The 58,862-nt window shown below is 39.1% G+C and overlaps 1 protein-coding gene across 3 annotated transcripts; it reads left to right on the top strand.

Moving 5' to 3' along the window:
* The first annotated feature begins 11,127 nt into the window (after positions 1-11,127).
* On the top strand, positions 11,128-56,642 carry gabra2a (gamma-aminobutyric acid type A receptor subunit alpha2a). 3 transcript variants are annotated; one of them, XM_023273578.3, is made up of 10 exons: positions 11,128-11,224; positions 11,348-11,375; positions 15,530-15,642; positions 25,208-25,275; positions 29,629-29,849; positions 34,729-34,811; positions 37,255-37,398; positions 39,877-40,029; positions 52,776-52,978; positions 53,690-56,642. In XM_023273578.3, the coding sequence occupies exons 4-10, from the start codon at positions 25,273-25,275 to the stop codon at positions 53,996-53,998; spliced, it is 1,116 nt and encodes a 371-aa protein (XP_023129346.1). In that variant the 5' UTR covers positions 11,128-11,224; positions 11,348-11,375; positions 15,530-15,642; positions 25,208-25,272; the 3' UTR covers positions 53,999-56,642. The 3 variants fall into 3 exon arrangements, with proteins under 3 accessions (XP_023129346.1, XP_023129341.1, XP_035805539.1); XM_023273573.3 differs by lacking the exons at positions 11,128-11,224; positions 11,348-11,375 and adding an exon at positions 12,038-12,346; XM_035949646.2 differs by lacking the exons at positions 11,128-11,224; positions 11,348-11,375; positions 39,877-40,029 and adding an exon at positions 12,038-12,346.
* Positions 56,643-58,862: the final 2,220 nt, after the last annotated feature.

The raw sequence follows: 58,862 nt of genomic DNA, 5'->3' as shown, positions 1-58,862 counted from the left end.
CATACATATGAAGGCAAATGATGTTTCAGTTGATTTGGTTTGAAGGAATTACGGGTACAACATATTTTACAGAAGTGTGCATTTCAACTGAGGAACACAGCATTTCAAGCGCATAATTCTCATGTAGGCTGCAGTAACGTGAACTTCATTTCTTCATGCAGTAACGTGAACTTCTTTCAAATAAATTTCTTCTTCAGAATGACTTGAAATGCGATACATATGAAGGCAAATCATGTTTCAGTTGATTTGGTTTGAAGGAATTGCGGGGACAACATATTTTACCAAGTGTGCATTTCAGCTGAGGAACACAGAATTTCAAGCGCATAAAGGCTGCAGTGACGTGACCTTCAAGTTTTCAAACAAATTTCTTCTTCAAAATGACTTGAAATGTGATAAATATGAAGGCAAATGATGTTTCAGTTGATTTGGTTTGAAGGAATTGCGGGGACAACATATTTTACCAAAGTGTGCATTTCAGCTGAGGAACATAGCAGTTCAAGCGCATAAAGGGTGCAGTGACGTGAACTTCATGTTTTCAAACAAATTTCTTCTTCAGAACTACTTGAAATGCGATACATATGAACGCACATGATGTTTCACTTGATTTGGTTTGAAGGAAATGCGTGGACAACATGTTTTACCAAAGTGTGCATTTCAGCTCAGGAGCAGCGTGAACTTGATGTTTTCAAACAAATTTCTTCTTCAAAATGACTTGAAATGTGATAAATATGAAGGCAAATGATGTTTCAGTTTATTTGATTTGAAGGAATTGCCAGGACAACATATTTTACAAAAATGTGCATTTCAGCTCAGGAACACAGCATTTCAAGGGCATAAAACTCATGAAGGCTGCAGCAACGTGAACTTCATGTTTTCATGCAGTAACGTGAACTTCATGTTTTCAAACAAATTTCTCCTTCAAAATGACTTGAAATGTGATAAATATGAAGGCAAATGATGTTTCAGAGTATTTGGTTTGAAGGAATTGCGGGGATAACATATTTTACCAAAGTGTGCATTTCAGGTTGCCCTAACTACATATCACGTGGTGACAAAACTCAAAATCCCTTGTTGGACCAGAGCCAACACTTACTGAAGCAGGAGTCAAGTATGTGCGCAAAACTGCGCATGCTTCTCCGAAAGTACAGTTTCCTGAACAACTTTGCAGAGGTTTGAAGCCACCATTTCAGCTCCGCACGTGGCAAGCCTTTTTCCCGGTCCTGCAGTCCTTGGGTGAAGTTGTACAAGCGAGTGTTTTGTTTAAATATGTTAACTTTGGCAATTTCTCAATGCCAGGTAGGCATACTGAGAAACGGGCTTTATGTTAAACCTGTGCTGACATAGTTAAGGAGACAACAGGTCAGCGCATTATTACTCATACTGTTGATAAACTGTGTGTTAGGTTGTATCTAACATTAGCAAGTATTATTGTTAATGATGAGTTTGTTATAATGACTATGTATGTGTAGCGATTGTGTACTCTCTCTTGCGTTGTGTAGATAATCAGGCACAAAGCATCTTCCCTTTTGGCATCAAATCTGCCGCTTATTTGCAGGAGCTGGTAAAACACACTGATATTACTCTCACAGTCGCACACGTGGTAACCTCCCGATCATGCACGGCAACCGGACACAGCAGACTGAGAGCGCATATTAATATGAAAAAAAATGAATGAATGAATGAATCATGTACCTGGTTAAACTCACTGATATTACTCTCACAGTCGCACACGTGGTAACCTCCCGATCATGCTAAAAACACAAAACAATTTATTCAGCACGGAGGGTGAACTTAATTAGCATTTCTCAAGCGGAGCTTATACTGGTCATTTTACCACGGCAACTGGACACAGCAGACTGCGACCAACGTGGGGGCACACACCCCAAGTCTGCAGGGGCCCAGACGTGTGTGTCCACGCCATATCTGGAGGTCACCGTGGGAACCAAATATGTAATATGAGATGGCAAGTGGAATCATTTACTCTGCTACATATGTATGGAAGCAAATCAGACTCATCAGAGTCTGAATTTTAAAAGCTGCTGAATTTCTTATGTTGAATTTTTTTGCATCAAAATTACGTATGTGAATTTTTTATGCCTGAATTTAGCTAATCAAAATTCTAAAAACCAGTTAAAAGTTCAATATCTTCAAAATTCGCTATCAAAAAAATTCGGTTTTCAAAATTCGCCGTCAAAAAAATTCGATGTCTTCAAAATTCACCATCAAAAAATTCAATGTTCAAAATTTGCCATCAAAAAATTCAATGTTCAAAATTCGCTGTCAAAAAATTCACTGTTCACATCCGGGGGACTCAGGCGTAAACAATCGATCCTGGCCAAAATCGAACCAATGCCCAGCCAATCACGCGACGCTCCTCCGGTCATGTGACACGGCCGGTTGACCTCACAAGACCGGGGTCAACCACGGCTACCAGTGTGAACGACGGCGCTTCAGTGACTGTACCCTTTTTGTCCTGTATGTGGTTTGTATTTGTGAGAGTCAGTAACCTGTAATGCATGCCGTTAGCCGCGCTAGCACAGCGTTAGCCACGCTAGCACAGCGTTAGCCGCGCTAATACAGTGCTAGCAGTATAGGGCGGTACAATTCCAAGACATGCAAAGAGACTGCCATGAATTGCAGCCTCTAAAAGGACCATTAAAATAAATCAACACCTCACAAACAGATTCAGTCTGAGCAGAACATTATCATATTCTTTGCCTGTTACATTATACTGCTTTAATTTTTAAGAGCGGCAAGAGACTGGATATGCACACCCACTTCATAGGTTTATGAAGTGCAGATTCCTTGATTTCATCAGCTCAAGTCAAGAAGGGCTGTTGAGGCACCATCGACTACGACATGGAGGAAGAGCAAATTGGCCCTGTGTTTAAAGTGAGTGTGTGTGTACCTTCAAAACACATGGTGCATTAAAATCACACTTTACCAGGCCACATTGCAAGACTGCAAGAGTGCAGGAAACATCAACCTTTTTTTTGTGAGTTATGCAAATTTTGAGAAAGTTGTACTCAGCGTGCATTTTTCACTCATCTTGGACATCATTTAAAAAATCAGCAGACTGTGCATTGCCCGTTCCTGCTGTGTGTGTTTAAAACGAACAATCCTAAAACCTTCAGTTCACACAGAAGTAGAAAGCACAAGAATGCAAAGGAGATTAGGACTAGTTTGAGTGCTTTCTAAAAATGAAAACTGTGCCATTGAGACTCTCGCCATTGACCAGCCAGAAGACAATTTTGGTGAGGTAGTGACATTACAGAGTAGCTCAAATCAAGATTCCAATTCACCTATTAATGAAGAGCATGTAGAATGTAAGACTCTAGAACATAAAATTACATCTGTTTTTCTGTGTATGCAGTCAGTATTGCATGTTTCTAAAAGTACTTTACAGAAAATTGTCTAAGAATTCAATGACATTTTGCAGTTTTCTAAAAGTTATTCACTCCAAAAAATCAAAGAGGTGCTTACTAAGCATAATGTCGAAATAGATGTTTGTGTTGTTCAAAAAATTAATGATGCAGTATTCAAAACCAATCCGCTAGTTTTAACTACTGAAGCTAAAGGTGAGCTTTCCACTGATCCATACCTTGATGATGTGCTGTGTTACTCAGTATCCTTTGAGGTCCACATACATCACCTCAGACAAGTTCTCAGCCACATGAGGGAACATGGCATCAAACTGAGACCCACCAAGTGTGAGTTGTTCAAAAGCAAGGTTCGTGACCTTGGCAGGCTGGTGTCTGGAGAAGGAGTAAAGATTGATCCACAGGATTTGGCAGCAGTGATGGCACTTAAAGACAAACAACCTTGCACTGTTGGAGATGTCAAGTCCCTGTTGGGATTTCTGGGATACTACCGCTCCTTTATCCAAGACTTCTCCCGACTGGCAAAACCATTGTTTGAACTGCTGCAGAAACCAAATGACATTAAAGATGACACTCAGAGTCAGTCTGGCAAAAGCACAGTCGGGGGCAGGAAGGCAGATAAAGGGCAGCTTCCATCAAAAACACCCATGACATGGCAAGCAAAACACAAGGATGCTGTGGCCAAGCTGTTGGAAATGCTAACTCACCCTCCTGTCCTAGCTTAACCCAACTTTGACTGTCCATTTGTACTGCACACCGATGTGTCCAGTGAAGAGTTGGGAGCAGTGTTATACCAGCGTCAAGAAAACAAGTTAAGGGTTATTGGTTATGGATCAAGAACTCTCACGCCTGCCGAGAGAAATTACCACCTCCACTCCGGTAAACTTGAGTTCTTGGCTCTCAAATGGGCCATCTGTGATAAATTTAGGGATTATTTCTATTACGCCCCAACATTCACAATGTACACCGATAACAACCCTTTAATTTACATTCTCAGCACTGCCAGATTAAATGCTGTGGGACACAGATGGGTCGGTGAGCTTGCTGATTTCCACTTTGATATCAAATACCGGCCAGGGAAGATGAACACAGATGCAGATACATTGTCAAGGTATCCACTGAAACTTCAGGATGGCATGAAAGAACACACAGAGATTATCTCACCTGAGATTGTCCGTACAATATGGTGAGGCAGCAAAGCAGCTCAAGAGAGTGACGTACCTTGGGTTGCCGCCCTGCAGTTTAACGTTGCACATATGGATGCTGTGACACCTGAGAATATTTCCAGTGTTACACCAGAAGACGTGTATGTGGCACAGCAGGAAGACACAGACATTGCAGAAGTTGTCTCACTGAAACTTAAGAACTGGACTCCAAATAAAAGTGACAAAAGAAACATGAGGAAAGAGACCAAAAGACTGCTATTTGAATGGAATAAGCTTGAGGTGGATGATGGCATTCTCTATCGAAAGACTGAACAACACAGGCAGTTTGTCCTTCCAAAAAAGTTCAGAGCCATTGTGCTGAAAAGCCTGCACAATGACATGGGCCATGTTGGTGCTGAGAAAGTGACTCATCTTGCCCGTGAGAGATTTTACTGGCCCATCATGCAGAATGAGATAGAAGACTATGTTAACAAAAGATGTGTCTGCCTTAAACAGAAATGCCCCACTCTTCCCCAGAGAGCGCCCATGGGACACATCTCCACAAGCAGTCCATTCGAGTTAGTATGCATTGACTACTTACACTTGGAGCAAAGTCAAGGCTATGAGTATATACTTGTCCTAGTCGACCATTTCACACGCTTTGCTCAAGCGTATCCAACAAAAAATAAAGCAGGATAAACGGCAGCCGACAAGATTTTTCAGGACTTCATTCCCTGCTTTGGATATCCTGAGAAGCTTCACCATGATCAGGGGAAGGAGTTCGAGAACAGCTTGTTCAACAGATTACAGCAGCTGGCTGGTACTGGTCATTCATGAACTACACCATACCACCCGCAGGGTAACCCGGTGGAGAGGCTGAATCGCACGCTACTCCAAATGCTGCATACCCTGGAAGAGGAAAAAAAGAGTCAGTGGAAAGATCATCCGCCCCATGTGGTGCACGCCTATAATTGCACAAGGCATGAAGCCCCCGGCTTTTCCCCATTTTTCCTTTTATATGGCCGACCTCCGCGCTTACCTGTTGACTTACTGTTCCCACCCAAGAAAGAGCCTGAGTCTCCTGATCGGCAGGCATACGCACAGAAATGGGCAAACAGAATGCGTTCTGCTTATGAAATCGCAGCCCAAAACAGTGAAAAATCCTCAGCCAAAAGTAAGAACCAATATGACAGAACAGTTAGGGGTGCTGTTCTTCACCCAGGAGATCGAGTGCTGGTGAAAAACCTTTCAGAGAGAGGAGGTCCTGGGAAGCTCAGAGCGTATTGGGAACAGATGGTGCATCGTATTGTGAGAGAGTTAATGAGGGGCCAGTTTACAAAGTTCAACCTGAGAAGGGACCCAAAACTCTGCGTGTACGCCACAGAAACCTTCTCCTTCCAGTTAATGAACTTCCCCTGGAAGAGACACTTCCAGCACCAACCCAGAAAAGAAAAGGAAACCCTAAGAAACAAAAACAGACCATTACTGACACACAGGAAGAAAACACAGAAAGTTCTGATGAGGAGTACACTTACCAACCAGTTCCATGCTACAGGTTGATGAGACCTCAACAGACAAAGCACAATCAACCAGTGCAGCATCCTCAGACTGAGCAAAGGCTAAGTGCCACAGCCCGTGACTTTCACCCCGCTGTTAGAGAGGAAACAGGCAACCAGGACCAGGGGGAAAACATATCACAAGGAGAGAATGAAACTCTTCAGGATGTCGTACTGGAGGAAGATGCACAAGATAGATCACAAGGAAACGTGGAAGCAGAGGGAGAACATGGAGTGGAAACACCGACAGTGAGGAGATCCAAACAGACAGTCAAACCAAAGGAAGTGTTCACCTATGGCACACTGGGACAGCCATTTTACCAGCAGTGGAATGCAGGGGTAAACTCGCTACTGTCAGGCTACCCTACCACAAGTAATCTCAGTGCTGTTCCACTGTCATACTTCAATTACCCACCTCCTTACTACTACAACTGCTTCACCCAAGTTTACTAATCTGTCATAAACTCAAGTACTAAACATAGCAAATGTCAGGAGACATTCAAAAAAAAGCAGGGGAGAGTGTAAAATGGTTAAAAATGTTTATCTTAGAGATGAATGGGAATACAGTTGAAAGGTTAAATATGTCATAAGAAAAGATTAAAAAGTCATTGAGACTAATACAGTTAATTGCTAAAAATAAGTTAAAATGCGTTTAAAAACAGATACCCTTATATAGAAATTTTTTGTAAAAACTATTTCATTGTGTTTAAGTATGTTAAAAAAAACTAATTTCATGGTGCATTACGGATTTCTGTGTCAAAGCAATTTTCAAACAGGTCACTAGATGGCGCATAGTGCCAGAGAGGAACATAAAACCGCCTTGAGGCACTTGCTGCAGAATAAATCCTGCTGCCAAGCTGAATGGAAGCTAAAACGTGTGTCTCTTTGTTTACACATACAGGATTTATAAACACCCCCCACCTGACACCTGCCGGGCCATTGGGGTTACATTTGCAATTTTTTATTTTTTTAATGCCGGGTTTTGTTATCGTGCTGGAGTCACTCTCGTGTGTTGTTACTTCCTGTCCAATCAGTGGCCTGCACTCTGCAGACGTCACATTATCGGCTCATCTCAGCTCGCTTGGAACCTTAGCCGAGAAGGTACTAAAAACAATACCAGGTACTAGTCCTGATGGAAAAGCTCACAAACCAAGACGAGTCAAGTCATCTCGCGCCGAGTAGGTGCTTATGGAAATGCGGCTATATAGGCTCCAGGAATGAATCATGGAAATTCTAGTGTCTCAACTGTCTGCCTCAAAGAAAAGAACTACTGGCTTTCAATAATTCACCTTCAAATCTAAAGAAACACATTGAGGTAAGCAGAGCTCTTGCTATGCTACGTTATTTTCTCGGGTTTATACTTATTAGCCAAGGTTATATTAGTTTTGTTTAGTGACATCATGTTATAAATGCTCTAATCTAGCAAAGTGTATATTAGTATACTGGTACAGGCCTCAGCCAAGTTACCTGTCGTCAGAAGATGTGTCCTGTTTTATGCAAGACAAGGGAGACAGGAGCCATCAGTTGTCATTACTCAGCAGGCCGTTCTCTGTCTGAGCGGTGGGAGCTACGTGCTGCCTTAACCCTTTGATGCACAACATGGGTCCAATGGAAAATGGGTATCTCCTGACCCACACTGCACATCAAAGGGTTAACACCACCTTGCTCGCCTCAGTAGAATCTTCCCCTTGTGGGGAAATTAGGAAACTGCACCCTAGTGACTGGTAAAACTGTAGCAAAGGCCTCTATTACAATATTGCATAAAATAATTATACAGTTGTGACAATTGTAGGTGTCACAATACAGCAATTGCCAGAAAAGAGTACAACAGTGTTTTCAGTATTTAGTTTCAACTTCCATGGGAACGCAAGGTTACCATCTAGTTAGCTTGTCACACATGCTAGCTCGACATCATATACAATATAGGGTCTAGCTTTTCTTGGTTGTGAAAGTAGTATTCGTGGACAAGTTTGTACCTGCACATTGCCTAGATAGTGCGGGTAAAATTAGTCTTGTCTTGTTTTTTTTTATTCTGACCATTTAACAGCAGCCCTGTCTCTATATGGATCCTTCATAATATTGTCATACACTTGGGACAACAAACCTGTTGGTGGTAAAAACAAACAGTGAACGGATTTTACCACAAGCATAAACTCGTCTGTTTTACATTAGCCATTTAGCGGTCGCGATTACAACGTTCACATTTTGTCAAGGTCAATGTTGTGCATTAATGCTGTGCATTTTCTTCTAAGCTCTTTCACAGATTGTCATCAGTCTGAGCCCACAAGTTTTAGCACCACTCCGCTCCATTGTTGGTTTTCCAGTCAGACTAAAAGCCACAGCGCAATCTGCTGTCTGTATCGGAGACTGTATGGTACACCAGCTGTTCACTGACCGCGCACTTATGAGTGAGAATGAGATGCACAGTTCCAAAAAGTAAAAATTATTCTGTGGCGGAGAGCGCTTATAATGAATCTGTGGGAAACCTGTATCTGTTTTTAAAAAAAATATTTTCTTTTTGTTGGGATACGTTGTACTATATTGTTGATAGAGTGAAAAGTGAGACTCATATTTTCAGTGGAGTATTCCTGCAGTAGCATGATATAATACCATTACCACAGAAAAATTATACAATGATGTAAATTTTAGGTAACGTCGCCCAGCCCTAGAATTAACATTAATTAATTAATTCAGAATATATTTTTAATGTTGATTTATTTTCAGAAAAGGCACAGATCACATCTCCAGCGTTACAATGACCTGACAGCAACAACTATGTAAAAAAGACAAAAAGACAGTTGGACATCTCTATTTGGTCAGTTCAACAACTTCCATGAATGTCCTCAAAATCAGTGCCCAATCTTCTCGACTTGTCCCTCAAAATCAACACTCTGCTGTGAAGACAGGCAGCATGAAAGACTAGCTCAGGTGGGCAGATTTTTTTCTCCAAAAAGCAGACTAGGCTCAAAAAACTTTGAAAACCAACTCTTGTTGAAATTGAACAAGAAGTTCTGCTAATGCAAATGACCATGAAACTGCCATGTTAAAACCATTTGTACAAAGGGAAAAAATGTTTACAGATGAGCCTTGCCAGCATTAAGACTTGTTGAATCGTCATGTTTGCGACATGTCAGAAGTTAAAGAAAATAAAGGTTTAAAAAATGGCTGCAACTATTTTTTGTTTTTCACAGTTGAGTATTCTGTTGATTAGAATAGTTGAATAATCTGTCGATAAATTAGCCTATTTGATCAGACAAATAACTGAAAAATGTGACATGATCTGTCTCTTCCAAAGCTCTACATTCTGTCCTCAAATTCTCTGTATTCTTACTGCACTGAGATTTTTAGTTAATAAGATAAACTTTTGATCCCACAGTGGGGAAAGTTCACCGTTACAGCAGCTTCAAAGGAGAAAAACAGTATAAAGGCTGTACAAGAATAAATTAGAAACAGTGCAAAAATGCAGAGAATATATACACAGAAGATGTTTTTTTTAAGGAAGACTATTTACATGAGCATGAGATTGGAACAGTTATTGCACATAAGTGGTATGCATATGTAAGGGGAAAAAATGCAGCAGGGTCAGAGGTAGACCAGTATATAAAGCGGCATTGTAAAGTCTAATGTTGGAATAAAGGACCTGTGGAAACACTCCTTCTTACATTTAGGGTGTAATTGCCAGTGAGGAACAATTTTTAAGCATGTTCTTAAAAATGTCGCAAACTAATTACTCAAACAAATTGCCAGTGCTAATATTGTCATTGATTAATAGCCTAGTCAATTACCTATTTTTTGCCATGTGAACTCTGGATATATTTTTTTTCTGTAATGCAGTGTTACAGTTTCCTTCAAGGCTCAGGCACAGGAAATGAGATGGAGGACAAATATATGTAAAACAAAGATTTTATTTTACAGAGATTCACAGAATAGAACTACTAAACTAAACCGGAAAACTTCAACTGGAAGTGACATACAGTCACCGAATCCTACAGACAGACTTACTCAAGAAAACCCCTAGTGGGCTGGCGGAATGAGGACAAATGAACAAGATTAAACTATCCCACGAAAGGTAATGCCTCGGCAGGAAAGATACTAGGAAATACGGAATTGAGAATTAACTAAGAAGCAGATACTAACCCGATGACTAAGCGACAAAACACCAGAACTACTGGAGACTGAATCTACTTACACAGAAGAGCGACTATACTCACGGAATCTTCAGTATTCTAATACTAATCTGGAATAGGTAAATGATTAAACAAGAGAACTAGGCTCAGAATTCACTACACAGAAATTCCATAGACATTAAGAAAAACTACAGGCCTACAAGAAGCTGGGATGCTCGGACTGAGATTTAGCTGAGCTAACTGGAAGGACCAGGGACTGAGAAACCGGATCTTCTTGTCAGTGTGTTGAGATCGGGAGCAGACGTGGTGTGTGTCTGGTGGTGAGGGCTCCAGGGTTTGGAGGCTGCGGCCACAGGCTTGTGGATTGAAATGCCAGAGACAGTGGTTGAATGGTCCAGGTGAGTGGAATCTGGGAGTGATTGGTGGTTGAGAAGTCAACACAGGTGGGGAGCGTGCAGATGAGCTGTTGGCCAGATAATCGGATGAACCAGGTGGGCAGGAAACAGACAGAGCTGGAGCATGTGGAATCGAGACTAGAAAGAAGCAATAACACAATTACCAGAAGTTCCACAAAAACTCAAGGGCGAGAGAGAACGGTGCAGAGAACTGACTACTGATCGTTCACGGTCCGGCAACGAGTGGTGAGTGGCATCTGATTTTAGTGCAGCAGGGATGGTTCTTGATTGGACGAGCTCCACCTGCTCCTGCCTCAGCTGGTGCTGATTACTGATCAGAATCACCTGCTGCCACAGCCTCTGTGCCAAGCACACCTAGGAAACACAGAAAAGGCGGGGAGAAGGGAGAGCACTATCTGGAACCTGCAGTAGCAGGCTTGACATGCAGCCAACAGAGTCTATTGTTGTGCTTTGAATAGATTACAAAAAAGTTAATGATTTGAAGATATAACCATCTTCCTTTACTGGTTTTGCCTAATGTATTAGAAAATGCAGTCATAATTACTAGTAATTCTTATACGTCTGCAGATGTCTCAGCAACAACTTTTGTTTATTGTAAAGGTGAGTGTACTTATGCTTATCCGCTGTGATACATTTCACGCTCTGTTTTATAATTCTGTTGGTTGTATATTACCTGACAGGGTAACACATCCCCATACTATGTTTTTTTTCATTGAAATATAGGCCTGGACATTAAGAGACAACCCATTGTGTGAGTGTTTTTACTTTTGATACTTAAAGTACATTTAAAAGTAAGTATTTATTTACTTTTACTTCAGTAGGATTGTTAATGTAGTACTTCTGATTCTACTTACGTATACATTTTGCTGGTTATCTGTACTTTTACTTAAATACTGAGCAAGAGTACTTCCTCCACCACTGTTTATGGATAATAGGACCTGTTTTGAGTCTGACTTACATTAAGTTTCTGTCCTCGCAATGTAAAAATGCACACATCCGGGTCTATGGTAAGGCTACGCTTCGACGCTAAGATGGTTGCCTGAGCAATGAGCAAATTTCCCCCAAACACTTCTGGTGTAATAAAAACACAAAAATTACCACAATACCATGCACTCTTTAACACTTGTTTCATGTGACACGTATTGTACTTTAACAGTAGCACATTTGTCAGTACTTCAGTCAATTTATTAAGCACATGTGAAGTCATTCTGAAGATGAAACTTCTTTGTAAACACTGAAGTTCACGTAATGCAGCCTTCGTGATTTTTATACACTTAAAATGCTGCTCGTGAGCTGAAATGCATACTTTTGCAAAATATGATGTCCCTGCTATTTCTTTTGTAGTGTCTCTCTTCACTGTTGCAGCGGTTTTGCAATTTGCAGACGGTCCCAGTGCACTCATCGCACAGCACCGGCTGCGCGTAGACACCCACGTTATTTCTGCGGCTTGAATAACGGCTACTTTTGATACAACTGGGCTTTTATCACACCGTCTACCTTACAACGATAGGAAAGAGGCACCGTATATGTTTTGACAACGTATATCTAATGAGTTATTGATGCCGGAAGTCCGAATATATGAATATCTTTCCAACTTTATCGAACTGATTACGGGCTCCGGTAGCGTTTGCCGTGTGGTTCACAGGCTTCAACAATGAGAGGACAACGGAGCTCACATTCTCTGCCTGTAATGATATTCTTGATCGTACTGTGGCAGGCACGGTAAGTTCTTTATTTGTCTGTTTCTTTTAAAAATTGTGCGAAGAAGACCAGAATAATACTATTGTCGTGGTCGGACGGTGGGTACAAGCAGCATACATGGCTCTCTGGCTTTCTATGTGGATAACCGGCTTTCTATGTGGTAAACGAGTTGGTTTGTTATGTAGACTACTGTGTGTAGCTGTTATTTAAGTGAACAGACATTAAATAACTGCGATAAAAAGAGATTTAGGACACGTCCTCTCTGGACTGCTTCTCCCATTTATGAAGCGTAACGCCAGACCTCTGAAACATTTAAACACTGAACCATTAATTGCTTATCAGAAAGATATCACACCATTAATGAGAGTGAATGCAGTCTCTTAAGAGTTGTTTTGACGTTCTGGGAAATTCGGCTTTTTGATAATAGCCCGTACATCGGTGTAGGCTGTGTACAACAGATAAACTCAAGTTTAGGAACTGGCTCTCAGTGTTGTTACGACCCTTAGCAATTACATTGTCTGTAATGTATCAAATATAATTTTATAGCACCCCGTGTTCCACATGGCCAAACCAACATAATTCGGTAAATAGTGTGATCATGGCATTATGTGATGTGGTACTTCAATGCCGTGGCCATTTATTTATTTTTATGAAAAAGACAAAGTAATTCCCATTGAGACTTGTCAGATGGTCTCCTCTCTGACAGCTCTCTGCCTGACTGTATCACTGTGCTTTCCTTCTTATACAAGTTTAAATAACAGTTAAATTGAATTTGTTTATAAGTACACAGTGTGGTTATTTTTCACTTCAAATAAAAAAAACGGTTAAAATAGTCAAGTGGCCTTGTCAGCAGGTAAAATTTCCCCGAGTGCACAATCTGTCAAACTGCATTTTCAAACACTAGAACATTGGAGGCTGTCTGTACCAATTTTGACAGGCAAAATAATTGGCATTTCGGTCATCAGGGCTTTATTTATCTATTTAAAAGCTTTACAAAACATGATTTTGAAGTCATTCCCTGTTCAAAATTTTATCTTGTTTAAACAACAACAATAAAAGACAGATCAAAATGGCTAAAATTTATAAAGCCTGACATATGCTTTACTGTAAGTCTTTAAGCCCTTAGTGTGAACCAAGTACCAGAACTGATTCTTTATTTCCTGTAAGGCAAACAAATGAATCTTTTCATGACAGCCTTCTTGGCCTGACTAAAGTGAATATAATTTGGATCTGGCTGGGGCTGAAGGTCAAGACCTCTTTTCTATCAATATTAATATCAACTAACAATTGGAGTTAATTTTAATTTTGCGTTTTGAGCTGTATTAGTATATTTAGCAGCTACAAGGACAAAAGATACCTAAAAGGTGTATCTTCCAGAGAAGTGCCTGTGTGATTTCTCTTCAGGTATGCTAGGAAAACTTTGTACAGTCTACAAACCACATTTTTGTTCATTTGAAGTACTCGTATACTTTAGGAGCCTTTGGACTTTGTAGGCTTTTGCTAATATGTGTGTGTCTGACTCTGCTTCACCTGGCATTCTAAAAGTATGAGATCCTAACCCTGAACTTAACTCAAACCCTGTGCTGAGGCTACTTGACTGAAGCCAAAAATGGCAGACAACATGATACAGCAATAAAGTAGTGTTCATGAATGAAAAATATTTGTTGCAATGAACTGACGCATTTTAGAGCAAAAATTTGAAAGCCATGCAGTGGTTTAAAATATTGATGTCAGCAGAACATTTAGCGTTGACAATCAGTTGTGGTGACTAATCATAGCAGTGTTAGATGCTGCTCACCTGAGGTCCCCAAACAAGTATCATTTTTCCAGAACCAAGTGGACAAATATGGCTTTGCAACTTGTTCTTACTGTCTAGTTTACACAAAATCAATATGTCATCTGATCACACTTGCCTTTTGTTGTTGGAATATCTAAATAACAGATAATGGGGAATATAGTGTTGAAGGAGGGACAGAACCAATCACAACCCAGTCATTTCCAAAGGAATAGAGTTGGACGCAGGCGAGGATTACAAATACTTCAGTGTCCACATAGACTATAAACTGGACTGGACTAAAAACACAGAGGCACTGTATGGTACTATTCAGAGCTGCCTGGTTTTTTTTGCTTAGGAGACTGAGGTCTGTCAACATCGGCCTAACCATGCTGCAGATGTTTTATCAGTCAGTGGCGGCAAGTGTCACCTTCTACTGTGTTGTGTGCTGGGGCAGCAGAGTGAAGGCAGGGGTGCTAGCAGACTCAGAAGGCTGGTCCTGTCCAGAGAGTGGAGCTGGAGTCTTCATTGCAGGTGTCAGAGAGGAGGATGTTGAGGACCCTGCTCAGTATTTTGGACAATGTCTCTCATTCCCCAGCACTCTGTTGTAACATCAGAACAGTTTCAGCAACACATTGAGATCACTGTGGTGCAGCACAGAACAGCACAGGAGATCTTTCCTGCCAGTGGCCATCAAACTAACTCTTACCCCTTCTGCAAGAAAGGATAACTAAAACAGTGGACACTTAGATTTAAACAATATTTTCAGTATGACTGTAATATTACTTCTCAATAGTTTGTGCAATAATAGTTCTGCATTATGTGTAGCATTTCATTTCATGTGCATTAATTCATATTTTCATTTCTCAGGTGCAATATGTCATTGTCATGTGCAACAATTAATTTTCATTTGCAACTTTTTGATGATGTGCACTATTAATTTTCATGTACAGCATCATCAATATATGCAATATTTAATTTTCATTTCATTTTTTTAGGTGCAACATAGTATTTCATCATAACCTTATTTTAGCTCTTTTTTTGGTAGTAATTTCAGTAATGTATTATGCTTATATCTTATTGGCTTTTACTTTTTAGGCACTGCATTTCTAATATGTCATTTGTTTTGTTTAAATTTTTTTTTTTTAGGAATATCCAGCACAGGAATTTCCTCCTGGATTAACTAAGTTTTATTTTATGTTGTTTACAAAGAAACAATTCAGTAGGGTTTCTTTTTCAGTTCATACAATTTTGTGTAGAGTATGAATGTATGTCCATCAATTTTTGATTTACAAGAAATTCAGTGTAACAATAATTTTTATTTAGCATGAAATATTGGAGATGAAATTGTATATTGCCAGAATGTGCCATTGTTGTATGAGATTAGAGTCCTCATTTTTCTTTCTAATCACACATTTGTTTTTTATTAGGTCAAGAGCAGACTCCAATTTCACATGCAACTCCAAAGACATTACAACCTTCACCAAGATCCTGGACAGCCTTCTGGATGGATATGACAACCGACTGAGGCCTGGCCTGGGAGGTAAGACAAGTAACACTATACACATATTTGTAATCCATGGGCCACTGTAAAGGGGTTCTCCAGTAATTTCCTATTGTGAGTCAATAAAGAATGGTCAAAATTGAAGTGGCAAAGACTGAGATATCCTGAACTTTATTCCCCAAGATTGAATGAAACTCCAAATACACAATGTCTTACTTCCTAAAATTACATTCAAGTCTTGACAAAAATAAATAAACACTTCATTCAAAAATGTTTAATTGCAAGTATATACTTTGCTGTTAAAAATATGTGTCCCCTTCCTGATGTCTTTTTTTTTTTCATATTTCTGTCATATTTCAGATCATCAAACTAATATTTATATTTATTTAATATTTGACAGCGACAACCCACAAAACAAATGGCAGTTTTTAAATAATGATTTATTTAAAATCCATATGAACCCTGTGAAAAAATAATCGCCCCCTAAACCTAATAACTGTTTGGATCACCCACGGCAATAGCTTGTGATCAATCACGTCAAAATGACGAAATTTTAGCCGCTTCTCAGCAGAATAATTTTGATGCAGCAATATTAGATGTTTTTTGAGCATGAACTGCCCTTTTAAGGTCTTGCCACAGCATCTCAACTGGATTCAAATGCAGACTTTGACTCGGACAGTCCAAACTCTTAAGTTTTGTTTTTTTGGTTGTGTGCTTTGGCTCACAGTCACACTGCATAACTTATTTGCACTTGAGCTTTAGGTCATGAACTGATAGACAGATAGTCTCCAGAAGGACTTCTGTTAGAGAGCAGATTTCATGGTTCCATCAATTATGACAATTGGTTCAGACAGTGTGGAAGAACGTTATACCAGCAAGGTCCCACCGCCAAACCCGGGGAGTCTGCCTCTACTTCCCTTCCTGACTTGTCCTGAGTGGAGTTTTGCAGAACCATCGCACTAGGGTGCCATTTTTTAACTTATCCAAATGAAAGATAACGAATATTATTCAGGATATTAAATTTCACACAAACAGCCCAATTCCTTGATTATTTTTCTCTGTCCCATCCTGCTGCTTAGATTACCACCCAGAAGAAATATTTTACTTAACAGTTTAAAATGTGGTCTATGTGAAACATTATTAACAGTACTTCAACACAAATACTGATCAAGGCTTCCATCCATCCAGCCATCCATCCATTGTCTTCCGCTTATCCGGGGCAGGGTCGTGGAGGCAGCAGGTGAAGCAGGTCATTCTAGACATCCCTCCCTCCAGCGATGCTTTCCAGCTCTTCCTGGGGGATCCCGAGGCATTCCCAGGCCAGACAAGATATATAATCCTTCCAGCGAGTTCTGGGTCTGCCCCGGGGTCTCCTCCCAGGCGGATGTGTTTGGAAAACCTTCAAAGGAAGTCTCCCCGGAGGCATCCAAATTGGATGTCCCAACCACCTTAACTGGCTTCCTTTTTGAAAATACAAAGTATGCAGGGTTAATGTCTCATATCTAGCAGGCTCTACAAGTAACCTGCACAGGAACATTACAACTGTACATCCATCAGAGCAGCTGGAGGAAAAAATACAAGCAAGGGAACCTGTTACTAATGAAAATGTCATTTTATCTACTGCAACTGTTGCTGCTGCTGCAGTGTCTACACCAGGGCTTCAGACTGGGACCAAAATGGTGCATTTGCAACCTTTTTTTTGAGACTGAGAGTTACATTTTCAACTGGTCGCATTGTGCTAGGTCATGATGATCATTAAGATGTATTGGTGTTGCTCTAACTGGTACAGGCAACAACTCTGTTAACCACAGTGTTGGAAAGTAGTACTTTTACAACTTTCGTGTACTGTGGTATTTACACTTATAATGTGGTCTTCTCCTGAAATGTGAAGTGCACCTACATGTGCTGTTTTTTCCGTTCACAGAAGAGATCACATGTAGAAAAAAATCCCTTGGTTATGTACTGGACAAATATGACATGTGAAGACTATAGTTTAACTCTTTTCAACGTCACTTTTGGTCACACACCTGTCCGAACACTGCAGCTACCCAGCAGCAGCTTGCAATGAGGGCCGTTTTTGGCACATTGGTAAATTGTAGTGTCTATCGATAAGAAAATGTTCTGCAAGTGATGTGTTTTGCCTGTGACAAGGTGCTACCAGTAGAAAATTACAAAACCGCAACCGCCTAGACCTGCAATCCAGAGTCTATGAGACAGTTTGGGTAAAGGGCTATGATTGATGAGTTATTCTCTAAGCTTCTCTATATTGTTTCACTGTAAATGATTGAAAGTTTATAAATGGTATAGATTCAGAGATTGTCTCTTTTTGTCAAATTGAGATTGGTATTTGTTTTTGTACTTTAAAATTATTTTTTGTAGTCCTTTTGTAGCAATATAAATAATCATCATTTGATATATAAATTTTGTACATTAGCAATTCATTTGGACAGCAACGGACAATCTGAGGAGTATGTATGTATATATAAAAATAAAAGTATGCAAAATAATTAATAATTTAATATTTAAGAAATTACTTCCATGAAAGTCTAAAGCAATATACGGAAATGGCTGGCTAGCTTTTGAGCCTATGAACAAATTTTTAAAAGTTTAGACTTATTAGATTTAATAGTTATGAGAGTAAATGTGATGGAATAAATATGTCGTCATCACTGAAGTCATGATAAATTACATCAAAAGACAATAACTATGGAACAAATAAGCACTGCAATCTCTGACCCACTGCCCCTTTCCTGGGGTTTACTGTTATCAGGTTGCAAGGCAACCACAGACAGACTGAGGTCATTAATAATACAAGCTGTATTAAATGACTTTATCTGAAACTTGTCAAAACATTGATGGTTGCTCATACAAACTAACAAATATTTGAAAGGGCTTCTAAAGCAATTAAACTGGACCTAATGCTACTCTGGAAGTCCCTCATTTAAGTTAGCTGACAATAAACCAATTAGAAAGTAAAGCTACATCATACCAAACTACTGTGTTAATGCCACATTGCCCTCACATCTTCTAGTGTTTATTTAATAACTGCAGGACTTGGTGGCAGCATACGGACGGCTAGCCACATATAGCTAGCTGAGCCCCCCCATACTCCTGCTACTTCACCTGAATTTCTAGATGATAGAAAACATACAACAGAATAACCCTGTCCATTAACAACTTGACTATCCCCTCTTGCCAACATTGTCTAGTTTTAAATGAGCTATGGAGCCTTAATTAGCTTCATGTTGCTGATGCATTTAGGGTAGTATCTTCTCAGTCACGTCATCCAATTCGTTCTAATTCAGTGTTTCAAGAAATATAGATGGCTGAAATGCACAGGGAACACCACATAAAATTATTTCAAACTGGTGTTTTTGCAAGAATGCCAAAAAAATGTCTAATATGAGATTAGGAGGAATTTATCATAGTTTTTCGAGGAGAAGACGAGACTGCAGCGAGACTTCAAGTAATCAAGTAATCATAAAAAGAAACTGTAGACTTTAAACTACATGAAAGTAAATTTATTTAATTTCCTTAATCTTCTGATTTAAACTGTTCAATTCATTCCTGCAATGAAAATTCTGTGTGCTTGGAAGGGAGACCAGAAGCTCACATTGAGAATGCAAATCTTCTTCTCCAGAGGTGTAGTTTTCCTCACAGTTGACACTCTATGACCCTTATCAGATTCTGGTGGAGGCAGGAAACGTCCTGTTGTCTCCAAGAGAGTTGTGAGTGGTCCTTTTTTAGTAAACCCCGATCAGCAGATGTTCCATTTGGATGTGAGTTTTGGGTTTGCTGTCTTCTGAAATGGTTTCTTCCCAAATTTACAGCTTTGAGAAAGGGTCCTTGGATTCTCTGTGTGTTTCTGTGGAATGTTCTGCTCCTCAGTCCACTACACTAATGTTACTTTAGTAACATTATTTGAAGCCTTTGATAAATCTGAGAAAATATGGAGACAAGAGATTTTTATCAGATAAACCTTGCCAGAGGATTTGTCAGATAAACTTTGGATATATATCAGAAAAACCTTGGAGATATAAGCCCTTTCTTCCATCAAACATCTTCATGGGAAACGTCAACTCTCTGCCAAACAAAAGTGATGAGCTGGAGACATTGGTGAAGACTGACAAAACATATTGTGAATGCAGTTTCCTGTGTTTTACTGAAACCTGGTTGAATCAAAACAACTCACACTCAACTGTGGAGCTACCTGGCTTCACTCTCACGAGGTCAGACAGGGATGCTAAAGCTAGTGGCAAGAAGAAAGGAGGGGGTCTGGCTTTATTTGTTAACCAGAGATGGTGTAACTCCTCACATAGAACTGTTAAGGAGAAATTTGTTGTCCAGATATTGAACTGCTGGCAGTTGTCCTTCGGCAGTTGTCCTTCGGCCATATTACAAGATACATCCCACCCAAGGCGACTGACTTTGGTTCCGTGTGATGTTTTGCATGCATGATAATGCATGCAATGATAATGATGTTTTGCAGATGATACATGCAAAATACAACTGACATGGAAACTGATTACAGTTTACTGCTATGGTGTACAGCTCTGGCATTGAATATACCACATATATAGCTGGTGGTAAAATTCAAAAATATGTAGATGAGCATATCAAGTATAGATTCAGATTCAGTAAGGGCAATGCAGAGTAGATTGGTGGAAATGGGCAGCAGGAAGCAGTGGGCTGGAGGAAGGTCAGCAGCAGCATCCCACAGTGGGCATGATGGAGATTAGGCCAGTTGGTGGGAGAACAACCACAGATCTGAAGCTCCAACTCTGGGACCAGGGACACTCAGAGAGAGGACACAGGGAGAAACAGAGTGAGTGTAATGCAAAATCGGTGTATATATATTAAATATAAAGGTAGATAGATAGGTTCTAGGTTCCGTGTGATGTTTTGCATGATACTGTTGCTAGGATACAGACTCAATATCCTGAGGCACTTGTAATAATAGCAGGAGATTTCAATCATGTCAACCTCTCCTCTCACCTGACTGGATTTACACAGTTTGTTAACTGCCCCACCAGAGAAAATAAAATCCTAGACCTGCTGTATGCCAATGTAAAAGAAGCTTACAGAGCTACTGCTTTACCACCACTGGGCAGGTCAGAACATAATTTGGTTTATCTGCAGACCTGTTGCAAACCTTGTGTGCTGAGACAGCCTGCAACTAAAGTCAAAAATCAGAAGATGGACTCCTCAAGCTAGTGAAGCTCTAAAGGACTGCTTTGAATCAACAGACTGGAATGTGCTGCTGGAAACAGATGAGGACAGTATGAACATTAACAGACAGGTTGATTGTTTTACTGAGTACATCAACTTCTGTAGAGACACAGTTATACCTGCAAAGACTGTTCGCTGTTTCCCCAATAACAAACCCTGGATCACAAGCGACATAAAGCCAATCCTCAACCAGAAAAAAAAGATTTTAGAGACGGTGACAAAGAACGGCTCAAAGAAGTACAACATGAGTTGAAGAGGAGACTGAAGATGGCAAAGCTGGAATACAAAAAAAAGAGAGAGGAATTTTCAACACAGCAACATCCGTGATGTGTGGAGAGGAATCAGTACCATCTCTGGACATAACAATAAAAAGAAAAGGGAGCCAATAGTGGGTGATGTGAAAAGAGCTGATGAACTCAACAAATTTGATACTGTAGACACACCTACTTCCACTGCTGCTCCTCCTTCTTCTCAACAAATGGAAATCCCACTATAGCTTCTTCTTCTCCTCCTCCGTCTCCTACACGTCTCCACAGCTGCAGCCACTTCCCTTCTAGCACCTGTACCCTTCTCTGTCACAGAGACAGGGGTGATGTTGGAGCTTCAGACACTTTGCTCTGGGAAGGCAGCTGGTCCAGATGGTGTGTGTCCAAGGCTGCTTAAAGACTGTGCTGCACAACTGGTCAACCTCTCCACAGGATCTTCAACCTGAGTCTACAGCTGGGGCAGGTGCCTGCTCTATGGAAAACATCCTGTATTGTACCAGTACCAAAAATCAAATGTCCGGCTTAACTAAATGACTACAGACCTATTGCCCTTACCTCACACATCATGAAATCTCTGGAGCTGTTGATTGTACGCCTACTGAGGCTTGAGGTCAAAGACAAACTCGATTCCTTGCAGTTTGCAAACAAAGAACACATTGGAGTGGATGATGCCATCGTCTTCATGCTTCACCGTGCCCTGTCTCATCTGGAGGAACCTGGAGTTTATGTGAGAATTGTGTTCTTTGATTTTTTTTTTTTTTTTTTTAAAATGCATTCAACTCCATCCAACCCACCATACTCAAAGACAAGCTCACAGAGATGGGAGTGGATCCCTCCTGTGTTTCTTGGATCATAGATTACCTGACAGGAAGACCACAGTTTGTCAGGCTGGGGAACTGTGTTTCTGGGACATTAATGAGCAGTACTGGGGCTCCACAAGGAACAGTCCTGGCTCCATTCCTGTTCACACTGTATACATCAGACTTCAAATACAGCACTGAGTCCTGCCACATTCAAAAATACTCTGATGACACTGCTATCATGGCATGTATCAGAAATAGATATGAAGCTGAATACAGGGATCTGATAAGTGCCTCCAGTGACTGGAGTCACAAAAACTGCCTGCTACTCAATTCCTCGAAGACAAAGGAAATGATCATCGATTTCCGCAGATCCAAGCACCCTTTTCAGGCAGTGAACATTTTTGACGTGGACATCGAGGTGGTGTCCATCTTGATAATAAGTTGGAATGGTCTAAAAGAATAGACTTCATACGCAAAAAGGGCCAGAGCCAACTTTTTTGCCTCAGAAGACTTCAATCATTAGACATCTGCAGTAAGATGCTGCAGTCTGCTGGGGAGGCAGTATAAAAACAAGGATGCAAGGTGTCTAAACAAACTGAGTAAAAAAGCTGGCTCTGTGGTTGGAATCAGATTGAACTCACTGGAGGATGAGGTGGAGAGACGTGCACTGAGCAAGATGGAGGCCATTCTCACAAAAATGGATCATCCACTTCATATCTGCCTCAATGAGCAACAAAACATCGGTGGTGGATGTCTCCTATCCCTGCGCTGCAGATTCAGAAAATCTTTCTTACCATCAGCAATTCGACTATTTAATTCTAAAGTAAACAGACGAGACCCCAGACAACTGAATTTCTCTTCGGAGATTAATAAAGTTATTGTAATGTAATGTAGATAGGCGTTGGTCACCAGTCTTCAAGAGGGCAATAAATGAACTGAAGTTATTAAAGATGAATGAAGCATCAAGCATTTTTGGCACTTGACCCACAACAAACACCAAAACTAAGGACGTCTCTAATTCTGCTACCTAAAATTTGTCCATTATTTTATTAATTTGTCTTCTGCAAATCTTCTCTCTTTTCTCTAGATGTAAAATAACACAGAGGAGAGTAGTTGCAGTTACAGCACACTCTTTCTTGGTCAGTCAGTTGCTTGTTTAATCTTCCCTGTGACTTAGACATTGTCAAGATGCATGGAGATATGAGATCCCAGAATCAGCCACAAGGGTGGGGCTCTGGCAGAATAACAGCTAAATAAGGGAGCACAGTGTGATATTATAACCTGAGATTTATAACCAAATTATGCCATAACCCAATGGATGTGATTAAGCTAACTTGAATGCCTATTTTTATAATCTTTGAAACTATCGTAAATCAAAAGAGTAACTCACTGTAAAAAGTGATGTTTTTATTTTTTTTTGAATACCTATTTTTATAATCTTTGTTTAAGAGTAACCAGGTCAGAAGAGCAACTCACTGTGAAAAGTGATGTTTTTGGTTACTAGGTGAAACTGATACTTTATGAAATGGAAATGCTTTTAACCCTTTGATGCATAACATGGGTCAAAAGTGACCTAAATCCAATGGAAAATGTGTATCTCCTGATGTGGTCTATGCATCAAAGGGTTAAGAGATTTGATTATTGTGAAACTGAGATGTTTAAAGAACTTTAATTTCCATAAGAAACTGGGGTATAAGAAGTCAAGAGCTAAAGTGAACTAGGGTTAAATGTTCACCGCAAAGGTTATTAAATTCGAAATAGGCTTCGGGGATTTTTGTAAGTCTGTGCACATTGTGCAAAAGGATGCACAATGGGATGTCAGTGATAGTTAGACGCTGACATCAGCTTCTCCATTTCCCGATCAGGGGCCTTCTCTGAGCTGCAGACAGGAGACATTGGGTGGACTGGCTAGATAGTCCAAAACAGATAGTTTTAGTTCTTCAACAACACAGAGAGGTCTTATGATCGATGAGGTGGAAGAGGGCGTGAGTTGGGAGGGGGGAGAGCATGAGCTTATTGCTCATGTTAATTAAGTATGCTGTCATTGCATATGCAAAACCTGAAGGGAGTTCAGCGTATGATATAAAATACACCTGATAAAGAAGCAAGTTGAGAGTTGTTGCGAGGTAGCCACTCGGAGCAAGTCGTCTGACTGGCTCCAGGTGGCAGCAGGTCTGATCTGAGAGGATTTTGCCACGCAATTCTGGAGGAGTGATTCAACATGATCTTCAAGGAAATACTTGTTCCACTGGAAAATGGACTGAAGGACTGCTCTTTCTGCACTGTTTGAGGATTACAGAGGACTGTGATCTAAAAATAACACTGAGTGAGAGAACATTACTGAACTCTATTGTCTCCATGAGGAACAACACCAGAGTGGATTATAAAAAAGTTTTTACTGGCCCAAATGACAAAAAAAAAGGATTCAGGCAGATCAAAATCTGGACTGAACCCCCTCCGCTTCCCCCTGAGCCGATGAGCCTTGGAGGCTCGTCAGTCTTCAGGTGAGCAGCCGGTTTTTACCAAGTCGACTGCTCGCCCCCTCCAAATTACTTATTCTGGGTGATTATTACTTTTCTTATATAGAAGCATTGTTCCATTCATGAGTCGCGTTAATCAATTGGAAGAATATTAATGTTTATGTTTTGAATCAGACTCATTGATTTTTGTAATTTCTGAGTTTATGTTGTGCTCATGCTGAAATAATAAACATTTATCCTGCAATTAAAGTTAACAGATTGGAAATTCAATTTATCCCTATCACAATAATTAATCATATATATATTTTCTCTGGTGGTTAAAAGTCAGGTTAATGTGTGCATTACAGCTAAAAAGGTTCTGAAAGGTTACATAAGTCTTTGGGGCTGTGGGTGGCCTTTTTAAAACTTATCCCTGGGGTTATTCATGTCCAAACCTCTAACTTTAAACCTTACCAAGTGCAAAGTCCGCTTAGAGGAAAGCTGCCGTTAACAGACGTGACTGGTAGATTAATTTCACCATTCAAAAGTGGCTACTCAATTGGATTAATTATCAGAGGAAGCGGAATAGGTATCTGGATGAAGGCAGTCAGCAGCTAGGCGAATTTCCTCGCCGACCAGCTTTATCGTTCCTCAGAATCCCACCTGGTTAAGATCCCTCTGGGCTGCATGAACCTAGACCCATTAGATGGAGAGCTAGTTCAGTGATTCTCTGACGATCAATTAAATTGATTTAGGAGATAACTGCCCATAGGACATCATAACATCAAGTTTTGCTTTTGTTTTGCACAGGTTTATTTATCATAAATATCATTCTTTGTCTTTACAGATCGAGTAACAGAAGTGAAGACGGACATCTATGTCACCAGTTTTGGACCAGTATCTGACACAGATATGGCAAGTCTCAAACCTCAGACTATAGGACATCATCTCTTCAGAAACCAAGACAACATAGACGAAGTGTGAAATGAAAATTGGGGGTTTTTTTTGAAAGTTTTGAATGCTCACCTCAAGCAGTCATTCTAACAATCACTTAGTTCTGAAATTTTTTTTTTTTTTTAGATTTTTGCTTCAGGTATGAACAAGGAAGCTACAAAAGTGACAATCTGGAATATGTAGGAGGCTCTGAAGCCCTGAATGCTAAAAAAAAAAATAACTGAAATGTTTTTGAGGACTTAATCAGTAGGATCAAATAATGCATTTTAATTTATGATTTAAATGAAAATTATTAATATAGGGAACTATGATTGCAAGTTCAATGAGTGTGATGAATCATTGGCCTGTTATGGTAATTATAATCAGCTACATACTATTAAGTCAACATGGTCCGGCAGTAGTAATCCTGGTATCTTCTCAGTTTCCCACTGAATTAATCCTGGTTCTGTGATTATGAAGTTTGTCAGTGCAGGTAATTTCTTGATCTCTTGTTAATGATGGAGACAGTGTGACATGTAAAAAACCTTATTGAGAGAACATTATTTTAAACTTTAGTGGAAACTTATTGCATATTTACATAATGTTGCCAAACCCAGTTTACTGCGATCAAAATGAATTAATTTGTTTTTGAATAATTAAAGAATAAAGGCCTTGTAATATCATTGAAGTCAAAATTGTGAACTCACTCATAGCCTAATTTGTGTATGATGGCTTTCCAAACAAGATGAAATATGTCAGCGTTGTCAGCATTTGCTCCTCAGCAACAGTAAGTAGAACATGACATTGAGGGAATATTGTGTCAAGATTTATTCAGTAATGTTGAACATTATCAACATACTGTTGCAAAACATGATTGTAGTACCTGTGACAGAATTTACAAGTAATATGTTGATTTGAGTTGTGCAACCAGCTTGCATATGAGTTGCATAGAACTGGCAGACACCACAGTAAAACAAACATGTCTTGCTGTAATTCTTGGCACTTTTATATTACAAAGATTTTTTTTTAAACATCATGAAAAACATGGCCTTTACTCATGATTGTGGCGTGTGGAGGGAGTGAGATAAACTAGGGTGCTACAACTACGTACAACTACTGGATGTAGACACCGGCCTGACAAGGCCACCCTGGGACTTCCACCCAGGGAATTGTAACCATTAATAACGAGAAGGCAACTCGGGTTCGTTCTACTGATGAGGTAGGAGACGTGGTTCCACTGAAGGCCAAAGGGACAAATTGTGCTGTCCTCACAACACGTAACTGTACTGCTAGACAGCCAGCGAACCGTCAAAAGATACTCCACACACAAGGCTTTCTTTTCTTGAGTTTATGAAGGCATCTTTTGAACTTGTGGTAACTGGAACATACAAATACATATGCAATCAACATCTCTGTATGTGGTATGCTAATACAACAGCTACACAACAGATACATGTTGCTAACATCGGTAGCTGACAAAACACGACAGAATTTACAAAACTTCCTGAAGTAACAATTCATAACTTTGTGGCCTCTATACGAGTACTTTGTAAACTTGATACTTACAAAGACGAAAATTTCTTTAGGCTCAAACGTTTAGCCACTGCAGCGTATACATGTAGTCTTTGCAACTTTTTCTGCCATGTCTTAGTCTGTCTTACATCAAAACGTCAAAGATTGTCTATATACAAGATGAACACTCGTTCTAAAAAAATAATCAAGACGATCTTTTATGAAGAAGTGTTTCACTCCGATAACTTTTTAACTATTGTCCTTCAACAGCAGTTTACTGTTCAGAGCAACGGGCGAGTAAATGCCATGTGTACTTTAGCTGAATAACAGGCTGTAGTTTACACATTAGGTTACTTTGTACCATTCACCCTCCTACCAAATGGATAATGAATCAATGCCACAAACGGCAGTTAAGAAAAACTTCATTTTTTTTATCCCCAGCTGCCACTTGAATACAGTCCATAAAAACATGTAGTAGTAGCTAAAAACAAAAAGCCAGTCTAAGATTTATTTCCTCTGTTTCTTCACCTCCGTCATGATGTCTGTACTGAGAATAATGAGATAACTACTTCTTACAGCTACCTGAAGAACCATAGTTGGTGATGTGTAACTTAGTGCCATAAAGCATTATGCACTTTTTGCGAACATACCATACAAGTTACGTAATGCAAGAACAGGCACTTGGGGTGTGGAGAGGGTACAAAAGGCAACATTCTCTTTTCACCACCAAATCATTTTCTCTCACCATCGAAATAATTTTGATGCAGATTTTTAAGAAAAATAGTTGCATAATATTGCTTTAATATAAACCTGAAATCATTAAAACCTTTTCTTTTTACTAAAGTCAATAGTAAACACAAAAGTGTTTAGCCATGTTAAATGGTCACAGTTAAATATCAAAATCCAGTGTGCTGACACTCTTATTGAATTACTTCAATGCTTCTGCGCACATATACACATATGCACCAACACACAAAACACACTTCTTACCTTAAAAACCTTTGTAATTTTTTTTTCATCACAGTCCCAACCAATTACCCACCCCCAACTGACTTTTCTCAAATATTCAAGTGCCACAGAGGTAAAATGCAGAAGGATGGAAGTAGTTCTGGTTTCGACTGCACCTTCAAAAGACAGAAAAACGAGATGGTCTCATATTTAATACATCCTACGTCTCCATCAAACTTGCAGCAGATAATGGCACTTCACTTTGTATGTCACTCACTCACTCACTCACACCGTAGGTGTGAATGTGAGGGTGATTGTTTGTCTGTTTATGTAGCCCTGCAATAGATTGTCGAACTGTCCAAGGTGTCCCCTGGCTTCACCGTAAGTCAGCTGGGATAGGCTCCAGCCCCCCTGCTTAATGAGGATTAAGTGGTATATAGATGATGGATGGATTTCTATATCATTATCAAATTGTTACATTCTGTTTGTTTTTTAAACAAAGATAAGTGTCGCTTACCCATTAGCTTTTTGTAGATCCAAATGACTGGTCTATACTCATTGTTAGCAGCCATCTTTCATTACCCTGGTGAAAACTTGCTCAACTCATAGGTTCAGCTGTGTATTTTTAGACTTGACAAATTATGAGACTGAATATCAGTTACCCTTAAAGAGAATATTTTATTCTACTTTTTATTCATGCGTTTTTTATTTTTTGGTTGGCCCTTAAATGAGCCTGTAACAAAGCTAACTTTTTTAAGCACACAAGATGTGCACACAGTTGAATAAAAGAGCTTTAAAAATTCAGCCTGGATTCACATTAAATTGATGTACTTGTTGACTGTTGGTTTCATAAAGTCAGAACAATTAAAATATACAGCCATTATCTTGGATTAAATGGGGTCCAGGACATATAAAATAGACCTGACCAGTACTATTACAGTGAATGCATACAGCAAGATGTGAAACATCGAGGTGGGATTGTGTCATGAGTGTGCATTATTCTAAAACATGTAAGTCAATGACATTTATGGCTGGCCTTCTGAATGCGAGTTTATTTAAATACAATGAAAACATGACTCAGAGTCTCTTGACAGGAGAGGGGTTTTCTAGCATAACTGTGATTGTACACACTCCAACAATCATGCAAGTTTTTAAAAAGGAAAAAAGTGAAAATGACTATGAATGGCTAAGAATTTTCAGTTACTTTGATCTAATCTAACTGCTTTAGAATATTTGGGAGTCGGCAGTAGCAGCAAAAGCTCTCCAGCAAAGCTGAAATGAAGAATGGCGAAATATTTCTGTACAGATTTGCACATCCATGGCAAGAAGGATCAAATATGTCATCAAATATAATGACATACATATGGAAAATTTTAGAAACAGAAGAATATAATCTTACTATTTAATTAGAAGTGTACAGACATGTATTGCAGTTGGTTCTTAAATATGGACCATTCTGCCCCCAACAGTGCCTCCCTCCACTACTTAAAATATGTTGGTTTCTGTGCAGCTCCAATTTGGATTTAAAATATAAATGTTACATGTGATGAACAAGGTTAAGATTCAGGATTTGCTGAATTAATTTAACCTAAACTCCAAAACACCCCACTCTTGTCACCCAGCAGCATCTATGGTTGAGACAAGCACTTTGTGTACAGCAAAACATCTATTGGGATAGGGGCATGTTTGTCCTATTTCAGTGTACAGGTTCCATAGTCATGGCATTTTACTTGCTGGCTCACTGGCATGATTTATTGCCATCCTGTAGAGGGAAAAAACAAAACATTGTCAAACTGATTAGTTACCACTTGTATTTCTCTCACTCACTCAGCTCAGCCTCTTAACACTGCTTTACCTGCTCTGTCTTCCTCTCAGGAGTACACTGTAGACGTTTTCTTCCGCCAGAGTTGGAAGGATGAACGATTGAAGTTCCATGGACCAATGAACATTTTGCCTCTCAACAACCTAATGGCTAGTAAGATCTGGACCCCCGACACGTTCTTTCATAATGGCAAGAAATCTGTGGCCCACAACATGACCATGCCCAATAAACTACTTAGAATCATGGAGGATGGAACCTTGCTCTACACTATGAGGTACTAATGACTAATGTTATCCCTTTTCTGTCATGATCCCCATCCCAACTCCCCTCCTTCTCCCTCATTCTCCCTCTTTTCCTTTCTTTCTACCTATTATCCTCTATCTCTCCCTGCCTCTGCATCTGTCTTGTGATCTGTCTGCCCCCCGCTTTTCTCTCCTCTGCTGCTTGTCGGCACCTCCCCCCTCTTGCTGGGCTACTGGCTGATGGTGATCAGCGCTGATGGGAAGCAGCTGCATGCATCCGATCACCAGCAGCAATAAAGCCTGGCAATGGACTTCACTCACTGCCAGATTGTAGCGTCAGCTACCAGTGTACCTCCTGCCAGTCCACTCTGTCCACTGCCTGCCTGCCGAGCCACTGTTGCCAGCTCCATCCGGAACTCCAGACCATGCTTGTGGATTCTGCCTCCTCTACTGTCGAGCCACCATAGGCTCTTCCCCCTGGACTTTCCCCCGGCCTCGCTGCCGTTGGTGGCCACCCTCAGCCTGTTCCATTGTCTCCCCTCTGACACCGATTCCCCAAGCCTGCCTGCACCCTGGATTACATAAAACTAGCCAACTGACTAAATGGCACAGAAAACATATTTAAAAAAACAAAAAAAAATTTGATCAGATTTGTTTTGTTCAAATAAAGCTCCATTAACTTGGAGACAAGTTAGTGGAGTTATATTATGTGTGTACCAATGCCTGTATCTACTGTGAGAAATTGGGACAGTACGTGGCCAGCTGTCCTGTCCACCCAGAAAAAGACCAGACTCATCAGTAACTGGGGGTGTACTGCTGAGCCATGCTGCTGTCACCCCTTCACTTGCAGATCTCTGCTTCCCTCTGTTGGCTGAATCAAACATTCACATTCTCCACCCTCACAATCTCTGGGGCCAAGGAAAACTTAATTGACCACAGCCTTGTGGCCCAGTTGGAAATCCCTACAGGGAAGTTCCAATCCATCCCCCTTAGAAGCCTGAGCCCTGAATAGCTGACTCTAGCCCAGGTAAACAGAAAGACAGCATCCACCTCACAGACTCACTCCACACTCCAATGGTTTTAGGATATCTCTGGTTTAGAAAGCCAACCTCTACATAGGCTGGTCTATGGGCAAAATAGTAACCTGGACTGCTGCTAGTCACACCACTAGCCTTCTCATCCCAGTCTTCGGTTCATTGTCAAAGTAGATGCATTGGACACAAGAGTGGGGGCGTTGTTCTCCCAGCGCTCCCCCATGGTCAAAAAGTACATCCCTCTGCTTTCTAAACTGGCCCCTGCTGAGAATAATTATGATATTGGCAACCGTGAACTGCTCACAGTTAAGTTAGTCCTCGAGGAATGGTGCCACTGGCTGGAGGTAGCTGAGCAGCCTTTCATAGTGTGGACCGATCACAAGAATCTCTTGTAGATTCAGTCAAATAGTTAAACTCACAGCAAGCCAGACGGGCTCTGTTTTCTGGCCACTTTAGCTTTTCTCTGTCCTATTGTCCAGGTTCCAGAAATGTTTAACCAGATGCTCTCTCAAGGCAGTTCACTTCTGAAGAGGTCTCAGCCAAACCAGAACCAATTCTACCATCTATCCATTTTGTTGCTTCTCCCACTTGGGAGATTGAATTGAGGTTCAGGCAAGCACAATGTCAGCAGCCGGATCCAGGTTACGGCCTTCCTTACTGTCTATCCCTGACTCTGTCCATTCTCAGGTGCTATGGCACATTCCAGCTGCTTAATCTGCCACCAAGGAATCAAACGGATATTGGTTGTCCTCTGCCAGTGGTTTTGTGGCCATGTAAGGACAGGGACAATCGCGAGTTCATTGCAGTCTGCTCATCTGCATACCCAAATAAGCCCTCCAATCAGCCCAGCTCACATCACATCTGACAATTCAACATGCTGCAGCACCCAACCCCTCTAACTGGAGTATGCACATAATACACTGTCAAATGCATCTGGAATGTCTATTTTCCATTGGGGTATCAACTCCCATTATTCCCCTCCAGGTAACAGGACTGTGCTCCGCCCTCCGCTTACAGGAAATAGATTAAAAACAAAAATTTGGTCGATTAGATTTATTTAGTTTAAATAATACTCCATTGGAGACAAGTTAGTGGAGCTAAATTATGTGCAGGCTCCCCACCTCTGCTTAACTGGCAATCCTCTTTCTCTCCCTCTTGGTCTCTCCCTCCTCCATTCTCTCCCTCTCGCTCTGGGAGTGCTGGTGCTGTGTGTGTGGCTGATTAGAGGCCCTGATTTAGGGTGAAGGCAGGGGACACCCTGGACAAGTTGCTAGTCTATTGCAGGGCTACCTATACAGACAATCATACTCGCATTCACACCTGCACACAATTTAGAGTTCCCAATTAACCTGAGCATGAGCTCAGGGAGCTCATGAACAGGGATAACATACAAACTCCATGCAGAAAGATTCCAGAGTAACAGGCCAGATTATCCAGCCGAAGTATACCCTAGGGTATACTTTGGCCTGGGCCATTTTATAACCGAGGCTATACGCTGATCTATGCCAGTTTATACCCCACTAGGCTAAAGTATACCCTAGGGCAGGGGTGTCAAACTCATTTTAGTCCAGGGGCCACATAAAGCCCAGTTGGATCTCCAGTGGGCCACACCAGTAAAATCACAGCATAATAACCTATAAATAACCACAATTCAAATTTTTTCCCCTTTGTTTTAAAAAAAGTACATTCTGAAAATGCTCACATTTAATGAACTATCTTTTTTACAAAACATTATGAACCTGAAATTACTTATGGAAAACAAGTTCAGTCTCAACAGTAGCCTATTATGCCTCAGTTCCTCATTTACACATGCATTGTAACTGCCAGATAACAGTTTATCTACAAAAACACAAAACATTCAGTCACAGCTATCTGGAAGTGAACAATCTAGTATTTTACTGTATGATCAAAACAACTTGTCAAGGTCTAGAAATTATTTTAAATTTATAGTTTTACTAATTTGCAATTTACAGTTATGTCGTTGTAATGTTTATCCTTTGTAAAGTCGTCCTGCGGGCCGAAATGGACCGTCTGGTGGGCCGGTTTTGGCCCGCGGGCCGTATGTTTGACATCACTGCCCTAGGGTGTTCTCTGGCCTAGGCCAGTTTATACCCATTGACACATAAAGATTAAGCTTGTTAAACTCTTGATTGTTAAATTATTTAGGGTTTTGTTTTTTTTTTGTTTTTTTACAAAGAGGTACGCTTAGCAAGCAAATCATTATGAAAGAACATAACTAGAATGTCCTTGAGCTAAAAAGTTAAAAAGTTCAAATCAAAGGAAAAACTGAATTGCGTACTAAGATAAAATTATGATGTAAGCAAAACATTATCAAAGAAGATCAACAATGGCTATTTTCAATTTCAGTTGTTACTGTATAGTGGATTTCAGTACAATGTCTGTTTATATTGCCTTTGTATTGTGCTTAAATTAAGATTGACTTGGTTTGTGCTCTATAAATAAATCATTACATCAGCATAATATCTTAGTATTTTTTGCCTAAAATCCATCCATCCATTTTCTATACACTGCTTAATCCTCAGTAGGGTCGTGGGGGGCTGGAGCCTATCCCAGCTGACTTAGGGCAAAGGCAGGGGACAACCTCGACAAGTCACTAGTCTATCACAGGGCTACACATAGAAACAAAGAAACACTCTCACATTCACACCTATGGACAATTTAGAGTTACCAATTAACCTGAGCCTGTTTTTGGACTGTGGGAGGAAGTTGGAGTACCCAGAGAAAACCCATGCATGCACAGGGAGAAAAAGCAAACTCCATGCAGAAAGATCCCAGGCCCAGGCCGGAACAGAAACCATGGATCTTGTAGCTGCAAGGCAACAGTGCTAACCACTGAGCCACTGTACAGCCCTGTTTTGCCTAAAATGTTTGATTTAATTTCATTGATTTGTGCTTAAATTAAGATAAAATTCATTTGATGTAATCTCATATTACATGATATATATTTTAGCCTGGAAGGGTATATTCTGGAATATGCTTGGCTATTTCAGCCCTCGGGGTATAAACTGGTCTAAACTAAAGTATGCTTTGCTCGGGGGTTTAATCTGGCCTATTACACACAGATCAAATCAATCTTAATTTAAGTACAAATCAAAGACAATACAAAGAGATGTTGTAATGAAATCTGTCATATAGAAACAATTGAAAGCAACACCAGCAAATGTGGACGTTCTTTCATAATGTTTTTCTTAAAATTTTTTTAGTTTTCAATTCAGTTTTTCCTTTGATTTAAACTTTTTTAAAATTGTAATCAGCTCAACGACATTCTAGTTATGTTCTTTCATAATGATTTGCTTGCTAAGCATACCTCTTTGTAAATAAAAAACAACCTTTAAATAACTTAGCAAGTAAGAGCTTAACATGCTTAATCTTTATGTGTCAACTAGTATAAACTGGACTAAACCAAAGTATACCCCGAGGCATAAACTGCCATAGGCCTGAATATTCTCCGGGGTATACTTTGGCCAGGGGGTTAATCTGGCCTGTTTTACAGGGAAGGCTGGGACACAAACCTGGGATATTCTAGCTGCAAGGCCAAAGTGCTAACCATCAAGCCACTGTGCAGCCCCTAGTAGTAGTCACGCAACACACACAAAAAAAAAAAATTTAATTTTTTTTTTTGATGATTCCAGTCACCTAAGTCTGATATTCATTTTCATTCAGCTGTAGTTTTGGTCTCTACCAACTCGAGTGAAAACATTTGGTCCTTTGCCTGCTAATGTTTAACAGTCATCATCGTCATTTGGAATAATCTGCTTTGAAATAAGAGTTTTGTTTGTTATGTTCAGATAGTATAATAATCAAATTGTGATGTTAAGAAAACAGTCCTGTTTGTGTATTTGTTTTTCATTCCCAGGTTAACAGTTCAAGCTGAGTGTCCCATGCACCTGGAGGATTTTCCCATGGACTCCCATTCATGTCCTCTCAAGTTTGGTAGCTGTAAGTCCTATTAGATTCTCAGCACCCATATGGTACACACTTGCATATCACCTTCAGCCTAATCCTTGGCCTGTAACCTTAGAGGATATTGGCACTGTTTTCAAATTACACTCTATGTACACTGTGCTAGAACTCCGCTGGATCCCGTTGCTTTTAGAATTATCTTCTTTTTTAAAATATGTTTATTAGGATTTCAAGTTTTCACACAATAACACCAATGAAAACGCAAACATCATTTAACAAAAACAAACAAAAAAAACAAACACAAACAGCTCAGCTTAGCAATATGTACAACATATGCATATACTTCCACATACATAAGTGCCTACATACATATACATATGCTTATACCCATACACGCAGATGCATACATAAGAGGTCACAGGAAACAGACTATTCCTACACACAAATAATTATTTCTGTTCATAAAGCATTACAAGTCAGACAATTCCTTGTATGGCTATAGATGAAACCTCCGGTCCAAGATAGTCTAGGTACGCCTGCCAAACTTTATAGAATTGATCTGTTTTACTGTGTATCCTATTTGTAAGATATTCCAAAGGAAGTAGCTCAAAAACAGCATTGTGCCAGCTCTTAAGACCAGGGGCCTTGTCACTCGTCCATTGCAACAGTATCACTTTCCGAGCAGCAAAAGTAAGAATATTATATAGCCTTCTGCCAGCTGCAGTAGTTGCATTCCTATTTGGAAATCCCAAAATCAAAGACACTGGATCCATGTCTAAATCTCTGTCAAATACCTTTTGCATTTCACAGAGTATATCAGACCAGTATTTTTGTAATTTGTAACATGACCACAGGCAGTGGGTTAAGGTGCCTATTTCAATTTTACATTTGAGAAACAAAGGAGAAAGTAAAGAATCAAAGAAATGTCTGCTTCTATAGTGCCACAATTTTTGATTTTGCACCTGATTTTAAAGAACTTGATTTTATTTTGAACAAGATGCATTAAAGTCACCCCTCAAATTTAACGTGTTGAAACAAAGGAGTGAGGTTGTGGTTTCAAAGAAGTACCTCCGAAACACAAAGGCAGGACAACCTCTATGATATTATTGTCCATATCACTCCATATATTGTTGTAGAATGGAATTGAAGCAGATGTATACCATGTGTCAACATTGTACTTCAGTTATTGTACTGATACTGTATGCACACTTTTGTACTCATACAATATCCTGCACCTGTGTACTTGTATTTGATCACAGGTTGTGTCCGGTTTCATATTGGCAGATTGGATTGTAGAAATGTAGCATAACTACACTTAAAACAACTTAAAACAATAAACAACAATGACTTAACAGGTAGACAGTGAATGGATGAGCACAGATAAACTAGTTAACAATGATCATCACTGGAAGCAATTGGTAGAGGGATAACAAATTTAGTTACTAAATTGGGAAGCCAATTGTATTTTCTAAATTCACCCATTTAGCAGAAAGAAAGTAATGTTTGCATAGCCTTTGTACTCGTTACAGGACCAGCGTACAACATCAGGAGGGGGAGGAGAGGTTTGCAGCAGAATGGGTCAATGAGTTGGTTAATGAATGCAGGCAGGACGGCACCTTCGCGTAGTTGCATTGAAAAAGTGTGCTAAAGTAAAAACACTATTCAGATATGAGATGCTCTTCAATACTGGTCCTGATGACCTGGTATCCTATATTGAGTCCAGGTGTTCAAATCATCACTCCAGTGATGTTGAATTTCCTTCATTTTGAGATTTAAAACTGCTCAATTCATTGCAGTTTGTAAAGCTCTGGGGAGACGGGGAGAAATATAGGTCAGGAGGTCACAGTAAAGAATGCAATCTCCTCTTCTCCAGAGGTGTGTTTATCTTGAGGACTACCTCCTGTTCTTTCCAAAAGGGCCATGAGTGGACATTTTGATGTAAACACTCAACTTACGTATTCCATTTAGGTGAACGTTGTGGGTTTGCTGTCTTCTCAGATGGTCTCCCACCAAATTTACCACTATGAGAAATGATCTCTGGATTCTTTGTATGTTTGCTTTGAAATGTGCCTGGCAATAAATTGTTGTTCTGCTCCTTAGCATGCAACAGGATCAAGATTGATTTAAAGATAAATAATGATAATGTCTAAGAATAAAAGATCATGTCTTTTCTATTCACAGCATGCAGAATGTTGATTCAGCTCTACTCAGTTTAGAATTTACTGTACCTTAATTGCATCAGCTGCAACTGTGTCAGTTATTCTGCATTAACACAGCATTAGCTTAGCCTGTTCCAACATGAAAGTGCAGACACATGCAAATAACCAATTTGCAGACATAGATAATTGCATAAACATTGCAGTTGCTGAGGGCTGTCCTTTGTGGTGGCAGAAAAATAAGGGCACCCTGTGTTGAATATGTTGTAGACATTTGTAGCATTGCTTTCTTAATCAGATTTCCCTTGCTCTCTCTGCATCAGATGCCTATACTAAGACAGAGGTTACTTACATCTGGACTAGAAATGCTTCCCAGTCAGTGGATGTGGCAGCTGATGGATCAAGACTTAACCAGTATGACTTGCTGGGCCAAACTGTGGGGAAAGAGACCATAAAATCCAGCACCGGTGAGCATATTTATCTATTTCAAGGGTTAGTTACCGACACAAATGTGCACAAATGTGTACAATTCTCTCTCTTTGGAGATGCACATATGGATCTTGCTGCTGTCTGAATAGAAAATTCTGGGCTGCCTTCTCCCTAACACTAGTCCTGTACAGTAAGTCATCTTTAAGGAACAAAGAAAGACAAGTATGACCAAAGAAACAACAACAACAAAAATAACACATTAGACTTGTAACTTAAGAATATAATGTAAAGAATATAATATATAAAGAATAACTTAAACTAATTAATAGCTGTGTGTTCACTTTAACACCCATGTGCTTTGTTGCAAACTAATATGATGCTAACACAAATAAAGCTGGCATATGATGTGCCACAAAGTTACACTAGCACTGGCTAAATTATAGCAAAATGCATTGATAAGAAATTAACGTCAGGGGGCAGGTGGTGAGTTCTCACCTACTTTGTCACACAAGATAAGCATGAAGGGCATGAGGAAAAAGTCAGGCAGCCAACAAGAGGCAGACAAACAGTCAGGCGAAGTGGGTAATAAAATAGGATAAAAAAAATAAAAACTTAACCAAAAATCTGAATCAGATGAAGAAAACCAGGCAGTTCAACTTGAACAAGGAAAACAGGCAGGTATCCTGGGAGGCAAAAACAGTTGCAGACAGAACAAACTGACAAAAGATAGGGAAAGATACAGGAATATATAGACACAAAGATATAATCGGGGACCTTAGACACAGATGACTCTTGAAACACAGCTAAAGCTAATGAGAAAATTAAAAATTCCAAGTCCATTTTTATTTCTAAGATAAGTCTAAAAGCTTCATTACTGAAAAAAATATGACACTGCTGTGTAGCAGCAAACTTGCTTTATGGTTTTGCTGAATTTATTGAAAGATGGCTGTGTTCAATAGCGTAATTTGACAATGACTTGTCAGTGATTTTATGTTGATAGGGGGCAGACTTTATAAGTTTTTTACTTCCTTCTACCACCCTTTCATTCAAATATTTTTTTTGTATATGTATTTATGTTGTATTTGTTTTTGGTGAATGAATGAAAAAAACGAAAAAAGAGGGCAATCAAAAAGGAGGGAAACACTGACAAGAGGAGGTAAAGGAAGAGGAAGGAAGTAAAATCAAAACTAACAAATAAGGGAGCATTTTCACGGTTTGTTCAGAGACCCAAGCGCAGACATAGAGACATAACACACAGAATAATGTTTTAACAATTTATTTACAACACACTAAAAAAAAGATACAAAAGGTAAGAGAGCAGGGACAAGGGTGACACTAAAAGGCAAGACTGGGAATAACACCAAATCAGAACTATGACTATAAGGAGAATCTACGGAAGCCCACGAGGGACACAAAACTAGAGCAGCGAATCACAAGATACAAACAGAGCTAACTATACAGAAGTAGATATACAAAGAGCAGGAACTAACCAAAATCAAGTGACACAAGGCAAGGATAGTTGTCAAGAGTGGAATACAGAATTTACTACCGTGCACCTAAAACGCAGAGAACAGAGACCAACTAAGAGACCGGAAAAGCCTGCCCCAGTGTTGCGGAGGGTTCCAAACAGTTTGGGCAAATTAAACAGACAACAATAATAATAATAATACATTTTATTTGTAATGCACTTTTCATTGAGGCAAAATCTCAAAGCGCTACATTGAAGATATATAATGGATAAAAACAAAACAATCATCTAATAAAAACAGAGCAATCAGATAAAAACAATAAAAAATAGAAACATTCATGGGCATGTTTAATTAAAAGCTTTGTTAAAAAGAAAGCTCTTTAGTCCTTTTTTAAAAAACATCCACTGTCTGTGGAGCTCTCAGGTGCTCAGGGAGGGAGTTCTATATGTGAGGGGTGGCTGAGGTGAGGGCTCTGTCTCCCATGGTCGGGAGTTTGGTTCTGGGCAGGCGGAGGAGGTGACAGTTATTAATGCGGAGGTTTCTTTTTGATGACTGATGACAGATGAGTTCTTTAAGGTATTCCAGCATTGCTGTGAATGCACTGATAAGTGAGAAGAGCGATTTTGTTAGTGTATTCTGGAGGATATGGGGAGCCAGTGGAGTGAACGGAGGATGGATGTGATAAGGTGTTGCTTCCACACTCTCTTCAGGATCCTAGCAGTGCTGTTTTGAATATACTTGAGATTTTGCAGGCTCTTCCTAGGGATCCCGATGAGCAGTGCTTTGCAGTGTGTGTGTGTGTGTGTGTATATATATATATATATATATATATATATATATATATATATATATATATATATATATATATATATATATATATATATATATATATATATGAATGAAGCAATATTCATGCATGAAATTCATGCAACTTCAAATGAAACTGATAATACAGTTCTGTAATTACCTACGTCTTCTATTTGTGACATTCTCACTCTGCAAGACTTCTCTTCCTTTCTCCATTAACATTTTCTCTGTTGTTATCAGGCGAATACACAGTCATGACAGCTCACTTCCATTTGAAGAGAAAGATTGGTTACTTTGTAATCCAGACATATCTGCCCTGCATCATGACAGTAATCTTGTCCCAGGTCTCTTTCTGGCTCAATCGAGAGTCTGTGCCAGCTAGAACGGTCTTTGGTGAGTCTTTTCATTTTCATATTTCACATTTTTTGGCTGAACTGCATTTTACATACATCCTCAGTACTTGCAGGATCCCCTCTTTGACTAATATTACAATTTTTACAAAATATATAATGTAAAAGACAAAATACATATATTCTGATTTCTATTTCAAACAAAGATGACAATTGTTTTCAGCAATTACACTATTGTATGAAAGAAATCACACTAATATAAAATTGAACCCACAACGACATGACTGGAATTGCACTTCTGCAACAATCCCACCAATGATCATGTGATTGCTGAAAACAATCTACCTGGTATTTGTGCTTGTATGTAGTTAATTGGTCTCATGCATTGTGGGACTAGCTTTATTCAAATGCACACACACCTACCTTGTAACCATCATGCAGGTAGGGATGGATTCCAGGACAGCTCAACGAGACTACATTAGTTTTTGATCGAAGTGTGTTATAAACAGACATTGACATATCTATGGTTTGCGTCACAAGAATTTTCACTTGCCAAGATGTTTGGCTAACAAATATCTTTGTACTGCAGGACAGACAGAGTTCAGATGTGCTGTTGTATTAATTTAGGAAGGAAATCTTCCTGCAGGTTTCTGTGCTGAAAAAAATGTTGCAATACTTTGCCCTGGGGGTTTGTCAAAAACCTCAGAATTACAGAAAATACTGCCGTTATATTTTAATTCGGAAGTTTTAGTGTGGAACAATGACTGTGGCCTGGGAGTACAGAAACAATACAAAAATGGTATAAAAATGGAACATCCACAAAATCCAGTGTTCCAGGTTCAACCCAATAATGAAATGATTTTAACACCACAGTTCAAATAGAGTCAGCATGGGTCCTTATTGTATGTCATTCCCCTGCTGTCTTTCACTGTCTTTCTTATGTCTCACCCATCTCATCATTATGTAATTGAGTCAAAATTCCAAAATTGCAAAAAAAAGTCTTCAAAAAATCAGTGTTTACAGTGATTTTTCACTGTTTCACTGATTTACACTGTTTGTTCTGAAGTTAGTGGTCAGTGCATCTGCAGTATACCAGAGGAAATAAAGTAACAAACAAAAACTGCATAAATTAACATTTTGGGTTGTTTTTCAAGACTGAAAACAAATATAGAAGTGGCCACACTCCTACCTGTAACAGTTAAGGCACTCAAATGTTGCTCTCTACAGTGCCAAGTTTAAAATAACAAAGGAATGTTCATCAGAACAAATGAGAACATATTCAGTTTCACTTAACCGTTAAAGATGACTGTTCCGTTTCAATTTGAGATTTGCACAAAGTATGGTTGCCTATCTCTGATTTTATCAAGACCGACAGCACAACTGTCTAGTTTAAAACCTTTACTGTGATATTGTTCCTGCACAAAACCAGCAGGGACTTATGTTTGTTTTCAGTGGCTATGGTTGCCAATTTTCCCCAGTGGCCCCTTACAGTATCAAAATTAAAATTGTTATGTAAATTGTCAGCTAATGGCATTTCACATACACCCATCACAATATTAAAACCACTGACAGCTGAAGTATACAGGATGCTTTGCTTTCCGGCTTACATGTGGATGTTATTTTGACACCCAACACCCACCTATACATTGCTGGAGACCAAGCCCACTTACCTATGGCAACAGCGCTCCCTGATGGCATTGTTCTTCCCCAGGAGGTCAATCTGTTACGCTACATAAACTGCCAGGAACAGTTTGATGAACATGGCAAAGATTCCAAGCCACTGACTATATTTCCAAACCCCTCTACCAAGCATCCACAAGATGCACAAGAATAAGTCTGGTCCAAATATGCCTTATCCTGCAACTCACAGGACCCAGATTATCTACTGCCAATGTTCAGGTGCCAGAGACCATGTGAGTGTCCTCAAGGACCCATGTCTATGATGGGCCATACTGTTTCCACATCATGAAGGCTGACACAATATACAATATACAGGTGGCCTTAATTTTGTGGCTAAATAGTATAATTATAAAGACATGAGGTGCTTGTACTACAGAGGAAGTTCAACGTACTCCTAATAAAAAAATAAAAAAAAAATCACAGGCCCAAACAAGCCTGAATAAATGACCAAAACAAACAAACAAATAAACAAACAAACAAAAAAAAAACAGACCACAATAAGGTGGCATATTAATAATTCCTGACAGAATTTTCAATCCTATGTTAGATTTCTATCAGTTTAAACCAACAAAATAAAACAAAATTGCAACAATTGTCACAGAAAGTATTAATTTCAGCTCCATAAAAATGTAATTGAAAAATACTATCACTTCAAAAACAGTTGCATCGGTAAATATAACCCAATTATTGATCTGTTTTAAAAGCAGTGCTAGTTATCAAGAATCAAAAAACTTTATTGTCGTGTTTCCACACAGCGAAATAGATAAAAAATAGAAAAAGGCACACTATATACAAATATAAATATGTAAACAGTTAGTGCACATGAGCAGTAGGATGAGTGTAAAGTGCAGTCCAGTGCAAGATTCAGTTCTTTATTGCACATAGTGTGTCTGTTGTGTGTGTAGGGGGGAAATGGATTGGACAACTCTGGGATAGAAAGTGTTTTTCAGTCTGGAGGTCACAATTTTTATGCTCCTGTAGTTATGAAAGGAAGGTTGAAACATTTTACTCCTAACTTAATTTGTTATTTTAAGGATACCATTTCTTAATACATGTTCAGGACCATAATTTAGAAATCAGTAAAATGTTTTACTTCTGCGAACTGTTATTGTGCAAGGTGCATAAAACCAAGCAATCGTGCCTGGATTCCCATGATAGTCCTGCCTGTTGTCACTTGCACTTGCTGGGCTTTCTCCCCAGGTTTACAGTCCCAATCGTAAACTGTGTTCATGCTGACAGGTAAACATTTTATCAGGCCACTGCAGAGGCAGGCAACCAGACAGGGGTCATGCTGCCTCACTCTCCTTATCTGCCAGTAGACATCACTCACATTTGGATTTCCCTTTTGCATGAACATCAAGGGACCTGTCTGGGGCTTTCATAATACTTTTTTTCTATTTATGCACTGCAGTATAATACACATTAATAAATCCAGGCATTACCCACTGCAACAAACAGACCAGAAGGGGAAGGTTGTGTCTGGAAGGATTTTGTTAGGAAGAACCAAGTGGAGGGTTTAGGGTCTCGGTGTCAGAAACAGCCAGCTGCTAAAAAGCCTGTTCAGCTATTAGTCCTGTTCTCATGTCTAATTTTTTTCACTGTAATATTTTTAAATGCATGCCTTTTTGTATCTTGCTGCATACAGTTTTAATTGTTTGGCTTTCAGTTCTTTATCTCCCTGTTTCAACCTCTTGGTCCTTTAAAAGCCCTCCTAAGAGTGGCTGTTGCTATAAAAACTGTGATGCTTGCCCTGGATAGCTGTTTTCCTTTTGTCTATTAAGACTGTATCTGTCCCTATCAAATAAACTATGAAAAAATGAATAAATAGTGAAATAAGGGAATTATGCATATTTGAATATAGATACAATCTAAATCTTCCTCATTTTTGATACTGCTTGGTGACATCTTACATATAGGCATCAAGATGTCTGTGTAGTTTCTCATTCATCCAGGTCATGGTTACCCAAAGTTGTTTAAATCAATCCAACTGGACTTTAAGAAGGTTCCTTGAAGACGTTTCACCTCTCATCCAAGAGGCTTCTTCAGTTCTGGTGGTTGGTGGTAGTTGATGTTGCCTCAGTTTATAACCTCTGTGAGGTGTGGTCAGTGTTATTCACATTCCGACGACCATTGCCAAGGACCGTCTGGCTCCTCAACGATGGTCGTTGGGAGCCAGACAAAGGGGGTCGTTGAAATGCGAGTTTCACCAAGTAGTTCTTTTGGGGAGTTTTGACAGGACCTGATTGTAAATTGGAGAAAGATGATGTCGCAGACCACCCCCCCCCGTTCAGAGATGGCTTCTCCACTTTGACATGGATGGCTTCTTTCACGCCTCTCTCAAACCATCTGTCCTCCCTGTCCAAAATCTGAACATTGGTGTCCTGAAATGAGTGTCCCTCTTTCTTGAGGTGAAGGAAGACCGCCGAATCCTGTCCTGAGGAACTGGCTCTTCTGTGTTGAGCCATACACTTGTTAAGTGGCTGTTTGGTTTCCCCCATGTGAGCATTCCTCGCTGCATTTAACTGCATACACCAGGGTGCTCTTCTGACTGTGTGGTGTGGGGTCTTTTGGGTGGACCAGTCTTTGTCTGAGTGTGTTATTTGGCTTAAAAAAGACAGGGATCTGGTGTTTATTGAAGATCTTCCTCAGTTTTTTAGACAGTCGTGAAAGATACCATCCATGTCAAAGTGGAGAAGCCATCTCTGAACAGGTGGGGGGGTGGTCATCTTTTGCCAATTTACAATCAGGTCCTTTCAAAACTCCCCAAAAGAACTACTCACCAGAATGACTCAGGTGAGGTGGCTCATGCTAACGACCACCATTAGCATACGAGGGCTCGGTGAAAACTCGCATTTCAACGACCCCCTTTGTCACTCTCTGGCTCCCAACGACCATCGTTGAGGAGCCAGACGGGCCTTGGCAATGGTCGTCGGAATGTGAATGAAGCTTTTTTTATGCTTGCCGCGTCCGTGCGGCTCCGTGCGGAAAAATTACGTCATTTTCGCCCCCACGCCCCCTCGAGCGGCCTTTCCGTGTGGAAAATTTCCACTCCGCGCACCTCCACATTTTTCTAACCAACGCGGACGGAGCCGCGCGGAAAAACATGGCGGAGGGCCAGGACCTACTCGCAGCTTACGTCTAGAAATACGTGCACTTATATGATTCATCACACAGAGATCACCGTGGTAACCGGGTTATGAAGTATTCATGGTGTGAAATTAAAACTAACTGCTGAAATGCTTTTATTCTGTAAAATGCCGTGTTGTAAGTGGTGTAAACCATGGCAAACTTCTTCTTCTCTAGTTTAGTACCAGAGTAGACCAGGTAGACGTGTGTTTGCGATACACTGCCCCCTGCAGTTTTGGAGCAGACGCGCACGGAGTATAAATTTTTTATTTATTTATTTATTTTTTTTAATCTTTTATTTTCATTTCAACAAAGCGTCACATGTTAATTACATTGCATTTTAGAGATTTACATTTCACTAAACATACATAAAACATAAAGAACAGCAAATAGAAATACAATAACATAAATAAATAAAAAAATAAGGGGTCTGCTAGGATGGGGTAATAAATTTGTATTTTTCTAAGATTCTTAATGTTTTTATCAATTTTTTATTCATTTGATTTAATTTTTCAATAGTTTTTAGGACATTGGAAATCTGTAGTTTCAAATACATAAAAGGAGGGTAACTTCTTTAGCCAAATCATCTTATGAATAAAGAATTTTGCTAATATACAAATCAGATTAATAATATTTCATCAACAGAGAAATTAGGGTTGTTAAAGTAAAATAAAATATCTGTTTTTTTGAGTATGGTTTCTTTTTTAAGTATTCTTGAGATATATCTTTCTAAATGGAACCAAAAGGAAGTGGAGTGAAAACAATCAACAAATATATGCTCGACAGTTTCTCCTTCACAATCACAAAAAGTACACCGGTTACTTATGTCTGGTATAAAAGGATATACATTTGCTTTAACAGGATAGTATCTGTGGATAATCTTATAAAGAAATTCTTTTATTTTATTTGTGAGTATATACCTATGAGGCATTAAAAAGACTGTGTTCCATTGTCTTTTATTCAGACATACTGAACGATACTTACAAGCTGGAGTTGTGATATACTCTAGACCACTTCTAACAAAATTACTTGAGCATTTTTTATTCAACAAATCCATGCCATTTATGGAAATAGGGTTCTCCAAAGCAGAGAGTGTGATAGTCTGAATGTTACAAGCAAGAATTTTTATATTGTAAGGGATCGATCTGATCACTGTATGAAATTCTTGCCTGGAAACCTCAAAATGGTAAGTGTCTAAGAATGCCTCATAGTTATAAAACTCACCATTATCATTTAAGAGTTGTTTTACAGTGTTTACGTTGTTCATAAACCAGTTGTTTAAGTACAAAGTCTTATTTCTGAGTGAAATATAAGAGTTGTTCCATAAGATACAGTGGTGAGGAGAGTAATTGTGTTTGTATAGAAGCTGCCAGCATAATAAAACTTGGTGGTGAAAGTTTGCAAGTTTGATTGGTAGTTTTCTATTGAAAAGGGACATTTTAAGAGAAAATTAAGGCCACCTACTTTCTGGAATAGATAATTAGGAATGGAGTTCCATAGGTTGTTAACATTTTTTAAGTATCTTTTGATCCAATTTATTTTTATCGTTTGATTAAAGACATCAAATGTCAGCACATTTAGTCCTCCTTCAGCTAGAGGATTAATAAGAACTATTTTCTTCACTTTGTGAGGTTTGTTTTTCCATATGAACTTGAAAAGATTTTTATCTAGTTGTGAACATGTAGATTTGGAGACAAATAATGAGCTGAAGGCATAAGAGGCTCTTGACATTCCTTCTGCTTTACTTAGTAAGACTCTTCCATATATCGATAAATCTCTTACCAGCCAACAGTTAAATTTCTTTTTTATAGCATCTTCAATAGGAGCAAAATTATTGCGTTCTCTCTTTAGAGTTATTACTGATATTAATACCAAGATAAGTAACTGAGTCTTTAACTGGAATGCTACAAATTTCAGTATTGTTGGTTTTTCTTATAGATAGAATTTCAATTTTTTTTAAATTTAAATTTAATCCTGATGCTTTCGAAAATATTGAGAAAGTGGATAAAGTTATGGGAACTTCGTCAGCATTCTTCAGAAATATTGTCATGTCATCTGCGAGCTGTGTTATTTTGAGTTCTTTGCCAAGAACATTAATTCCTTTAATGGCGCTTTGAGAAACTAAACAATTTAACACTTGAGCAACTAGTAAGAAAATGTAAGGAGAGGCTGGGCAACCTTGCCTTACGCCTTTACTTATGTTAAACCTTGACGATGTACCATATAGGAGTTTCACTGAACTATTGTTATCTTTGTATGTTTTGATAGCACTTATAAAAAAGTTTCCAAATTCGAAAAAAGAAAGGACATCAAAGATAAATTTGTGACTGACAGTGTCAAATGCCTTCTGAAAGTCGAGAAAAAGTATTAAGGGATCATCTGGGATTAATTCATTATAATCTATTAAATCTAGCACAAGCCTGATATTATTTGAAATATGCCTTCCTGGCATAAAACCACTTTGAGATTCATGAATAATTTCATTTAATCCTTTTTTAAAATCTTTTAGCCATAATAGATGCAAGAATTTTATAATCGTTATTTAATAGAGTAATTCCTCGCCAATTGTCGATGAGAAGTAGATCCTTTTTGGGTTTCGGAATTAGGGTAATTATACCTTGCTTCAATGAGTGAGGTAATTCTTCCTTAATTATGGATTCATTATATACTGCAAGTAGGAATTTTGAAATTTCAATAGAAAATTGTTGATAAAATTCAGATGTAAGACCATCATTTCCTGGTGACTTGTTACGTTTAAGGTTATTAATCGCCCATTTTATTTCTTCAACTGATAGAGTTTCATCACATGCTTTCTTAATGTCGTCACTTGGTTTTGTTACATTTTTTAAATTGTTAAGTACAGAAGAGCTATCGTTACAAGCATCTTCTTTACAAAGATTTGCGTAGAAATTACTAATGAACTTTGAGATTGTATAGGCATCTTCAGTTATCAAATCACCTATTTTTAATTTAGATAACATATTTGACTCTGCATTTCTCTTTTCTAAATTGAAAAAGTATTTACTATTTCTTTCCCCTTCTTCTATCCATTTTACCCTTGATCGTACAAAGGCGCCCTTGGCTCTCTCAGTATACAAATCATCTAATTCATTTTGAAGTCTATTTAATTCAGGTGTTAATTCGTTATCATTTCCTAAATTTAAAGTCATATCTGTGAAACTTTTTGTTAAATGCTCAATCTTTGCCCTTTCCTTTATAGCCAATTCTTTACTGAACCGTATAGCATATTTTCTGATTTCATACTTAAGAAGTTTCCAGTATCTTCCATAATTGTTATCAGCATTTGCAGAATTCCAGTATCGTTCAAAGAGTTCTTTGACTGACTTGGTAAAGTCATTATGCGACAGGAGAGAGTTACTGAATTTCCAGTTTGTAAATTTTTTGTTTTCTTGAGCTGTTAAATTTGTTTTAAGAAGAATAGATCTATGATCAGTCATAATAGCAGGGCTAATTAATACTTCAGTTACTAGCCCTTCCATATCTCTTGAGATTAACCAAAAGTCTATTCTAGATGATAAAGTGAAATTTTTGTTGCTCCAAGTATATTGTTGTTCATTAGGATTACGTTGTCTCCATATATCTACTAAGTTTGTTCGATTACAAAAATGAACCAAGTTGTTCTCGCCATCTCTATGCCTTGGGGGGAATCTGTCTAACTGCTGTGACCACACCATATTAAAATCTCCTCCAAGAAGTATTTTAGCTGATGGATATTTGCGCATGAGTGGGTTGATATTATCCTCTATCTCAGTTATTAATAGGTTGTTTAAATTTACCGAATTATATCCGTAAACATTTCCTATCAGAAAGTTATGTGAATGCAATTCTACTATTAATAAAATCCAGTGATCCTTTTCATCAAATGATTTTTCCAGTATTTTCCCTTTAAAGTTGTCTCTTAAAATAGCAACTCCTGCTGATTTTTTTGATCCATGTGAAAGCCACAAGTCTTTTCCCCATTGGTTCTTCCAAAACTGATTGTCCTCAGAACAAGAATGAGTCTCTTGAAAAAGTATAAAGTCCACCTAGGCCTCCTTAGAGAACAGAAAAAAAGCTTTCCTTTTCACAATATTCCGCAGACCCCTAGTATTAACACACAGTAGTGATAACTCTAGAACAGAGAAAGAGATTTACTTACTTAACAGTGAAAAAAAGTCCTCTGAAAAATGTCAGCTGTTAAAATGACTCCTATATAACATTAAAGCCTTGTAAATTGTAAACAATTGACTTTGCATTGAGTAAACACAATTTGAACCACTCTGATGCAAACTGTAGCACAAAAACTAACATAACCTTGTGCTTTAAAATTAAACTCAAGTGATGATGTATACCTTTAACATCAATCAAAGCCTTTATGTAGTATTCCAAAGTTACTCATGATAATTATGTATAAAGCTTAGTGTGTACCTACATCATTAACACTTATCTTTTGGTCTCACAGTGAGCAGCTAGGGCGAATTTCTTTGCCGTTCACGTAGGCTCTTGCTCCCACAAAGTAAGCCTTCACATTGTCTTTACATGCTTTTTCAATGATGGGCCATAGCGCCGCTCTGGCATCTCTCTCTTCTTTAGTCAGGTCCTCGCTGAAGCGGAGCTTGTTTTCTCGTAGGTAGGCGTTGTTTTTGGCTTGTCTCCAGATGACATCTCCCACGGTGCAGTAGGCGAAAAGAATGATAATTCCCCTGACTCTGGAAGTGTTGTCTCGTCGGCCCAATCTGTGCACTACATCGATTCCCTCCGCTACTTTCGTTCTCAGCTCCGGCGCAACTTTCTCACAGATCTCAGTCACTCTCATTTTTATATCCTCACCATCCAGTTCAGGAACACCGTGCAACCGTAGACACCATCTCCTTTTGTAACGTTCTATATCACACAGCCTTTCTTTTATTGCGGTTAGCTCCGTTTGCTGTTTATCACACATTTCTTTCAGCTTTTTATACTCTACCTTGACATCGTTGATTTCTTCATATGCAAACTCCAGCGATTTCTATATTTCTTTAATGTCAGTAGCGTTGCTGTTTATCATCAGAGCTAAATCATCAGCTCTATCATTTACCGCTTTTAGGGTGGTTTTCTGTAGCTCGAACAAAGATGGCTCCGGCTCAGTCAAGCTAGCCTTCTTTGCAGCTGGGAGTATCAGGCAGAGGTACAAGTCCCTCCTCAGTTTCTCGTGGCTTTGTAGTGTCCATGTTGGCGTAGTTATGCTCACCTTTCTTGGTTAATGGAGTATTCGGTGACCTTTCTTTGCGTTTGCTATCACCTTTCTTCAAAAAGTTGCTCATATCGTCTTTGAAAAGTTTTGTCGGTAGCATTAGCAACACTGAGTGGCACAGGCTCTCTTTCGCGCTCTTTACAAAATGTCTTTTTATTTAGTTTAGAATGTTATTAGGTAGTCCCGATATGACCCAGTACAGCTTAAATACCTTAAGTACACACTGTATAGTTGTTTGGCTTCTTTTGTTAGCGATATACAACGTTGGAGTCCAGTTTTTTCCAGAGACGTTTCAAAAGGCTTGTGTTGTCGCCGCCATCTTGCCCGGCCTCCCGTGAACCTCACGGAGTATAAATGCACACACGTTCTCTCGCACGGATTTCCGTGCAGCTGATTTCTGCGCGGCTCGTTCGTGCAGAAAGTATATTCCAGCCTTAACACTGACCACACCTCACAGAGGTTATAAGCTGAGGCAACATCAACCACCACCAGAACTGAAGAAGCCTCTTGGATGAGAGGTGAAACGTCTTCAAGGAACCTTCTTAAAGTCTAGTTGGATTGATTTAAACAACTTTGGATATAGGCATCAAGGTTTCATTTTTAAATAAGCATTGCTGCACAAGCTTTCCCAATTTCTTTTACAATGGTCCAATAGTAAAACAGTAAAAAAAAAAAAAAGAGATGTGTTCAAAAGAAGCAGAGTCCACACATTATTTCTGGTAAATAACAATATCGAAGTAATTTAAAAGCTTTCACAACCATGTCACCAGTTTGTTACTGACCAGCAAAATCATGACTCAAAGAATTATTTCATTATTATTACTAACGTTGTACCATATTTATGTTTTATTGCAAAAATTAAACCCTATTTTGCTAAAGAAGTTTAGCATTATGGCCAATGCCACAGTGATTTAGAAATGTGATCTGTGTAACCAGGTAAGAAATTAAAGCATGTGGAGCAGACTTTTGATAGGATTACCTGAAAATACAAAAGAAAAAATGTGAAATAAACCAAGTTGAATTACCACATTTGTCAGTATCAGTAATGTGATTATCATGAAACTGTGGTATTATTCAGTCTGCATGATCAACTTGTATGGGCCACATTCTTAGAACGGTGGTTGTTCTGAAACACCAGTCTGAGTGCAACAGGCAGAGTCTCAATAAACAACAGTTTTATCTTGTACAGTTTTCATGGAGAACATTCAATGCAAACCACCTGAAATGTCCCATGTGTGTGCCAGTGGACTGCCTCTTTGAAACAGTGGTGAAGATCCAGTGCATACTACACATTATTGTGTGCTTAAACAATGGGACTTCGAGGATGCCTGGCTGGAGCTCTGGGAGTGGTGTAATGCTGCACTAGAAGACTACTTCAGACCCAATAGAAGTTAAATTTAAATGGAATACAGTTTTTACTATGTATCTATAATTATTGATTACACCTTGTAGTTACTTTTGATGGTTTATGTACTTGTATTATTGTTTATTTTATCCTGTCTTTCCCTAGATTGTCCCATGCTGAGGTAATTTTAATGTTAATCTCTGGCTCAGCTACCAAGAGAAATGAATAAAAGAATTCCTCTATGTCATAATGTAATTCCTGTCCCTCAGCAAAGAAATTGACCTAAATGGCTTCATAACACTTCAGAAAAATTCATGGCTGAAGCCAACTCACTGTAGACACTTTAAAATTTGTATTGCAGATTGTTCCATTGGCCAGAGTATGACCTCTTGGACACAAAACCAATTCATTCCCACATTTATGTAATTTAGATAGCTCTTTGATAGAAGCCTAAATAAAGTAGTGAATACCCCTAATTTCACAGCAAAAATGTACCAACCCTAGTCCAAACTAGTGATCAGACAACCATCAAACCAAACACAAGCAACCTATGTTAGTGTTTAGCTTGTTGATTTTCAATACTAGGAGTCATATGCATATTTCAACAAATGTCACATATCTTTTTTGTTTTTCAAAAGGACCTGCACAATGTAATAAGACCTTGTTGATAGACTTGTTCACAGACACATGTGGATTTAATTTGAAATATGTTTATAATAATGAGATCGAAGCCAGAGGAGTTATGCTAATTACATTTGTTTCAATGAAAATTATTATTACAAAAAATGCACAAATTATATTGATTCTAAAATAAATACAGAGGTTGATGAGGTGTGAATTTATAGATTACCTTGGCACATATGAGAACATCAAAAGGAAAGCGAATTATCCTCTTACACTAACTGCATAGATGGTGTAGCATGTGCAGCACATAAGCAAAACAGCTGCAGCTTGTATCTGCATTTGCTCAGAAATTATCCTAGTATAGGTTTAAGTTTTAGGTCACATGTGCTTTGGAAATGATTGAAATTTCCGAAATTGGGTTTCATTTGCTATTACTTTTAGTTTAGGAAATAAATGTAGTGGTTTAAGTATGAAATGAAGCTGAAAGGGACCATGATTTTAAGGTAATTTTAGAGCCAAGTGAGATAGGTTTGAAGCACCCACTCTGACTTACCCCTTGTAAAAAAGTAATGTTAATTAAGTTCCAAAAACACATAATGCAACTTCATGGCATATTTCACAACAAAACAAACCAAAAAAATACATAAACAGAAAAACTAAGCTTTCTCATAGTGGTCAGAAAAGGAGAGTGAATATCCGTAATTCAAATGTTTTATTGAAAGCAATGGTTATTATAAGGCCTTTTGGCATTCATTTTTAAATTTTCTGCCTGTCTTTTCAGGTGTAACAACAGTCCTTACAATGACAACTTTGAGTATTAGTGCCCGTAATTCACTGCCCAAGGTGGCCTATGCTACTGCAATGGACTGGTTCATTGCTGTCTGCTATGCCTTTGTCTTCTCTGCGCTCATTGAGTTTGCTACTGTCAACTACTTTACCAAGCGAGGCTGGGCCTGGGATGGAAAGAGTGTTGTCAATGACAAGGTAAAACTGTTACAGTGTGGTCAGGAGATGTGTGCCAGTTTGCTCTATCAACAGCAGCTGGTTGTGCTAGGCTAAATAGAGGACAGGGAAATGGATAGAAAACCAATGTAAAACAAGATCAGACAAGAATGCAAATTCAGCCCCAGGTAAACTAGACAATTTAGTCAAATGCATAGGATTTTCTGTTTTCAACATTTCTGTGTCACGACCAGCATGACCAAATGATGGCCATTCCCTATCAAGGATAGCAGAAACAAAATTGGGTTGAAACTACCTGTAGCCTGCAAATGCTCACATGATGAATTCAGAATAATGTAGCCTATTTTCTAATGTACTAATTAAATCAATAAAACAGAGCTTTTTGAATCTGGAAAATTGCACTGTGCGTAAACAGGGTAAAAACTTCATACACTCTACTGAAGAACCTAAGGGTCCTCCTTCAGTTTATGAAACCCCTTGAAACTTTTGTCATTAAGTAGTGAGTCATTAGAGTCCTCAAACATGTGCATAGGTCACAACTACTGCTTCACTTTTTAAAGTTTATGACAATGGTAAGTGCTTTGTGAAAATGCTGATTTTAATATCTATTACAGAAGTGGTATTTACATATTTCAGCAATGTAACATTTAATTTCTCCACTTGTGCCCAAAGTTTTGCATACATCTGTATTTACTTCTAAAGGTCTCTAACCCTCAGGCATTTTCCTTTCAGAAAAAGGACGCAGCTGTCATGAAGAAGAACAATGCTTATGCTGTAGCTGTGGCTAACTATGCTCCCAACATCACGAAAGACTCTACATTACCCACTATCTCCAAATGTGTTCTAAGTGATCCCAACAAGACCACAGCAGAGACAAAGCCAGAGCAGTACAAGAAAACTTTTAACAGCGTCAGCAAGATTGACCGCATCTCCCGTATCATGTTCCCTGTGCTGTTTGGGAGCTTTAATTTGGTCTACTGGGCCACTTACCTGAACAGAGAACCAGTCATTAAAACCCAGGTCCTTCCAAATGAAATGTGACTTCTCTAATCACAAGTCACTGGACTTCTCTAATCACAGCCTATTCTGGATTCATATATGTGTTGGTGTTATTTTTTTTCCCAGTTTTCTAGCTGTTTACATGCAGGAAAAATATCTTTTTCTTTCATTTTTGGATCACTTCAGGTTGACATCATGGCTGGGTTAGACTATACTTGAGAATTATAAATCAGTGGAAAAACAGTGAAAGATTGTAAAAACAAAATAGATTTTCTAAATATGGGCTCACTGATTATTTTGTTATCTGGTAATAATAGAAAAAAAAACACAGCATAACCTGATAATGTTTAATACTGCACTACACTCAGAATGATGAAAATACAGAGAATTATCACCTTCGGTCTACAGAGCTTTTCATCCTTCTCCCAATTTTCAGCATATGCACTGTCATATAATGACACTAAAGGCTTTGATTTAATTTGATTTAGTTTTGAGTCCAAAAACATTTGTTTTAGTTCAGCACCAGCACTCAAACTGGTACTGACTTTACCAACCAACTTAGCTGCATTTAACAGCTAAAGAGTCACATATTTTCCTCACGAGCACAATACAGTTTTCAGTTTGAAATTCTGAACTTTAATTGAAAGTTTCTATAAACGTTGTTAAATCAATTTTACTTACTCCACTAACAAAACTGTCTTTATTTGTGAGTGATTTAATTTTTTGAAATGTATTTATTAATTTGATAGTTGCTCAGAAATTTCACTACATAATGCATTATGAATCTTCATGCAATAGTAAAAGAAATTGTTGTGAGCTTCATTATGAAGTGGGCAGCATAGTTCGGTGGTTAGCAGTGTTGACTCACTAGATGGTCCTCAGTTCAAATGTCCTGTGGACTCTGTGTGGTGTTTCCGTGTTCTGTTACCTTGTAGGTTTTCCTCCAATGTGCTCCAGCTTCCTCCGAAAGTCAGGAACTTGACCCGACTTTCAAAGTTGTCAAACTGTCTTCAGTCAAGAATTTTTTCTTAGTTGTCATGGAACTTTAAATGTTCAAGCTTTACATTATTTATTAATTGACCTACTTGTCCATGTTGATTTGAAAGTAAAGGACCTATCAGTCTGTACTTAGTGAAGATATGAGTAAAACAATGGTCATGGCAAAAACTACGATTTTGAATTCCCAGAGTTAAAAGAACATGATCGACAGCAATTTTGATGTTAAAAATGCTCTGCACATAGAAAACTCAGCTCCTAGGCTTCATCCGCACAAATACATTTTAATTTTAAAACGCAAAACTTTTGCTACGTTGTTTTGCTACTTTTGCCCATCTTTCTGACTGTCTTATGGTTTGCGGGGGATTTGAACCCAAGATGAGTGTGACACAGAGCAGACGTCAGGCAGGGTGACCACTAGAACAGGTCTTTGAGTTACCTTTCGTGAATAAAGTAACAACAATGCCAACTATGGCCGGAACTCACAATGTTGGGGGGAAGGGGGGCAGTCAGGCTCCAGGGGCGCGGCAGTCCGGTGGCTCATGTCGGCCGACTGGGGCAGTCAGGGCGGGGAAGGTCCACACCCTCTCCAGAGAGCGGCAGGGGTCCACGTCCGCTATATGGCGGACGGCTCGGGGAAAACAGGCTGCTCCGTGTCATCCCGTTCGGCTGGAGGTACTGAGGCAGAATGGTCCCACGTCCCTTGCTGTGTGAAGCCGGCCTTTATAGCAGATGGTATGAGCTGCAGATGTGAGGCTCTCGCAGCTGCACCAAATCCACTAATCAGCAGCTGCAGAGAGCCTTCACAGACCGCCACACACCGGCAGGGGAGCAGATGGCCAGAAGGGGGCGGGGCAGGCTAGACCCATGACAGACTGAGTCTTACCATCATCTAATTATGGTTGTTCCTTGATTGATCACAGTTCTACCACATGAACACTTTCTGGAATAAAATGAAAACCTTGACAGCCAATAGTTAAGTGTAGATAAAGGACTGATAATAGTTTAGGCTACAGATTGCTTACCTTGTTGTCCGTGCTAACAGCTGTTGTGCAGTTCAGTAAAACTACTGAACATGTGAATGGTCATTTCATAAACCTTTTCAGGTGTGTCAGTATGCATGGAGACAGAGTTAAAATTCTGATCTGTACAGAGACCTTTTTCACTTTGTCTTTTTTAAATGAAAACTTTGTTTTAAAATGAAAATTTGTTCATGTGGATGAAGCTATAAAAAACTCCACTTATAGGTAACAACCCATGTAGCGAAAATGACTTGATTTCAACTTGGGCAAATCTGACATTAGAATTCCTTTAGCTCTTTTCAAGGTACTTTTTGGTCACCCACCTGTCGGAGTTTCAGAGCTGCAGAAACAGAAATTTGAGACTTCTCTGTCTTTTTCTACTGTAGCCTCAGACATGTTGGGAACATCAATAGTCATATTTATAACCACATGTTGAACATGCAATGTGTTTTGGATACAATATATATATTTTGCATCTAGGAGATGTACTGGATTGCTGAAGGATTTTCATATCAGCAGTAATGTAGCACAATGATGGATGTGTGTCCCTTTATATGAGAAAATGCAATAAAAATATTTTGTCCTGAAAATCATTGAATGTTCGTGATAAATATCCATGATGTCAATATTGATCAAAATAAATATGATTATCACTTTGAGTATACTCATACAGCCTTTGTAAAAAGTTTTCTTCTGGTCTGCTACATATACTGTCATATGGCCAAACTGTCTTCTATCATCAGAAACTCCTCCCACCCTCTGCATCAGACTGTGAACTCCTTAAGAAGCACCTTCAGCAACAGACTGGTACACCCTAGGTGTAAGAAGGAACACTTCCGCAGGTCGTTTATTCCAGCATCTGTTAGTAAATGGTGGAGTTTATAGTGCAGCATTGTACAATCTGTTTACTGCTGCACTTTTTCTCTTCCCCCATTTTAGACACGCATCCTCCTACTTATGTGCAATAACTGATACCTCATGATGATGCAAGTGACACTTTCTCTGTTAACATATCTTATGCTGACGCGTGATGCCGCCCCTATGTTACATGACTGGCTGAAACAAATAAAAAGACGCAGGGGAGATACAGACTCTTTGGAGAAGGAAGGCTGTAAGCAGCGGTACGCGCAGTCTCTATCACCCCTTGTGGCAAGTAAAAGACCTGAGCTCGTGAGTACTGTCTTTCCTTCCTGTGCTGTGTGTTTACTTTTTGGGTTTAAACCCAACATAAACTCGGTCCTTCGAGCCGGATGCCAAGAAGACCTGGGACCCTAAGGAGCAGTTCGAGGGAGACCAAAGTCTGTGTACAGCCCCCTGGAACTGGGTTCGGGGACGAAAGACCGCCGTGGTTGAATTCCACAGTGGCCGGTTAAACCCTGTTCAGGCTCCGCAGGGTTCCAGGTTGACGGCATCTGAACAGAGAGAACAGCACTAGGAACGAGCGACAGGTACTGCGCAAAACATATATACACTTTCATCCTGTCAGGAAAAATACCTCTTTGGAAGGATTTGTTACATATATAAGTAAATGGTTTGAGTACACAGTCCATTACTTCCTTTATAAGTGACATATCAATAGAATTATCATCTGTAGATTTTTTACCCTTGAACTTCCGGACCACTTCTAATACATCACTCTCGCAAACTCCACCACGGAACATTGAATTCTTAGTGTTGAATACAAACTCATAGTTATGGTCTACATCTCTAATTTCCCTTGCTACATTTGGGCCTACATTAGCAAAAAAAAAATCATTAAACTCACTAGCAATTTCCTCATTATTTTCAATCATTAAATTGTCATTATTTACAAAAAAATGTTGGAAAATCATTTTCACTACCATTTTTTATGATACTATTGAGACTTAGTAAATATGATATAAAAATCCATGTATGGTTCGCTCATTCGTTTTTCTGTTTCAAAATAAAATGAGAAAAAAACACTCATTTTGGTTTTTTGTTTTTTCATTTAAAAATTAACTTCAAAAAGTGAAAAGTAGAGAAAGAAAAAAATGTTCTGTTTTTACCAATTTTAAGGTTTAAACAAAAAAAAGCCTTTTCCCATTTGGACGCTACCGGCAGAACCGGAAATCAAAGTCAGAATTCGTGGTGACTTCACTTCACTTCTCTGTCCCAAACTCCGCACCACATACTCTGAAAACAGTGAAGACATGTTTGTCTTATTTAGAGGGAGTAGACGCATCACACTGAGAGCTCATGACCTCAGTGTGAACAAAATTCCTTTAATAGTCCAAGTAAATATTTTTAAGTATTAAAATGTGAAGAACTTTGTCGATTCCAACCTGTTCCAGTTTAACTGATGATCAGCTTAACTGTTAATAATTTCCGTCTCCAGATGTTTCGTCGCAGATTCGTCCAGACCAGACCTGGCTGTGTGTGAAATAAAGATATTAGATAAAGATGACCTCGCTGAAAAATGTCGGCATCACTACTTAATAAAGTCTATATCCATGTAAATATCATCTACAGACAATAAAAAGAAATGTGATGGCCAAAATAAAAATTGCGTACTTTTATGAACAATGAGAGGAAACACATAAAGATAAATTTAGAGACCACAGTCTGACTCATCATGCTACCGATTAGTCCAATAAACATCCTTCTTTATCCACATAGATCTTTGTCATTCTGCCAGGTGTTTAATCCCATGGTGGTTGTTCAGGACACACCCAGGTTAACTGGGGATAGTCACAACTTAACACAGGCTGCCACAATGAGCCACAAATCAATTTATTGTCTCACCAAGAAAAACCACAACATAGAAACACGTCCACTGCTGTGTGTTAATCTGAGCTCAGTGGAACAGATCCAGAGCAGAACTTCAGGTTTAACTCGGGTTTGTTCTCAGAAATACTCAGACCCTCAGT

The sequence above is a fragment of the Amphiprion ocellaris genome, chromosome 20 (assembly GCF_022539595.1).
Source record: "Amphiprion ocellaris isolate individual 3 ecotype Okinawa chromosome 20, ASM2253959v1, whole genome shotgun sequence".
NCBI classification, from domain to species: Eukaryota; Metazoa; Chordata; class Actinopteri; family Pomacentridae; genus Amphiprion; species Amphiprion ocellaris.
Note: the sequence above shows the minus strand (reverse complement) of the source record. Positions and strands in the feature narration are given on the sequence as shown.

Excerpts from the sequence above, each read along its gene's own strand:
- gabra2a (XM_023273573.3), top strand. The coding sequence starts at position 12,279 with ATGAGAGGACAACGGAGCTCACATTCTCTGCCTGTAATGATATTCTTG. Across the intron at positions 37,399-39,876 it reads GACCATAAAATCCAGCACCG|GCGAATACACAGTCATGACA; the intron begins GTGAGCATATTT and ends TGTTGTTATCAG. Across the intron at positions 40,030-52,775 it reads GCCAGCTAGAACGGTCTTTG|GTGTAACAACAGTCCTTACA; the intron begins GTGAGTCTTTTC and ends CTGTCTTTTCAG.